The sequence below is a fragment of the Ranitomeya imitator genome, chromosome 1, assembly GCF_032444005.1.
Source record: "Ranitomeya imitator isolate aRanImi1 chromosome 1, aRanImi1.pri, whole genome shotgun sequence".
Lineage (NCBI taxonomy): Eukaryota > Metazoa > Chordata > Amphibia > Anura > Dendrobatidae > Ranitomeya > Ranitomeya imitator.
Window position 1 is genome coordinate 1,149,492,903 of NC_091282.1, and position 72,089 is coordinate 1,149,564,991.

Consider the following 72,089-nt stretch of genomic DNA (forward strand, 5'->3'; position numbering starts at 1 on the left):
GGGTATTTCTCTGAGGCAAGGTAGGCTTATTTTTCTATCTTAGGCCTAGCTAGTTTCTCAGGCTGTGCCGAGTTGCATAGGGAGCGTTAGGCGCAATCCACGGCTGCCTCTAGTGTGGTTGGATAGGATTAGGGATTGCGGTCAGCAGAGTTCCCACGTCTCAGAGCTCGTCCTATGTCTTTTGGTTATTGTCAGGTCACTTTGTGTGCTCTGAACTTCAAGGTCCATTGTGGTTCTGAATTACCTAATCATAACAGTACTGGAGGCCCAAAGTACTAATGCTTCTCAATAGAGGGAGAAAAGAAGTTCTGAGACCATTTTTTTTTTCTTTGCACTGTGTTTTGCCTTTTTTTCCCCTAGACATTTGGGTGGTTCAGGACACAGGTGTAGTGATGGACATTAAAGGTCTGTCTTCATGTGTGGATCATCTCACAAAGTACAAAATATTCAAGACTTTGTGGTTCAGAATTCTATGTTAGAACCAAGAATTCCTATTCCTGATTTGTTTTCTGGAGATAGAGCTAAATTTCTGAGTTTCAAAAATAATTGTAAACTGTTTCTGGCTTTGAAACCTCGCTCCTCTGGTGACCCAGTTCAACAAGTTAGGATCATTATTTCTTTATTACGTGGCGACCCTCAAGACTGGGCATTTTCCCTTGCGCCAGGAGATCCTGCATTATGTAATATTGATGCGTTTTTCCTGGTACTCGGATTGCTGTACGATGAACCTAATTCGGTGGATCAGGCAGGGAAAAATTTGCTGGCTCTGTGTCAGGGTCAGGATGAGATAGAGATTTATTGTCAGAAGTTTAGAAAGTGGTCCGTGCTCACTCAATGGAATGAAGGTGCGCTGGCAGCTATTTTCAGAAAGGGTCTCTCTGAAGCCCTTAAGGATGTCATGGTGGGATTTCCCATGCCTGCTGGTCTGAATGAGTCTATGTCTTTGGCCATTCAGATCGGTCGACGCTTGCGTGAGCGTAAATCTGTGCACCATTTGGCGGTATTATCCTGAGCCTATGCAGTGCGATAGGACTTTGACCAGAGTTGAACGGCAAGAACACAGACGTCAGAATGGGCTGTGTTTCTACTGTGGTGATTCCACTCATGCTATCTCCGATTGTCCTAAGCGCACTAAGCGGTTCGCTAGGTCTGCCACCATTGGTACGGTACAGTCAAAATTTCTTTTGTCCGTTACTTTGATCTGCTCTTTGTCATCTTATTCTGTCATGGCATTTGTGGATTCAGGCGCTGCCCTGAATTTGATGGACTTGGAGTATGCTAGGCGTTGTGGGTTTTTCTTGGAGCCCTTGCAATGTCCTATTCCATTGAGAGGAATTGATGCTACGCCTTTGGCCAAGAATAAGCCTCAGTACTGGACCCAGCTGACCATGTGCATGGCTCCTGCACATCAGGAGGATATTCTCTTTCTGGTGTTGCATAATCTGCATGATGTGGTCGTGTTGGGGTTGCCATGGCTACAAGTCCATAACCCAGTATTAGATTGGAAATCAATGTCTGTGTCCAGCTGGGGTTGTCAGGGGGTACATGGTGATGTTCCATTTCTGTCAATTTCGTCATCCACCCCTTCTGAGTTCCCAGAGTTCTTGTCTGATTACCGGGATGTATTTGATGAGCCCAAGTCCAATGCCCTACCTCCGCATAGGGATTGTGATTGTGCTATCGATTTGATTCCTGGTAGTAAGTTTCCTAAAGGTCGACTGTTTAATTTATCTGTACCTGAGCACGCCGCTATGCGGAGTTACGTGAAGGAGTCCTTGGAGAAAGGTCATATTCGCCCGTCATCGTCGCCATTGGGAGCGGGGTTCTTTTTTGTGGCCAAGAAGGATGGTTCGCTGAGACCTTGTATAGATTACCGCCTTCTAAATAAAATCACGGTCAAATTTCAGTACCCCTTGCCGCTGCTATCTGATTTGTTTGCTCGGATCAAAGGGGGCTAGTTGGTTCACCAAGATAGATCTTCGTGGTGCGTATAATCTTGTGCGTATTAAGCGGGGCGATGAATGGAAAACTGCATTTAATACGCCCAAGGGCCATTTTGAGTACCTAGTTATGCCTTTCGGACTTGCCAATGCTCCATCGGTGTTTCAGTCCTTTATGCATGACATCTTCCGAGAGTACCTGAATAAATTCCTGATTGTATACTTGGATGATATTTTGGTCTTCTCGGATGATTGGGAGTCTCATGTGAAGCAGGTCAGAATGGTGTTCCAGGTCCTGCGTGCTAATTCTTTGTTTGTGAAGGGATCAAAGTGTCTCTTTGGTGTTCAGAAGGTTTCATTTTTGGGGTTCATTTTTTCCCCTTTTACTATCGAGATGGACCCTGTTAAGGTCCAGGCCATCTATGATTGGACTCAGCCGACATCTCTGAAGAGTCTGCAAAAGTTCCTGGGCTTTGCTAATTTTTATCGTCGCTTCATCTGTAATTTTTCTAGTATTCCTAAACCATTGACCGATTTGACCAAGAAGGGTGCTGATGTGGTCAATTGGTCTTCTGCTGCTGTGGAAGCTTTTCAGGAGTTGAAGCGTCGTTTTTCTTCTGCCCCTGTGTTGTGTCAACCAGATGTTTCGCTTCCGTTCCAGGTCGAGGTTGATGCTTCTGAAATTGGAGCGGGGGCTGTTTTGTCGCAGAGAAGTTCTGATTGCTCGGTGATGAAACCATGAGCCTTCTTTTCCAGAAAGTTTTCGCCTGCTGAGCGAAATTATGATGTTGGCAATCGAGAGTTGCTGGCCATGAAGTGGGCATTCGAGGAGTGGCGTCATTGGCTTGAAGGAGCTAAGCATCGCGTGGTGGTCTTGACTGATCACAAGAACTTGACTTATCTCGAGTCTGCCAAACGGTTGAATCCTAGACAGGCTCATTGGTCGCTGTTTTTCTCCCGTATTGACTTTGTGGTTTCGTACCTTCCGGGCTCTAAAAATGTGAAGGCGGATGCCCTGTCTAGGAGTTTTGTGCCCGACTCTCCGGGTTTGTCTGAGCCGGCGGGTATTCTCAAAGAGGGAGTAATTTTGTTTGCCATCTCCCCTGATTTGCGGCGGGTGCTGTAAAAATTTCAGGCTAATAAACCTGATCGTTGCCCAGCGGAGAAACTGTTTGTCCCTGATAGGTGGAAGAATAAAGTTATCTCTGAGGTTCATTGTTCGGTGTTGGCTGGTCATCCTGGAATCTTTGGTACCAGAGATTTAGTGGCTAGATCCTTTTGGTGGCCGTCTCTGTCGCGGGATGTGCGTTCTTTTGTGCAGTCCTGTGGGATTTGTGCTCAGGCTAAGCCCTGCTGTTCTCGTGCCAGTGGGTTGCTTTTGCCCTTGCCGGTCCCGAAGAGGCCTTGGACACATATCTCTATGGATTTTATTTCGGATCTCCCCGTCTCTCAAAAAATGTCGGTCATTTGGGTGGTTTGTGATCGCTTCTCTAAGATGATCCATTTGGTACCCTTGTCTAAATTACCTTCCTCCTCTGATTTGGTGCCATTGTTCTTCCAGCATGTGGTTCGTTTACATGGCATTCCAGAGAACATCGTTTCTGACAGAGGTTCCCAGTTTGTTTCGAGGTTTTGGCGAGCTTTTTGTGCTAGGATGGGCATTGATTTGTCTTTTTCCTCGGCTTTCCATCCTCAGACTAATGGCCAGACCGAACGAACCAATCAGACCTTGGAAACATATCTGAGATGCTTTGTTTCTGCTGATCAGGATGATTGGGTGTCCTTCTTGCCTTTGGCTGAGTTCGCCCTTAATAATCGGGCCAGCTCGGCTACCTTGGTTTCGCCGTTTTTCTGCAACTCTGGGTTCCATCCTCGTTTCTCTTCAGGGCAGGTTGAGTCTTCAGCAGATTTGGACTCATGTAGTGGACAATTTGACCTTGTCTCAGGAGAAGGCTCAACGTTTCACTAATCGCAGACGCTGTGTGGGTCCCCGACTTCGTGTTGGGGATTTGGTTTGGTTGTCATCTCGTCATATTCCTATGAAGGTTTCCTCTCCTAAGTTTAAGCCTCGTTTCATTGGTCCGTATAGGATTTCTGAGGTTCTTAATCCTGTGTCTTTTCGTTTGACCCTTCCAGATTCTTTTTCCATCCATAACGTATTCCATAGGTCATTGTTGCGGAGATACGTGGCACCTATGGTTCCATCTGTTGATCCTCCTGCCCCGGTTTTGGTGGAGGGGGAGTTGGAGTATATTGTGGAGAAGATTTTGGATTCTCATGTTTCGAGACGGAAACTCCAGTATCTGGTTAAGTGGAAGGGTTATGGTCAGGAAGATAATTCCTGGGTCTTTGCCTCTGATGTCCATGCTGCCGATCTTGTTCGTGCCTTTCATATGGCTCATCCTGGTGAGCCTGGGGGCTCTGGTGAGGGTTCGGTGACCTCTCCTCAAGGGGGGTACTGTTGTGAATTCTGTGGCAGAGCTCCCTCCTGTGGTCACAAGTGGTACTGCGGCTTCTGAGTTTCCTTCCCCAGGTGATGTGGTGAAGTCGTTAGGTGCTGCTCTATTTAACTCCACCTAGTGCTTTGCTACTGGCCTCCAGTCAATGTTCTAGTATTGGTCTTGCTTCCTCCTGGATCGTTCCTGTGGCCTGTCTGCTCTGCATAAGCTAAGTTTTGCTTGTGTTATTTTTGTTTGCTATTTTTTCTGTCCAGCTTGCTTAATTGGTTTTTCTGGCTTGCTGGAAGCTCTGGGACGCAGAGGGAGCACCTCCGTACCGTTAGTCGGTGCGGAGGGTCTTTTTGCCCCTCTGCGTGGTTGTTTGTAGGGTTTTGTGTTGACCGCAAAGTTATCTTTCCTATCTTCGGTCTGTTCAGTAAGTTGGGCCTCACTTTGCTAAATCTATTTCATCTCTGCATTTGTATTTTCATCTCTACTCACAGTCATTATATGTGGGGGGCTGCCTTTTCCTTTGGGGTATTTCTCTGAGGCAAGGTAGGCTTATTTTTCTATCTTAGGCCTAGCTAGTTTCTCAGGCTGTGCCGAGTTGCATAGGGAGCGTTAGGCGCAATCCACGGCTGCCTCTAGTGTGGTTGGATAGGAATAGGGATTGCGGTCAGCAGAGTTCCCACGTCTCAGAGCTCGTCCTATGTCTTTTGGTTATTGTCAGGTCACTTTGTGTGCTCTGAACTTCAAGGTCCATTGTGGTTCTAAATTACCTAATCATAACAGTGCAGCTAACACTGCCCGCCTGTAAAGCCGCACCACACACACACACACACTCACAAAGTACCGCACAGCCACACACACACACAGGACCGCACCGCACACATACACACGCAGGCACACAGACTCACAGAGCAGCTCACCTCCCGGCATCCTGCTTCCTGTCTGAGATGGCCCAGCTGGATGACCTCATCATCCAGCGTGCTGCTGTCTCAGTCAGAAAGCTTCCAGGAATCCAGCAAGGAAGAGGCTGCTGGAATGAGCTGCTGGTGCGGGGAGGTGAGCTGTGCTGTGTGCCTGCCTGCCTGTGTGTGTGTGTGAGTGTGTGTGTGTGAGAGAGAGTGTGTGTGTGTGTGTGTGTGTGTGTGGTGTGTGTGTGTGTGTGTGTGTGTGTGTGTGTGTGTGTGTGTGTGTGTGTGTGTGTGTGTGTGTGTGTGAGAGAGAGAGTGTGTGTGTGTGATGAGCTGCAGTGAGCTGTGTGTGTGGTGAAGGACAATGAAATTGGTGGGGGAGACAATGATGAGGTGATGGCCAATGATGGTGGGGGGAAGAAAATGATGGAGGTGATGAGCATGATGGTGGTGGTGGGGAGGCAATGACAGAGGTGAGGGGAGGCAGTTATGGAAGTGATGGGCAGTGATGTGGGGGAGAAAATGATGGCGGTGATGGACAATCATGGTGAGGGAGGAATGATGGAGGTGATGGTCAATGAGGGTGAGGGGAGGCAATGATGGTAGGGGAGGCAATGATGGTGGGGGAGGCAATGATGGAGGTGATGGGCAATGATGGTGGTGGTGGGGAGGCAATGATGGAAGTGATGGGCAGTGATGGTGGGGAAGACAATCATGGAGGTGATGGGCAATCATGGTGAGGGAGGGAATGATGGAGGTGATGGGCAATGAGGGTGAGTTGAGGCAATGATGGAGGTGATAGGTAGTGATGGTGGGGAGGCAATGATGGAAGTGATAGGCAAAGATGGTGGGGAGGCAATGATGGAGGTGATGGGCAATGATGGTGGGGAGCCAATGATGGAGGTGATGGGCAATGATGGTGGTGGGGAGAGGCAATGATGGAGGTGATGGGCAATGGTGGTGGTGGGAGGCAGTGATGGAGGTGATGAAATGGGCAATGATGATGGTGGGGGAGGCAATGAAGGAGGTGATGGGCAATGGTGGTGGGGGGAGGCAATGATGGAGGTGATGGGCAATGGTGGTGGGGAGGCAATGATGGAGGCAATGGGCAATGGTGGTGGGGAGAGGCAATGATGGAGGTGATGGGCAATGGTGGTGGTGGGAGACAGTGATGGAGGTGATGAAATGGGCAATGATGGTGGTGGGGGGAGGCAATGATGGAGGTGATATGCAAGGATGGTGGTGGGGGAGGCAAGGATGGTGGTGGGGGAGGCAATGATGGAGGTGATGAAATGGACAATGATGGTGGGGAAGGTGGCAATGATGCAGGTGGTGGGGGAGAATGATAGGGGTGGTGAGGGAGAAGGCAATGATGGAGGTGGTGATGAGGACAATGATGGGTGTGGAGAGGGTCTGCATTATACTTTATGAGGGGGCTACATTATATTCTGTGGGGGGACTGCATTATTCTCAGGGGACTACATTATATTATGGGGGGCTACATCATACTATGTGGGGGGGCTACAGTATACTCTATGGGGGGGTTGCATTATATTTTGTGGTGGGGCTGCATTCTCTCAGTTGACTACATTATATTCTGTGGTGGCTGCATTATACTATATGAGGGGGCTGCATTATACTTTATGAGGGTGCTACATTATATTCTATGGTAGGGACAGCGTTATACCTGAGGGGGTTGCATTATATTTTGTGGGGTGCTGCATTATATTCTATTAGAGGGGACTGCATTATATTTTATGAGGGGGCTAAATTATATTCTGAGAGGGGGCTACCCCATCCCTTGCTACATAATTAAGACGTGTACTACCTTATATAATACCCTGATATTAGCGCTTTTTACCACACAATTGGTGGTCTTGTATCGATTTATCTAGTGGGCCCAAGGTGCTCCAGTCCGATGCTATCTGGCACACATGGCTGACTTTATGTTGCGCGGCCTTTCCCATGTCCCTCATATTGTCAAAATTTTGGGTGACACTCATTACTGGTTGGTGACACTTGTAGACCCATGCTACAGGGAGTACTTTCAATATCTTCTTCCAGAGGCAGACAGGTGTACCAAAATGGTGCAGTAATAGAAGGCCATTGTTGCAGAATTATTAAACTAATTCCTATCTGAAAACGCAGGCGGCAGAAGTAACTGTTCGCTGCACAACCAAGCAGCAGTACAGACGAGAGAGACAAAACTCCAATCCAGTAGAGTCAGGGGAACACTGGCAAAGTTCTGAGAGAGTTTTCTCAGACCCTCCCATCACACTGGCCCTAATGCACGGGGTACTCTCACAAGGAGTGCAAAGTTTTGGAAGATGCTGAGGGAGTATATTGCTGACTGTACCAACATCCTCCATGATTCCTCTGTGCCTTTTAATTATTGGGTATCCAAACTGAACATGTGGCATGAACTGGCTCTCTTGTAGGTCCTGGCCTGACCTGCCGCTAGCATTTTGTCAGAGCGGGTTTTTAGTGCTGCTGGTGGAATTGTAGCTGATAAGCGCATCTGCCTGTCAACTGAAAATGCTGACAGGCTGACTGTTATAAAAATGAACAAGGGCTCACCGAATGATCACAGCGAAACATAACCTCAAATCCAGTGTAACTTTTTGGGAGGTGTCTTCCCATGCATCGCTTCACACCCACACAAGGGTATATAATTCCTGATTTTGCCTTTTTGCTTTTATTCTCCTCCTTCTCCTCATCCTCATCAGCCAACATCACTAAATCTTTGTCAGCCCACACACTTAGTGTATAGGCATTACAAGTATAGGAGACCTGCTCCTTTAAATTGGGAAAATAATTTTTATGAGGCCATCCTCCACGTCTCTTCAGACACCGCCCCTAGATCACCAGGGTGAACGTTTTCCATGATGCAACAGCCAAGTTATTGTGTTAAAGGGTGTTTTTGATGCTCATAAAAAAATGTTTACACAGTATGTTGATGTGTACCCCCCAGGGGAAATGTTTGGCAGGCTATATTACAAGTATTACAAGTATAGGAGCCCCGCTCCTTTAAACTCGGAAAACATTTTTCGGAGGCCATTGTCCACATTTATTCCAAGGGGGATTAGGGTCCGTGTAAATTTGGGGCAGTCCTTGCATTCGCATCATGGGCAACCTTTATGGGAGTACCAGATTACTAATAATGTGAACTTTTTTTTCATTTGGCCATCCAGTACCTCAGTTCAAAGGCTTGTTGGGTTGCGTGTAACTATGGGGCAGGGCAGGCCTTGCATTCAATGCATAAGCAAACAGTTTTGGACTACCAAATTAATAATGTGAACTTGGTTATCTTCTGGCCATCCAGTACGTTGGTTCAAAGGCTTATTGGGGTGCATGTAACTTTGGGGCAGGGCAGGCCTTGCATTCAATGCATAAGCAAAAAGTATGGCAGTACCAAATGAATAATGTGAACTTGGTTTTCCTGTGGCCATCCAGTACGTGGGTTCAAAGGCTTATTGGGGTGCGTGTATCTTTGGGGCAGGGCAGGCCTTGCATTCAATGCATAAGTAAACAGTACTGGAGTACCAAATGAATACTGTGAACTTTGGTTGCATGCAATCCTCCATGACGTATGTTCAATGGGTTGTTGTAGTGCATCCAAATTTTGGGCAGCCCTGCCACTTACTGCATACGCAATAACAGTATAAGGGACCCACTGTTTAATAATGAGAACAACAAAGCATAGCCAGCTGATGGCTCTCTAAGAATAGTGAAGGCCGACTGCTGGCCCTCTAAAAATAGACTTTGTGACTTTCAGAGTCCCTCCTTCATAAATGAAACAGGATGTGTGTGATGATGTGTCACACACCACATGGCCAAATAAGGTTGTAAAATATTAAAATGACAATTCCCAGTGAATGCATTTGTCTTGGTTGAAAGCAATGCTAAAGTTGAAAAACACATCAAAAACGCTATGTGTGAACATAGCCCAAGTGGTGGAGGAATGTTTTTGTTTTGGGGTTATTTATTTTGCCTTACATACAAATCATTACCCTGGAAAGGATGTTCCTTCACATATTTCCTAGGAACATCCATTTTCATTTCTTTTTTGTATGTTTTATTGTGTGCCTGTAAAAGTGGCCTAAGACTCTGACAACATTGTTCACAGCTGTGACCTGGGAGTCTGAAATGCTTCCAGAGGTCTTTCCCATGATATTCTCATGTCATTTGAGCACTGTTCCCGTCGATTTCAGACATTTTTAAGCCCAAAAAGGAACCCCCGGAGGTCGCAGCAAAAATGCTGGGTTTTCCCATAGACTTACATTGGCCTCGGTGCTCTGGTCAAGCACCCGAGCATTCCAATTTTCTCCACCCGAGCAACGAGCACCTGAGCATTTTAGTGCTCACCCATAACTATTAATTAACAATACTCTGGAAATATTAACAAGCATCCTCTGATTATTTATGTGGATACTATTAAATATAACATGGTAGATATATTTAAAAGGTAGTATCTCCAAATGTACAGCATCTACTACTTAAAGAGTAACCATCAATGCAATTTTTATTTTTCAAATCAATAATAGACATGAAATTAAGAAATTTTGTAATATATCTTATCAGTACTTATTAAACATTTACAAAATTAACAGCAGATTTCCTCCCTCTTTCTCTTCTCTACCTTCTCCATGGAATGTAATAAAAGACAACTGTCATCTCCTATCACAGTAATGCAACAATCTGTTTTCACTGAATACACATTTTATCTGGGAATTAAGACATTTTTAAATGATAGATTAGTCCTTGCGGAAAAAGAAGCCAATTCTCATATAACAAAGTGTCTGATTTTCATGTGTACTATTGATTTGTGATATTGACCCCCAGCCTAAAAATAGCAGCATGCAGCTGCCCAGAAAAGGCACATCTATTTGATGCGCCAATTCTGGCATTTTGCCTGGCTCTTCCCACTTGCCCTGCAGCGGTGGTAAGTGGGGTAATAGTTGTGGGGTTGATATCACCGTTGATATCAAGATCACGGCTTAGTAATGGAGAAGCGTCTAGAAGACACCTATCCAATACTAATCCTATAGTTGTAATGTTAAATAAAGACACAGCCAGAATAAAGTCTTTTATTTAAAAAAATCACACAGACACCTTTTATTATTCTTAATTAAACCATACTTACTGCAACGCCTAATCCATGCAAAGCCCTAAATCTCCTGCAATAAAAATAAAATAAAAAAGCAACAATATACCCATGCCTGTCCGTTGTTGTGTCCCACACTGTAATCCATATCTAGGGGATATGCAGTTTTCAACCTGGACGGTGCTAAGATGCGACCGTCCTGGCTGAAAACCACTGGTGAATGAGCTGCTTGGTAGCAGAGCTTCAGTGACATCATAGAGGTCACAAGGTCTTTTGTTTTCGTCCTTGGGTTGATATGCATACGTCGAACCGAAGCACGTTCATCTCTGGGACACAGAACCCATCTCCTTCCTGTGCGGTATGATAGCTGGACAATCCCATCTTGTTTGTACTTGCGTATAATTGTTTGTACAGATGAACTTTGCTGAAAGTAATAAAAATGCCTTAAAACATTCTCTCTCTCAGTATTCTGGCATTTGGCAAATGTTAATAATTATGGTAATCCTAATTGGATAGGTTTATTTTCATTTCATGTCAGATATTGAGAAAAACATGCATATGTGTCTTTTTATATAGTGAATGTAAACTTCTGGTTTCAACTGTATATGTACCTAATCTTTTCACTGTCCTATTGTAAACCTTGTTATGCCTATAAAAGCTAAAATTCTTTTTTTCATATCCTCAGAGAGTTCATGAGGTGCCACATTGAACTCCCAGTGACCAGTATGAGACAGTGTGACCGCGATAACATCAAATTTACCACACCTGCTCCCCATTCTCACCTGAGACCTTGCAACACTAATGAGTCACATAACATAGTAACATAGTAACATAGTTAGTAAGGCCGAAAAAAGACATTTGTCCATCCAGTTCAGCCTATATTCCATCATAATAAATCCCCAGATCTACGTCCTTCTACAGAACCTAATAATTGTATGATACAATATTGTTCTGCTCCAGGAAGACATCCAGGCCTCTCTTGAACCCCTCGACTGAGTTCGCCATCACCACCTCCTCAGGCAAGCAATTCCAGATTCTCACTGCCCTAACAGTAAAGAATCCTCTTCTACGTTGGTGGAAAAACCTTCTCTCCTCCAGACGCAAAGAATGCCCCCTTGTGCCCGTCACCTTCCTTGGTATAAACAGATCCTCAGCGAGATATTTGTATTGTCCCCTTATATACTTATACATGGTTATTAGATCGCCCCTCAGTCGTCTTTTTTCTAGACTAAATAATCCTAATTTCGCTATTCTATCAGGGAAAGAAAATGTCTAATTAGGCATAATGAGGCCAATTTCACTTTGAAGTGTACTCACTTCTGATGCCAATGGTTTAGACATTAATGGCTGTGTGTGGAGTTATTTAGAGGGCATACCAAATTTACACTGTTATACAAGCTGTACATTGGCCACTTTACATTGTATCAGTGTCATATCTTCAGTGTTGTCCCATGAAAAGATATAATAAAATATTTACAGATAGGTAAGGGGTGTAATCAATTTGTGATATACTGAAGTTATGTTGGACATTGTGTGTCCAATCGGATGCCCCATTGGGATTTCTCCACTTAAATGCAGCTTCAAAAAGTGACAGTGACATTTAAGTGGTTAAACAACAGTGATCGGAGCTCAGATGATGTAACTTTCGAGCAACGTACCATGAAATTTAATTTAAGAAAGAATAATAATTAAGGTAATGCTAAATAAATTATGCATATTGGGGATCTATTGACAGCATCATAAAAAAAAAAAAACAATTTACCATAGTTATACAATACTTGTGCATTTATTTCCAAGGTGCTTTAAAACTATCTATTTGACAGATTTTTATGCTTTGTGGTATTTTATTAAGCAGCTTACCAGTTGCAGGTGACATTCTATTCTTCCCTCAGTTGTTCCCAGCTTAAATCTCACAGCAGCACGGGGGTCTGGATTTGACAATCTGCGCACCTTTTGTTACCATGGATATTTTTTCAGTACAATTTATATTATTGAAAGTAAATCTCATTGATTGCTATGGGTGACGGTAGTTTTACACCATGTCAACATCTCATATAAGTCATGTAAATTAAATTTTAACATTATTTTTCTGACCTGGTTTATGTATTCATCCTTTAGATTTCTTTATACTAATAAGCGAAATTATGTGAATAAATTTCGGTGATGTCCTAGGTTTGAGTTTTTACTGATTTAGAAAAAAAATATAAGTCCATTATGACTGACTTATTTAAAGGTATAATTCTTTGATTGTGGCTCATGGAATGAACTGATATTAGTATATTCCATCTCAATAAATAAATGTCACTCTCGATAAGGCTGTAATGGCCTCAAGTCGGGTTCCTAAGACAGTATAAAAAAAATGTTCAGCGTTTCATCCAGAAAAGTGGGACAATGTTTGGACACTTGTCATCTATGTACAATTCGTTTTCTTACAACAGCAGCTTTTAATCATGTAAAAGACCAGTTAGAGTTTCTCGTGTTACAGAATTGTAATTTATCTGTAAAAATCGGAAGTTACACTGACTCCGTATGGCATTCGATTATTTTATCACACTTATAGACTTAAATGGGTGAGTCTCATCTGATTTACAGAAGAAAGTCGTGCATGCTGGGATTTTTTTTTTTTGCAAACAGATTGAGTTAAAAAAAAGTTGAGTTGAGTTGAGTTAGAAAAAAAATGTTTACCTGCACTGCATTGGTCGGACTGTGATCGTTTTTTTTAAGGGACAGCACTCAGACCAAAAATACGGCCGTGTGCATGAGCCTATTAGTAAGAGTAAAATGACTCTTGATTTGTATTAATCCATTGTCTCAATGCGGAGAAAAAAGCTCTGAAACCTCATGCAAATTATCCTGTAAGTGCAGTGAGGGTGTTTCAGGGACACACTGTTGAAAATAGAATAATGCTTTGCTTCAATAACAAAGGAAATCTATTGGTGACCACACGGGTCTAGGATTACGTCAGAACTAAAGTTGATCCGTATCAATTTGCACTGACCAAACCCTTCCGGCATTCACTGCTCTTCTTTTGATTAGCCAGCTTGAAGGAACATCATAGTTGTGTCATGCCACACCAGGGCTACTCAGTAGAAGAGCAGTGGCTGAAAGCAGGTAAGAAGAGTACTCCTGCCCACATGTAGTGGCAACAGATCACTGTTGTGGTTCATGAAATGGGATATGCTAATAAATTTCCACCAACTCTAGCCAAAATTTCATGCTGCCATGCAAACCTGAAATGCTCTTAAGTTCTTTGAGATGCTCAGCTATGTGCCTAAAATATTTGAAACAGATTACAGGCTCAAACACATGGCTATATAATGGTCCCATGTAATTTCCAAGCTCTACAAAGCTGTAATATACACTAATAGGCTTCTATGAAGTCTTAACCGCTATGTGCCACCAATCCCAAAGGAATCAAGTAGAAAACAAGAATAATGGCAAGCATAATAGTGGCCAGCATGACTGCATGCTATTGTCCCATGGATGAATTGCATTAGAACAGAAAACAAGCTCGAAAATCAAAATTAGATCAACATATGGCTGGAAAGGAAATTATGATTGTGGCTTTGATAACATGATGATTATTAGTCTGTAGCTCAGAGCCACAGAGGATCAGTAATGGTGGCCAAAAAGTGTTGAATTACCTTATAGAGAACATGACATCTGATACGTGCTGCTCAATCCACTCACTGCATGAACCCAGCCAGATTTGTTTGACTCTTTGGCGTTTGAAAGAAAAAAATAGATTTTTTTATTTACTGTAATATCTGTTTATCATAGTCTCCATTAGGGGACACAGAACAATGAGGATAGTCTGATGCTAACTGGAGGCTGACACTATTATTGCATTTAAATAAGATTGAGTCTTCCTCAGCAGACTATACCTTGCCTGCTGGAGCAGGCTTCCTCAGTTTTGTGAGAAAACAATATTAGGAGAATAGAAAAGAATTAAGGCAAGAAGAAACATAACCAAGGGAGGGAACTGTGTCACTCAATAAAGACTACGAGAAACAGATTTTACGGTAAGAAAAAAAATCTGTTATATGACAGTGGGAATACCGAGCTACAGGTGGCTAGAACTAATGAACATGCGAGATAATCCTATGTTGTACAGAACCGCATATGATCCTGAGCGGTAGCTGCTATATATAATATATAAGGGATCACACTCATTAAAGATGACTGCTGATAGTATAGTCCTTGCTTCTATGTTATGCAAAACCGCATATGATCCTAAGCGGTAGCTGCTATATAATATTCAAATGGCCGCCTGGGGATTGCACACATAAATGGTGACTACTGAAAATATAGTCCTTACTTGGTACGTAGGTGTCGTCGCACGGGTGGACTGTTAGCCTCAGATTCGGATGACGAGGTTGCGCTCATAGAAGTCCGATGCGCCGGAGACAAGTCCCGTCCCTCTGGTAGGTGAGTTTGCAGCTATCAGGCACAGCCTATAGCGGTGGCTGCGGGTATGGCAGGCAAGGGCTGCTTGGGTTGCGTGTAGAGCCAGAGACGTCCCGGCCGGAGGCGTCCCTGGATACACGTGGAAGATGGCCGACACCGCCGAGCAGTGAGTGACGTCACTTGGCCTAAGGAGACTCAGTGGGGCCAGTCCAAACCTACGCGTTACGAAGTGTCACGCACTTCTTCATCAGGGTTACCGCCCACTGTCTCTAGACCCATATATAGATACCCTACCCGCACCCCGCTGTGCACTAACACCTACAAACAATAGCATATCTGTGGACGATCTAAATCCCCCATGAAACAATGGCAATTGAATGTGTGCCCTTAGTGTGTACAAAACAGGCACACATGTGCCCGCTGGGTGTAATGTATTATACAATGCTAATTAAGTTATACATTAAATAAAACTTGCTATACTGTATGCTGGGAGATAAAATTAAAAAACAGCTAGTGCTATGCTGAATGCAATGCGAATAAAAATAAAAATAAAAAATGCAATTGAAAGGACACCTATCGTGGCCATGGATTAAAACTTCACTTTTATTAAGAACATACACATAAAACCCCCCCGTAAATATTTGGGGAACCAAAAAATACCTACAAAACCTAAAAATTGAAGGGTTAATTTTAGAAGCAATAAGAACGATATAAATATGTTTAAAATATATAAAAAAGGGAGACGCTAATACCCTATAACGGTTTGGGGCATCCATCAGAGATATATAGTAACTGACGTAGCAACAACACCGTGGGAGCATGCATCTACTCCCACGTGGTAAACTGGCTATTCTCACTCAGGCCCCCCAATCATAGCAGCAGGCAGTGAGGGGTAATAATTAAATATGCTGGACAGTAGAAATTAAAAAGCATATAGTTCTATCTCGCAATTAAGGCCCTTCGGTTTCAAACTGTCCAGGGTGAAGATCCACTGCGATTCTATTCTTGACATTTGTTTAATGAAGTCACCACCCCTTTTATTTGGGCGTACAGTTTGAATACCGTAAAAAACTGTTCCTTTCAAGGATTGTCCATGCATCTCCTTAAAATGGCGTGATAGGGGGTGTTCTAGATACCCTTTTTGGATGTTCTTGAAGTGTTCCCCAATACGAATCTTCAGCTGCCTTTTGGTTCTCCCTACATAAAGCTTATTGCATGGGCATTGTATTACATAGATCACCCCCGAGGAATGACAGGATATATTGTCTTTGATGGAGAATTCCTTCATACCGTCAGCATCCTGAAAAGTTAATTTCCTGGTCTTCCTAAAGGTAGTTTGCGTGCATCCATAGCACCCACCACATGGTAGAAACCCTCCTTTGTTTGGTATATTTACACTGCAATTCCCTCTTGGGACATCAGTGAGTGTCATTTTCGTAGTGGGAGCTATTAGATGGCCCAACGACTGGGCTTTTCTGTAAATAAATCTTGGATTACTAGGAAGTAGTTCACCCACCACCTTATCAGTTTGTAAGACTGACCAATGTTTTCGTATAATATTAACAAATCTACGGTACCCAGTATGGAATTGTGTTACAATAGACAGATTGTGAATTTGTTCTTCCATGGGTCCTTCTCCTGTCCTAGTGGGTTTACTATGATTATGAAGAATAGATTCTCTAGATGCTTCAGTTATTTCCTTTCGGGCTTTCTTCAATAATGGTTCGGGATATCCTTTCTCCAGAAATTGCTCAGTTAGATGCTTGGCCTCTTCGTTAAATTCAGTCAGATTAGAACAGTTACGGCGTATTCTGGTAAACTGGCTTTTTGGAATGTTCGTTAGCCATACTGGTAGATGGCAACTGTTTATATTAATGAAGCTATTCGAATCGACCTCTTTGTGATAACATTTGGTATAAAGTTGGTCCTGTTCTATGAAAATATTCAAATCCAGAAAATTGACACTGTTGGTGCTGATATTAGCGGTAAATTCCAAGCCAAAATTATTGGTATTGAGCCCTGAAATAAATGTATTAAGATCTTCATGGGACCCTTCCCAAATGAAAAATACGTCGTCTATGAACCGACGCCAGACTACTAGGCCTGGATTAAGCAGCCCATCCTTGTGGATGTGGAGGGTTTCCCACCTACCGACATAGGTATTTGCGTAACTAGGCGCAAATCTTGTACCCATCGCGGTACCCCACGTTTGAATGTAATATTTACCCTCATATAAAAAGTAATTATGGTTAAGAATAAATTGAATACTTTCTATAATAAACTGGATTTGTGCTTCCATGTATATCGTGATAAGCAGGTTTTTGAAAAAATGAAACGTTAAAACGTAACCTTTACTCTGTTACTAGATAAAAGTGGTATAAACAAATAGTGCCACTAAGGTGCTAGTGCTGACACATACATAAACGGAAACAAACAACCCATAAAATATCTCGGATCACTCCAAAGGGCCACAAAGATGGTCACCGTTCGGAGACACAAGAAAATATCCCAACGCTAGAGACATACCTCATGCCACATAAGAGGAAACCCCCCCCCTACTAATATCATAAAATGAGTAGTAGTGAACTACCCCGTGCCCATCGGGGATCACACACTATGAAGCAGTAAATATAACGGGGGGTACCTCTCCCTAAGGTGCTCTATAGGGGATATAAAGTACAGTATAAGTAGATCCTGAAATAGCAGTATGTAAACGCGATATACTAAATGTACTGAACATAAAATAGCATACCCTTACATAGCATAGATATAAATATTAGGTGGACTAAGCATCTCCCAACCGGAGGCCAGACAACAGGTAACACCGTTTTCCACTGAGGGAACCTCTCAAGGTGTGTGTCTAGTACGCCACCTAATGGGATAAAATCTTATGTCCACCAATTAGACATGTACTCATCTGCTTATTCTGGTGACTATCACAGTCCTTCTGCAGAGATGGATTGAGCCGGACCCTTTAGCGTTTTTTTTGGACATCCGCCTTATGGTATCCTGCTTGAAATATGCCTCCCATATTTCAAGCAGGAATCCATCTCTGCAGAAGAACTGTGATAGTCACCAGAATAAGCAGATGAGTACATGTCTAATTGGTGGACATAAGATTTTATCCCATTAGGTGGCGTACTAGACACACACCTTGAGAGGTTCCCTCAGTGGAAAACGGTGTTACCTGTTGTCTGGCCTCCGGTTGGGAGATGCTTAGTCCACCTAATATTTATATCTATGCTATGTAAGGGTATGCTATTTTATGTTCAGTACATTTAGTATATCGCGTTTACATACTGCTATTTCAGGATCTACTTATACTGTACTTTATATCCCCTATAGAGCACCTTAGGGAGAGGTACCCCCCGTTATATTTACTGCTTCATAGTGTGTGATCCCCGATGGGCACGGGGTAGTTCACTACTACTCATTTTATGATATTAGTAGGGGGTTTTTTTTCCTCTTATGTGGCATGAGGTATGTCTCTAGCGTTGGGATATTTTCTTGTGTCTCCGAACGGTGACCATCTTTGTGGCCCTTTGGAGTGATCCGAGATATTTTATGGGTTGTTTGTTTCCGTTTATGTATGTGTCAGCACTAGCACCTTAGTGGCACTATTTGTTTATACCACTTTTTATCTAGTAACAGAGTAAAGGTTACGTTTTAACGTTTAATTTTTTCAAAAACCTGCTTATCACAGTACTTGTTTCTTCGGTTTTTGACCTATTTGTTCTAAGCCAGGCTAGTTTAAAACTTCCATGTATATCCCGAGGCCTTGGAGAAAGTACTCCGCCGCCTGGCACCCCTTTTCATGATCAATAACTGTGTACAATGATTTGATGTCTAATGTACCCATTATATAATTCTTTTTCCATTTAACTTGTCTTAGGCATTCCAATGTGTGACCAGTGTCTTTCAAATATGCTGGTATTAAGCTCATGCACTTTTGCAGATGTACATCAACATATCTGGATAGATTGGTTGTTAAACTGTTAATGCCAGATATGATGGGGCGACCCGGGGGATCAGTAGTACTTTTATGGATTTTCGGTATATGATAAAAGATTGCTCTGCTTGGATTTTTATTCATAATGTATGAGTACTCTTTTTTATCCAAAATACCTCTAGATTTACCCTTTTGGGTCAGGATGTTTAATTTACTGATAAAACAGATAGTGGGGTCATGGTGTAATTCCTTGTAGGTGACACGATCCCCCAGCAATCGCATGGATTCCTGGTGGTATATTGTTTGACTGAGTACTACAATCCCACCGCCTTTATCCGCTGGTCGCACAACAATGCTATTATTAGATTGTAGTTCCTTAATCGCTTTACGTTCCTGTGGGTTTAGGTTTTGTGGCATGTATTTATATTTGTTCTGGTCTAATCTCCTAATGTCTCGCGAGACTAGTGAGTCAAACGTGTAGAATGCATTAGAGTATTCTTGGATTGGATTAAATGCCGATGGGTTAGCCAAGGAAGTATGTACGACTGTTGATGTATTCTTAGGATTACAGTTGGTTGCTACTGGACCTCTTTTTATAAAATACTTTTTAAGAGCCAAGTTCCTCAGATATTTCTTCATACTTATATATAAGGCTACGTTCACATTCGCGTCATGCGACGCTGCGTCGCCGACGCAACGCACGACGGATCGGAAACGCGCGCAAAAACGCACCTTTTTTGACGCAAGCGTCTGACGGATGCGTCGTAAAACGCAGCGTTTTTGGTGCGTTTTTGGTGCGTTTATACAAAAAACGCAGCGTTTTACGACGCATGCGTTGTCAAACAATGATTATATCTTTACACACAATTTAGTGTCTAGACACTAGATAACACCACCAATGAATAGAAGAGGGTGGGTCTAGTGTCTAGACAATCGATAATGCCACCAATGGGTAGTTGAGGGTGGGTATTAATGTAATAGTGGTATATATACCCCGGCATAGATTATTTCCAACCATAGAGCATCAAGATGGATCGTTCCATGGAGAGTATCTACCTCAATTTTGAGCTGGAATTGGCCCTTGCTATTGCTTATGCTATTGCCTGTCATGAACAGAGGAAAAGAGACAAACTACGGAGAAGGAGTCGTCGGCGTTTTTGGCTACACCCTATAGTGGAAGTCCGAGAGAGTCGTGGAGCCTACCATTGTCTGTTTGGCGAATTAAATGACAACCAGGAGAAATACTTCGAGTACACCAGGATGTCTCAAAACAGCTTCCGATATCTGCTGCGTCTGGTGGAAGGAACCATTGCCAGGCAGGACACGCAGCTCCGTAAATCGATTTCCCCCGAGGAACGTCTGCTGGTGACTCTACGGTACGTAATGCAATGTGAAGGATTTATATGTTCTTGCCATTTTTTCAAATAACGTGTTTTGGTATTGTGGGGTGGGGGATTGTAATTAAGAATGAAAAATTTTTTCAAAACAATTTAATAATTACATTTATTTATTTTTCTTCTTGTCAGTTTCCTGGCTACCGGAGAGACCTTGAGATCACTGCATTTCCAGTTTCGGATTGGAGTCTCCACACTGTCTGGGATTATTGCCGACACATGCCGCGCATTGTGGGACAACCTCCGGGAGGAATTTTTACCCATCCCTACAACAGCAATATGGCAGGCCAACGCCCAAAAATTCGAACAAGTGTGTTCTTTCCCTAACTGTATTGGAGCCGTGGATGGGAAGCACTTTAGGATTACCAAGCCTTCAAGAAGTGGTTCTCTTTTTTTTAATTATAAAAAATACTTTTCCACCGTGCTAATGGCAATTGCAGGTGCGGACTGCAGGTTTCTCGCTGTGGACATTGGAGCGTTTGGTCGTGCAAATGATTCACGGACATTTAAGGAGTCTGACATGGGCCGAAGATTGTACGATAACAATTTTAATTTCCCCCAGCCACGACCTCTTCCCAACACCGAAGTACCGGCCCTGCCATTTGTTGTGGTTGGGGATGAGGCTTTTCAAATGAGTGGCAACCTACTTAAACCGTACTCCAGTCGGGGGTTGGACCGCACCAAAACTATTTTTAATTATAAACTGTCCAGGGCCAGAAGAACTGTGGAGTGCGCCTTTGGCATCCTGGTCTCCAAATGGCGTATCTTAGGATCCGCTATAAATTTGAAAATTGAGACAGTGGATGAGGTGGTGAAGGCGTGTGTGGTTCTACACAATTTTATTATTGATAAAGAGAGAGTCAACGTGGAACTCGATGAACCCATACCAAATCCATTGCCTGATTATCAAGCTCATCCTCTGCGGACAACTTTGGAGATTGCTCATATGAGGGACCAATTTGCTGCATACTTTGTTTCCGATGTTGGGCGTGTTTCATGGCAAGATCAAATGGTTTAACCCCTTAGTGACAGAGCCAATTTGGTACTTAATGACCAGGCCAATTTTTGCAATTCTGACCACTGTCACTTTATGAGGTTATAACTCTGGAACGCTTCAATGGATCCCGCTGATTCTGAGATTGTTTTTTCGTGACATATTGTACTTCATGTTAGTGGTAACATTTCTTCGATATTACTTGCGATTATTTATGAAAAAAATGGAAATATGGCGGAAATTTTTAAAATTTTGCAATTTTCAAACTTTGTATTTTTATGCCCTTAAATCAGAGAGATATGTCATGAAAAATAGTTAATAAATAACATTTCCCACATGTCTACTTTACATCAGCACAATTTTGGAAACAAAATTTTTTTTTGTTAGGGAGTTATAAGGGTTAAAAGTTGACCAGCAATTTCTCATTTTTACAACACCATTTTTTTTTAGGGACCACATCACATTTGAAGTCATTTTGAGGAGTCTATATGATAGAAAATAATGAAGTGTGACACCATTCTAAAAACTACACCCCTCAAGGTTCTCAAAACCACATTCAAGAAGTTTATTAACCCTTTACGTGCTTCACAGGAACTGAAACAATGTGGAAGGAAAAAATGAACATTTAACTTTTTTTTGCAAACATCTTAATTCAGAACCATTTTTTTTATTTTCACAAGTGTAAAAACAGAAATGTAACCATAAATTTTGTTATGCAATTTCTCCTGAATACGCCAATACCCCATATGTGGGGGTAAACCACTGTTAGGGCGCACCGCAGAACTTAGAAGTGAAGGAGCGCCGTTTGACTTTTTCAATGTAGAATTGGCTGGAATTGAGATTGAACGCCATGTCGTGTTTGGAGAGCCCCTGATGTACCTAAACAGTGGAAACTCCCCACAAGTGACACCATTTTGGAAACTAGACCCCTTAAGGAACTTATCTAGATGTGTGGTGAGCACTTTGAACCCCCAAGTGCTTCACAGAAGTTTATAACGTAGAGCCGTGAAAATAAAAAATCGCATTTGTTTACACAAAAATGATCTTTTCGCCCACAAATTCTTATTTTCACAAGGGTAACAGGAGAAATTAGACCACAAAAGTTGTTGAGCAATTTCTCCTGAGTACGTTGATACCCAATATGTGGGGGTAAACAACTGTTAGGGCGCACCGCAGAGCTTGGAAGAGAAGGAGTGCCGTTTTACTTTTTCAATGTAGAATTGGCTGGAATTGAGATTGGACGCCATGTCGCGTTTGGAGAGCCCCTGATGTGCCTAAACAGTGGAAATCCCCCACAAGTGACACCATTTTGGAAACTAGACCCCTTAAGGAACTTATCTAGATGTGTGTCGAGCACTTTGAACCCCCATGTGCTTCACAGAAGTTTATAACGTAGAGCCGTGAAAAAAAAAAATTGCATTTTTTCTACAAAAATGATCTTTTTGCCCACAAATTTTTATTTTCACAAGGGTAACAGGAGAAATTAGACCACAAAAGTTGTTGTGCAATTTCTCCTGAGTACGTCGATACCCAATATGTGGGGGTAAACCACTGTTTGGGCGCACCGCAGAGCTTGGAAGAGAAAGAGTGCCGTTTTACTTTTTCAATGTAGAATTGGCTGGAATTAAGATCGGACGCCATGTCGCGTTTGGAGAGCCACTGATGTGCCTAAACAGTAGAAATCCCCCACAAGTGACCCCATTTTGGAAACTAGACCCCCCATGGAACTTATCTAGATGTGTGGTGAGAACCTTGAATGCCCAAGTGCTTCACAGAAGTTTATAATGCAGAGCCGTGAAATAAAAAATATTTTTTTTTTCCACAAAAAAGATTTTTTAGCCACCAAATTTTTATTTTCACAAGGGTAACACGAGAAATTGGACCCCAAAAGTTGTTGTCCAATTTGTCCTGAGTATGCTGGTACCCCATATGTGGGGGTAAACCACTGTTTGGGCGCACGGCAGAGCTCGGAAGGAAGGAGCGCCGTTTTGGAATGCAGACTTTGATAGAATGGTCTGCGGGTATTATGTTGCGTTTGCAGAGCCCCTGATGTACCTAACCAGTAGAAACCCTCCACAAGTGACCCCATTTTGGAAACTAGACCCCCCAAGGAACTTATCTAGATGTGTGGTGAGAACTTTGAATGCCCAAGTGCTTCACAGAAGTTTAGAATGCAGAGTCGTGAAAATAAAAAATATTTTTTTTTCCACAAAAAAGATATTGTAGCCCCCAAGTTTTTATTTTCACAAGGGTAACAGGAGAAATTGGACTGCAATAGTTGTTGTCCAATTTATCCCGAGTACACTGATGTGCCATATGTGGGGGTAAACCACTGTTTGGGCGCACGGCAGAGCTCGGAAGGGAAGGAGCGCCTTTTTGGAATGCAGACTTTGATAGAATGGTCTGTGGGCATTATGTTGCGATTGCAGAGCCCCTGATGTACCTAAACTGTAGTAACCCCCCACAAGTGACCCCATTTTGGAAACTAGACCCCCCAAGGAACTTATCTAGATGTGTGGTGAGAACTTTGAATGCCCAAGTGCTTCACAGAAGTTTAGAATGCAGAGTCGTGAAAATAAAAAATATTATTTTTTTCACAAAAAAGATTTTGTAGCCCCCAAGTTTTTATTTTCACAAGGGTAACAAGAGAAATTGGACCCCAGAAGTTGTTGTCCAATTTATCCCGAGTACGCTGATGCCCCATATGTGGGGGTAACCCACTGTTTGGGCGCACGGCAGAGCTCAGAAGGGAGGGAGCACCATTTGACTTTTTGAGCGCAAAATTGGCTGTCGTATTTGGAGACCCCCTGATGTACCTAAACAGTGGAAACCCCCCAATTCTAGCTCCAACCCTAACCCCAACACACCCCTAACCCTAATCCCAACCTCATCCATAATCCTAATCACTAACCCTAACCATAATCACAACCCTTACCCCAAAACAACCCTAATGTCAACCCTAACCATAACCCTAATCAAAACCCTAAATCCAACACACCCCTAATCCTAATCTCAACCCTAACCTCAAACCTAACCCTAATCCCAATACACCCCTAATCACAACCCTAACCTTAACCCTAATCCCAAACCTAACCCTAATCCCAAGCGTAACCCTAATGCCAACCCTAACCCTAATACGAACCCTAATCCAAACCCTAACCCTAATCCCAGCTCTAACCCTAACTTTAGCCCCAACCCTAGCCCTAACTTTAGCCCCAACCCTAACCCTAGCCCTAGGGCTACTTTCACACTTGCGTCGTTTGGCATTCCGTCGCAATCCGTCGTTTTGGACAAGAAACGGATCCTGCAAATGTGCCCGCAGGATGCGTTTTTTGCCCATAGACTTGTATTGCCGACGGATCGTGACGGATGGCCACACGTCGCGTCCGTCGTGCACTGGATCAGTTGTGTTTTGGCGGAGCGTCGGCACAAAAAAAGTTCAATGAAACATTTTTTTGTACGTCGCATCCGCCATTTCTGACCGCGCATGCGTGGCCGTAACTCCGCCCCCTCCTCCCCAGGACATAGATTGGGCAGTGGATGTGTTGAAAAACTACAGCTGCTGCCCACGTTGTGCACAATTTTCACAACGTGCGTCGGTATGTCGGGCCGACGCATTGCGACGGCCCCGTACCGACGTAAGTGTGAAAGAAGCCTAACCCTAAGTTTAGCCCCAACCCTAACCCTAAATTTAGCCCCAACCCTAACCCTAAATTTAGCCCCAACCCTAACCCTAAATTTAGCCCCAACCCTAGCCCTAACCCTAGCCCTACCCCTAACCTAACCCTACCCCTACCCCTAACCCTAACCTAACCCTACCCCTAACCCTAACCCTAACCTAACCCTAACCTAACCCTACCCCTAACCTAACCCTACCCCTAACCCTACCCCTAACCTAACCCTACCCCTAACCCTACCCCTAACCCTACCCCTACCCCTAACCCTACCCCTAACCCTAACCCTACCCCTAACCCTACCCCTAACCTAACCCTAACCCTACCCCTAACCCTAACCTAACCCTACCCCTACCCCTAACCTAACCCTACCCCTAACCCTACCCCTAACCCTACCCCTACCCCTAACCCTACCCCTAACCCTACCCCTAACCCTAATTTTAGCCCCAACTGCTGTTCTCCTGCCGGCCGGCAGATGGAGACAGATGGCGGGCGCACTGGGCATGCGTCCGCCATGTTCTGCTGCCGGCGGCCAGGAGGAGCAGCAAGAGGATCCAGGGACCTAGGTGAGTATGCTAGGGTCCTCGAATCCCCCTATTTCTCTGTCCTCTGATGTGCGATCACATCAGAGGACAGAGAATTACACTTAACTTTTTTTTTTTTTTTTTTTGCGGTCGCCGGTAAACAGTTAATTACCGGCGATCGCAAAACAGGGGTCGGTAATACCGACCTCGATCGTGCTCTTTGGGGTCTCGGCTACCCCCGGCAGCCGAGACCCCAAAGATTCTCCCGGTGCCGGCCGGCGGGCGCACTGCGCATGCGCCCGCCATTTTGAAGATGGCGGCGCCCACCGGGAGACACGAGGAGCATCGGGGGAGCTAGGTGAGTATTGGGGGGCCACCTGGGACCCCTTTTCTCTGTCCTCCGATGTGCGATCACATCGGAGGACAGAGAAATTAAAAAGAGATCGCTTTTTTTTTTTTTGCGATCGCCGGTAAACCGTTAATTACCGGCGATCGCAAATGCGGGGTGGGTTAAAAACCCCCCGAATCATGTTCTCTGGGGTCTCGGCTACCCTCGGCAGCCGAGACCCCGGAGAAAATCGGCCTCTGGGGGGCGCTATGGACTTTTTCCACAGCGCCGTTAATTAACGGCGCTGTGGTTTAAGTACCCTTAGCGGCCGCCGTTAAAAGGCGTATCGGCGGTCGCTAAGGGGTTAATTCAACTTGTTGTTATGATGTCATGTAAACACTGTGGAGTCCATGTCATGTAACCATCCTATGTAAGGTTATTGTTATAATGTCACCCGATTGTCTAATGCGTTGTGTTTTGAAATAAAGTTCTTGTGCCTTTCCGTTTTCACCAAACAAATCTCCCATCCGTTTTTCCATAGTAATTGTAAAATCCAATTTTATTGAAAGTAATGTTTGTCCCACAAAATTTATGTGAGCACCAGTACCCAAATGGACTGTGACAAAACAAAAAAAATTTCAGCCGTGTGTACCATAGTTTTGACGTATAACATGATCGGCTCCCACCTTGTTAACCATTTTTAATACTGAAGACTATTTTCATATGGAACCTGGCTTGACAAGGAGGGAGATGATCATGTTTGCAAAACTCTACAGAGTTAACACTATTGTACTCAGGATGCTAGAATTTGTCCAGAGTCAAATAGTGGCGACACTGTGAACATTGCTTCCACCTCACCTGACCAATATTCTTAAGGTACATTAATAAAACTATTATCCAACGATACCGACCAGTGATACGACTGGACCGAGATCGTTGTTTAGTTGTCGCGTGTAGGGTTGAGCGAAACGGGTCGTTCATTTTCAAAAGTCGCTGACTTTTGGCAAAGTCGGGTTTCATGAAACCCGATCCGACCCCTGTGCGGGGTCGGCCATGCGGTACGCGACTTTCGCGCCAAAGTCGCGTTTCAATGACGCGAAAAGCGCCATTTCTCAGCCAATGAAGGTAAACGCAGAGTGTGGGCAGTGTGATGACATAGGTCCTGGTCCCCACCATCTTAGAGAAGGGCATTGCAGTGATTGGCTTGCTGTCTGCGGCGTCACAGGGGCTATAAAGGGGCGTTCCCGCCGACCGCCATGTTACTGCTGCTGATCTGAGCTTAGGGAGAGGTTGCTGCCGCTTTTTTCAGAAGCAGGGATAGCGTTAGGCAGGGTCCATTAACCACCAAACCGCTTGTGCTGTAGCGATTTCCACTGCCCAACACCACCTTCGGTGTGCAGGGACAGTGGAAGCTACATTTTTTTTTTTTTCCCCTCAGCGCTGTAGCTCATTTGGCTGCCCTAGAAGGCTCCCTGATAGCTGCATTGCTGTGTGTACGCCGCTGTGCAAACCAACTGCTTTTTTCAAAGCACAAATCCTCTTGTTCCTTCCTTTCTGCACAGCTATCTTTTTTGTTTGTCCACACTTTTTATTTAATTTGTGCATCAGTCCACTCCTTATTGCTGCCTGCCATACCTGGCTGAGATTACTGCAGGGAGATAGTAATTGTTGGACACTCCCTGTTTTTTTTTTTTTTTGTGGGAGATTAAGATTGACATTTCTGCTAGAGTGCCATCCCTGTGTGTGCCATCTCTCACTCAGTGGGCCATAGAAAGCCTATTTATTTTTTTGCTTGATTTGGGTTACAAAATCTACCTGAAAAAATCACTACATCAATCAGTGGGAGAAAAATATTGGCCTCAGGGCTTGTGTGCCACTCTTGACTCCTGTGTGTGCCATCTCTCAGTCAGTGGGCCATAAAAAGCCTATTTAATTTTTTTGCTTGATTTGGGTTCTAAAATCTACCTGAAAAAATCACTACATCAATCAGTGGGAGAAAAATATTGGCCTCAGGGCTTGTGTGCCACTCCTGACTCCTGTGTGCATCATCACTCACTCAGTGGGCCATAGAAAGCCCATTTTTTTTTTTTTGCTTTATTTGGGTTCTAAATTCTACCTGAAAAAATCAATAAATCAATCAGTGGGAGATTAATATTGGCCTTTGGGCTTGTGTGCCAGTCCTAAGCGTGCCATCTCTCTCTCTCAGATAGTGGGCCATAGAAAGCCTATTTATTATTTTTTTTATTGGGTTTATAAATTTTCCCTGGAACAAAAAAAAAAAAAGTTGGAGATTAATATTGGCCTCTGGGCTTGTGTGCCAGTCCTGAGCGTGCCATCTCTCTCACAAATAGTGGGCCATAGAAAGCCTATTTATTTTTTTGGGGGTTTTTTATAAATTCTCCCTGAAAAAAAAAAGGGAGATTAATATTGGCCTTTGGGCTTGTGTGCCAGTCCTAAGCGTGCTATCTCTCTCTCTCTCAGATAGTGGGCCATAGAAAGCCTATTTATTATTTTTTTTATTGGGTTTATAAATTTTCCCTGGAACAAAAAAAAAAAAAAGTGGGAGATTAATATTGGCCTCTGGGCTTGTGTGCCAGTCCTGAGAGTGCCATCTCTCTCACAAATAGTGGGCCATAGAAAGCCTATTTTTTTTTTTTTTTTTGGTTTTATAAATTCTCCCTGAAAAAAAAAGGGAGATTAATATTGGCCTTTGGGCTTGTGTGCCAGTCCTAAGCGTGCCATCTCTCTCTCTCAGATAGTGGGCCATAGAAAGCCCATTTATTTATTTTTTTATTGGGTTTATAAATTTTCCCTGAAGAAAAATAAAAAGTGGGAGATTAATATTGGCCTCTGGGCTTGTGTGCCAGTCCTGAGCGTGCCATCTCGTTCACAAATAGTGGGCCATAGAAAGCCTATTTATGTTTTTGGTTGATTTGGGTTCTAAATTCTACCTGAAAAAATCAATAAATCAATCAGTGGGAGATAAATATTGGCCTCTGGGCTTGTGTGCCACTCCTGACTCCTGTGTGCGTCATCTCTCACTCAGTGGGCCATAGAAAGCCTTTTTTTGTTTTATTTGTTTTCTAAATTCTCCCTGAAAAAATCATTTTATTTTATTTGGTTTCTAAATTCTTCCTGAAAAAATCATTTTATTCTATTATTTTTTTTTCCTAAAGTCTCCCTGAAAAAAAAACAAAAAAAAAAACAAATCAGTGGGAGATTAATATTGCCCTTTCTGCTTGTGTGCCAGTCTTGACTCCTGGGTGTGCCATCTCTCTCTCTCTCTCTCTCTCTCCAATTGTGGGCCATAGAAAGCCTATTATTTTTTTAGCTTGATTTGGGTTCCAAAATCTACCTGAAAAAATCACTACATCAATCAGTGGGAGATAAATATTGGCCTCTGGGCTTGTGTGCCACTCCTGACTCCTGTGTGCGTCATTTCTCACTCAGTGGGCCATAGAAAGCCTTTTTTTGTTTTATTTGTTTTCTAAATTCTCCCTGAAAAAATCATTTTATTTTATTTGGTTTCTAAATTCTTCCTGAAAAAATCATTTTATTCTATTATTTTTTTTTTCCTAAAGTCTCCCTGAAAAAAAACAAAAAACAAATCAGTGGGAGATTAATATTGCCCTTTCTGCTTGTGTGCCAGTCTTGACTCCTGGGTGTGCCATCTCTCTCTCTCTCTCCAATTGTGGGCCATAGAAAGCCTATTATTTTTTTAGCTTGATTTGGGTTCCAAAATCTACCTGAAAAAATCACTACATCAATCAGTGGGAGATAAATATTGGCCTCTGGGCTTGTGTGCCACTCCTGACTCCTGTGTGCGTCATCTCTCACTCAGTGGGCCATAGAAAGCCTTTTTTTGTTTTATTTGTTTTCTAAATTCTCCCTGAAAAAATCATTTTATTTTATTTGGTTTCTAAATTCTTCCTGAAAAAATCATTTTATTCTATTTTTTTTTTTCCTAAAGTCTCCCTGAAAAAAAAAAAAAAAATCAAATCAGTGGGAGATTAATATTTACATTTGTGCTTCAGTGACAGTCCTGCGTGTGTGGCATCTCTCTCATTTGTTGCCACCAACAACAGAGTGTGTAACATTGTGCCTGATTTTCGTTGTGGTCTCACTCACCTGTAAAGGGGTAGCTAAATCATACTGAAGTTATAGCTCACCGTGTAAGTTGTATGACAGCAACAAATACCGTTAGTTTGTTTACGTTTTTAAAACAATGAGGAAGTCTGGTGGAAGAGGTCGTGGCCGGGGGCGTTCATTGTCAGCTGGTAATGAGGGTAGTGGTAGTGGTGGAGCATCAGCTGGTCATGGGAAAAAAAATATTGCACCTAAGTCTGGAGCTGTGGAGCCAGGTTCGTCGTCTGGCTACACAAGGCCTCGAACGCTCCCTTTTCTGGGAGTAGGAAAACCGCTTTTAAAGCCGGAGCAGCAAGAGCAAGTTTTGGCTTATCTTGCTGACTCAGCCTCTAGCTCTTTTGCCTCCTCTCGTGAAACTGGTAAATGTCAAAGCAGCGCGTCGTTAGTGGATGTTCACGGTCAGGGACAAGTCGCTTCCTTGTCCTCTTCAGCAAAAACAACAACAGAGAAGAATGCAGCAGGCGACACAACGGGTTACTCCATGGAGCTCTTTACACATACCGTCCCTGGCTTAGAAAGTGAAGCAGTTAACAGTCCATGTCCAGTACAAGTTGAATCTGACATGGAGTGCACTGATGCACAGCCACAGCCAGACTACTATGCTGGTCCTTTGACTCAGACCACAACATTGCCCTCGCAGTGTAATGATCAAGAATCAGACCCTGATGAGACTATGTTGCCCCATCACGAACGCTATACCACCGACCGACACGGTGACACAGACGAAGTTGCACACGAGCTACAAGAAGAGGTAATAGATGACCCAGTTCTTGACCCCGATTGGCAGCCATTGGGGGAACAGGGTGCAGGCGGCAGCAGTTCTGAAGCGGAGGAGGAGGGGCCGCAGCAGGCATCAACATCGCAACAGGTTCCATCTGCCGGGCCCGTATCTTGCCCAAAACGCGTGGCAAAGCCAAAACCTGTTGGAGGACAGCGTGGCCATCCGGTTAAAGCTCAGTCTGCAATGCCTGAAAAGGTATCCGATGCTAGAAAGAGTGCAGTCTGGCATTTTTTTAAACAACATCCAATTGATCAGCGCAAAGTCATCTGTCAAAAATGTTCAACTACCTTAAGCAGAGGACAGAATCTGAAAAGTCTCAATACAAGTTGCATGCATAGACATTTAACCACCATGCATTTGCAAGCCTGGACTAACTACCAAACGTCCATTAAGGTTGTAGCACCCTTGGCCAATGAAGCTAGTCAGCAACGCAACATCCCTTCCGGCAGTGTAGGGCCACCATTTTCCGCACCACCTGCAGTATCTGTGCAGGTTTCTTTGCCAGGCCAAAGCAGTCAGGGTCAGTGAATCACCAGTTTCGTAGTAGGAAACACTGCATCTAGGGCACCGGCGGCAACAATACCATCTCCCACCGTCTCTCAGTCTGCCATGTCCACCGGCACCCCCGCTAGTTCCACGATCTCCAGCTCTTCAGTCCAGCTCACCCTACATGAGACTATGGTTAGAAAAAGGAAGTACTTAGCCTCGCATCCGCGTACACAGGGTTTGAACGCCCACATAGCTAGACTAATCTCGTTAGAGATGATGCCCTACCGGTTAGTTGAAAGCGAAGCTTTCAAAGCCCTGATGGACTACGTTGTACCACGCTACGAGCTACCCAGTCGACACTTTTTTTCCAGAAAAGCCATCCCAGCCCTCCACCAGCATGTTAAAGAGCGCATCGTCCATGCACTCAGGCACTCTGTGAGCACAAAGGTGCACCTGACAACAGATGCATGGACCAGTAGGCATGGCCAGGGACGTTACGTGTCCATCACGGCACACTGGGTGAATGTTGTGGATGCAGGGTCCACAGGGGACAGCAAGTTTGGGACAGTTCTGCCTAGCCCACGGTCTAGGAAACAGTTGGCTGTAGCCGTTTGCACCCCCTCCTCCTCCTCTTCGTCCTTCTGCAGAAGCGAGAGCTCGTCCACAGACCGCAGTCGCACAACCACTCCATCCGCAGCTGCCACTGTTGCACACCAGGTCTCCCATTATGGGGCAGCTACTGGCAAACGTCAGCAGGCTGTATTGGCTATGAAGTGTTTGGGCGACAACAGACACACCGCGGAAGTTCTGTCCGAGTTCTTGCAGAAAGAAACGCAGTCGTGGCTGGGCACTGTAGATCTTGAGGCAGGCAAGGTAGTGAGTGATAACGGAAGGAATTTCATGGCTGCCATCTCCCTTTCCCAACTGAAACACATTCCTTGCCTGGCTCACACCTTAAACCTGGTGGTGCAGTGCTTCCTGAAAAGTTATCCGGGGTTATCCGACCTGCTCCTCAAAGTGCGTGGACTTTGCTCACATATCCGCCGTTCGCCCGTACACTCCAGCCGTATGCAGACCTATCAGCGTTCTTTGAACCTTCCCCAGCATCGCCTCATCATAGACGTTGCAACAAGGTGGAACTCAACACTGCACATGCTTCAGAGACTGTGCGAACAGATGCGGGCTGTTATGTTTTTGTGGGAGGATACACATACACGGGCAGGCAGTAGGATGGCAGACATGGAGTTGTCAGGTGTGCAGTGGTCGAAGATTCAAGACGTGTGTCAAGTCCTTCAGTGTTTTGAGGAATGCACACGGCTGGTTAGTGCAGACAACGCCATAATAAGCATGAGCATCCCCCTAATGCGTCTGCTGATGCAAAGTTTGACGCACATAAAGGATCAGGCGTCTGCAGCTGAGGAAGAGGAAAGCCTTGATGACAGTCAGCCATTGTCTGGCCAGGGCAGTATACAGGACGAGTTAGCGGGCGAAGAGGAGGAGGAGGACGAGGAGGATGATGGGGATGATTATATTTTTAATGAGGAAGCTTTTCCGGGGCCACTGGAAATTGGTGGCGCGGCAAGGCCGGGTTCTGGTTTTTGGAGGGACACAAGTGACGTGGATTTGCCTGAAACTGCCCCTCAACCAAGCACAACCGCAGATTTGAGAACTGGAACTTTGGCCCACATGGCGGATTATGCCTTACGTATCCTCAAAAGGGACACACGCATAACTAAAATGATGAACGATGACGATTACTGGTTGGCCTGCCTCCTTGATCCTCGCTATAAAGGCAAATTGCAAAATATAATGCCACATGAGAACTTGGAACTAATATTAGCAACCAAACAATCAACTCTTGTTGACCGTTTGCTTCTGGCATTCCCTGCACACAGCGCCCGTGATCGTTCTCACACGAGCTGCAGGGGCCAGCAGACCAGAGGAGTTAGAGGGGCAGAAATCAGAAGTGGCGTTGGCCAGAGGGGTTTTCTGACCAGGTTGTGGAGTGATTTTGCTATGACCGCAGACAGGACAGGTACTGCAGCATCAATTCAAAGTGACAGGAGACAACATTTGTCCAGTATGGTTACAAACTATTTTTCATCCCTTATCGATGTTCTCCCTCAACCGTCATTCCCATTTGATTACTGGGCATCAAAATTAGACACCTGGCCAGAATTGGCAGAATATGCATTGCAGGAGCTTGCTTGCCCGGCAGCTAGTGTCCTATCAGAAAGAGTATTCAGTGCTGCAGGTTCAATACTAACAGAAAAAAGGACTCGTCTGGCTACCCAAAATGTAGATGATCTAACCTTCATTAAAATGAACCACAACTGGATTTCGAAATCTTTTGCCCCACCTTGCCCGGCTGACACCTAGCTTTCCTATGAAAAGGTCTTGCCTGTGGACTATTCTGAATGCCTTTTCCAATCTCGTAATTTTCTGCACCTGATTGTCCAGCATACGACATGTTTACACCTCACTAAATGGCCAAACTCCCCACACGGGGCCGTGGTATCGACACTTGGCGACAGCACCCGTGAGAGTGCTGTTTGTCTGAAGAGGTGGGTGTGCCCGCTTTTGGTCGACGGCACTGCCACTGGGTCCCTCCTAGTACAATAAAGTGTCTCTGGCGGTGGTGGTGCGCACCCAACGTCAGACACACCGTTGTAATATGAGGGGCCCTGGGCCTGTACCGCCGGCCACAAGACAGTTCCCCCCCCCCAGCTCAAACAGTGCTCTACCACTTGCAAAATTATCTCACAGCTCCACCAATATTTAGTCTATGCGCTGACATCCTTCAATGCCTGCCACTGACAATACCATTGTATTGACATTTTTGTTATGTTAGGCCTTCGAAGCCTGTCTGCGGTCACTCCTTCCACTATGCCTCCACTGACCACACCACTGCTGCCCGTGTACCCCTGGAACCAATTTAAAATTGCCTACAGCCATGTGTTATTATTTTAGGCCTTCGATGCCTGTCTGCGGTCACTCCTTACAATATGCCTCCACTGACCACACCACTGCTGCCCGTGTACCCCTGGAACCAATTTAAAATTGCCTACAGCCAGCCCGATTTTTTTATTTTAGGCCTTCGATGCCTGTCTGCGGTCCGTTCTTTCTACTACTACTACACTGACCAGGCCACTGCTGCCCGTGTTCCCCTGGAACCAATTTAAAATTGCCAACAGCAATGTGTTATTATTGTTAGGCCTTCGATGCCTGTCTGCGGTCACTCCTTCCACTAGACCTCCACTGACCACACCACTGCTGCCCGTATACCCCTGGAACCAATTTAAAATTGCCTACAGCCAGCCCAATTTTTTATTTTAGGTCTTCGATGCCTGTCTGCGGTCCGTTCTTTCTACTACTACTACACTGACCAGGCCACTGCTGCCCATGTTCCCCTGGAACCAATTTAAAATTGCCAACAGCAATGTATTATTATTGTTAGGCCTTCGATGCCTGTCTGCGGTCACTCCTTCCACTAGGCCTCCACTGACCAGACCACTGCTGCCCGTGTACCCCTGGAACCAATTTAAAATTGCCTACAGCCAGCCCAATTTTTTTATTTTAGGCCTTCGATGCCTGTCTGCGGTCACTCCTTCCACTAGGCCTCCACTGACCACACCACTGCTGCCCGTGTACCCCTGGAACCAATTTAAAATTGCCTACAGCCATGTGTTATTATTTTAGGCCTTCGATGCCTGTCTGCGGTCACTCCTTCCACTAGGCCTCCACTGACCACACCACTGCTGCCCGTGTACCCCTGGAACCAATTTTACAGTGTCTACAGCATAATTTTGTTATGTTAGGCCTACTACGCCTGTCTGCGGTCCCTCCTTCCAATACTCGTCCACTGACCACACCACTGCTGCCTGTGTACCCCTGGAACCAATTTAAAATTGCCTACAGCCAGCCCAATTTTTTTATTTTAGGCCTTCGATGCCTGTCTGCGGTCACTCCTTCCACTAGGCCTCCACTGACCACACCACTGCTGTCCGTGTACCCCTGGAACCAATTTTACAGTGTCTACAGCCTAATTTTGTTATGTTAGGCCTACTACGCCTGTCTGCGGTCCCTCCTTCCAATACTCGTCCACTGACCACACCACTGCTGCCCGTGGACCCCTGGAACCTATTTTTAATTGCATAGAGCATCCTATTTTTAATAGTAAGCGTACAAAGTCTGTCTGCGGTCCACTATTGAAATTGTCCTCCACTGCCCAGAGCACTGCTGCTTGTGTACCCCTGTAACTTTTTTAAGCTGCAGTGAGCCACATTTTTGGGTTAAGTCCTACTACCTGTGTCTGTCTGCGCCACTCAATTCAGCTGTGTTCCTTTGAAAAAAGCTGAGCGTCAATAGTCTTGTTTTCAGCCTCTAGGAATTTTAAAACTGCATTGGGGGTACAACTTTGGTAGGGCCTACTAACGGTGTCTGCCTACCCAAGGTGTGCCCCAGGTTTCCTCGCCATTGCTTCGATCTTAATGCTCTCGTTTAGTAGTTGTTGGAAACTACACTGCATTAGGCCTACAAATTGGGTATGGGGTGTAGAGAGATGGTGTGTTCCACTCCAAGGTGTTCCCCAGGTTTCGTCCACATTGCTTCGGTCTTCCGACTCTCGTTTAGTAGTTGTAGAAAGCTACACTGCATTAGGCCTACAAATTGGGTATGGGGTGTAGAGAGATGGTGTGTTCCACTCCAAGGTGTTCCCTGTTGTGAATTCTGTGGCTGAATTCACTCCTGTGGTCACAAGTGGTACTGCAGCTTCTGAGCTTCCTCCCTCAGGTGTTCTGGTGAGCTCGTTGGCTGCTTTGTTATTTAACTCCACCTGATTCTGTCTTCCTTGCTCCTTGTCTATGTTCCAGTGTTGGATCTGAGCTTCTGGATCTTTCCTGTGGCCTGCTGCTCTGCTTAGATAAGTGCTTCTTTGCTTTTGTTGCTACTTTTTCTGTCCAGCTTGTTAATTCGTTTTGCTGGAAGCTCTGAGACGCAAAGGGTGTACCGCCGTGCCGTTAGTTTGGCACGGTGGGTCTTTTTGCCCCCTTTGCGTGGTTTTTTGCTTTAGGGTTTTTTGTAGACTGCAAAGTTCTCTTTGCTATCCTCGCTCTATCTAGAATATCGGGCCTCACTTTGCTGAATCTATTTCATCCCTACGTTTGTCTTTTCATCTTGCTAACAGTCATTATATGTGGGGGGCTGCCTTTTCCTTTGGGGTATTTCTCTGAGGCAAGTCAGGCTTGTTTTTCTATCTTCAGGCTAGTCAGCTCCTCAGGCTGTGCCGAGTTGCATAGGTAGTGTTAGGCGCAATCCACAGCTGCCTTTAGTTGTGTTTAGGATAGGTTCAGGTATTGCGGTCTACAGAGATTCCACGTCTCAGAGCTCGTTCTATTGTTTTTTGAGTTATTGTCAGATCACTGTATGTGCTCTGATTGCTGGCACACTGTGTCACTGGATTGCCTACATAACAGTACAAGGAGCCAACCTAATGATTCTCAATAGAGGGAAAAGAGAAGTTCTGACATCATTTTTTTTTCTCAGCTCTGTGTTCAGTCTTTTTTTTCCCCTAGACATTTGGGTGTTTCAGGACACAGGTGTGGACATGGATATTCAGGGTCTGTGCTCTTCAATGGATAATCTCGTTACAAATGTACAAAGGATTCAAGATACTATTGATCAGAAATCTATGTTAGAACCAAGAATTCCTATTCCTGATTTGTTTTTTGGTGATAGAACTAAGTTTCTTAATTTCAAAAATAATTGTAAGCTATTTCTGGCCTTGAAACCTCATTCTTCTGGTAATCCTATTCAACAGGTTTTGATTATTATTTCTTTTTTGCGCGGCGACCCTCAGGACTGGGCATTTTCTCTTGCGCCAGGAGACCCTGCATTGAGTAATGTCAATGCGTTTTTCCTGGCGCTCCGATTACTTTACGATGAGCCTAATTCAGTGGATCAGGCTGAGAAAAATTTGCTGGTTTTGTGCCAGGGCCAGGATGATATAGAAGTATATTGTCAGAAATTTAGGAAGTGGTCAGTACTCACTCTGTGGAATGAATCTGCGCTGGCAGCTTTGTTCAGAAAGGGTCTCTCTGATGCTCTTAAGGATGTCATGGTGGGTTTTCCTATGCCTACTGGTTTGAATGAGTCTATGTCTTTGGCCATTCAGATCAGTCGACGCTTGCGCGAGCGTAAATCTGTGCACCATTTGGCGGTGTTGTCTAAGATTAAACCTGAGCCTATGCAGTGCGATAGGACTATGACCAGAGTTGAACGGCAAGAACACAGACGTCTGAATGGTCTGTGTTTCTACTGTGGTGATTCCACTCATGCTATTTCTGATTGTCCTAAGCGCACTAAGCGGTTCGATAGGTCTGCCGTCATTGGTACTGTACAGTCCAAATTCCTTCTGTCCATTACCTTGATATGCTCTTTGTCATCGTATTCTGTCATGGCGTTTGTGGATTCAGGCGCTGCCCTGAATCTGATGGATTTGGATTATGCTAAACGTTGTGGGTTTTTCTTGGAGCCTTTGCGGTGTCCTATTCCGTTGAGAGGAATTGATGCTACACCTTTGGCCAAGAATAAACCTCAGTACTGGACCCAGCTGACCATGTGCATGGCTCCTGCACATCAGGAAGTTATTCGCTTTCTGGTGCTACATAATCTGCATGATGTGGTCGTGTTGGGGTTGCCATGGCTGCAAACCCATAATCCAGTATTGGATTGGAACTCTATGTCGGTATCCAGCTGGGGTTGTCAGGGGGTACATGGTGATGTTCCATTTTTGTCTATTTCGTCATCCACTCCTTCTGAGGTCCCAGAGTTCTTGTCTGATTATCAGGATGTATTTGAAGAGCCCAAGTCCGATGCCCTACCTCCGCATAGGGATTGTGATTGTGCTATCAATTTGATTCCTGGTAGTAAAATCCCAAAAGGTCGATTATTTAATTTATCCGTGCCTGAACACGCCGCTATGCGCAGTTATGTGAAGGAATCCCTGGAGAAGGGACATATTCTCCCATCGTCATCACCACTGGGAGCAGGGTTCTTTTTTGTAGCCAAGAAGGATGGTTCGCTGAGACCGTGTATTGATTACCGCCTTCTTAATAAAATCACTGTTAAATTTCAGTATCCCTTGCCATTGTTATCTGACTTGTTTGCTCGGATTAAGGGGGCTAGTTGGTTCACTAAGATAGATCTTCGTGGTGCGTATAATCTGGTGAGAATCAGGCAAGGAGATGAATGGAAAACTGCATTTAATATGCCCGAGGGACATTTTGAGTATCTAGTGATGCCGTTCGGACTTGCCAATGCTCCATCTGTGTTTCAGTCTTTTATGCATGACATCTTCCGTGAGTATCTGGATAAATTCCTGATTGTTTACTTGGATGACATTTTGATCTTCTCAGATGATTGGGACTCTCATGTGAAGCAGGTCAGAATGGTTTTCCAGGTCCTGCATGCTAATTCTTTGTTTGTGAAGGGATCAAAGTGTCTCTTCGGTGTGCAGAAAGTTTCATTTTTGGGGTTCATCTTTTCCCCTTCTACTATCGAGATGGATCCGGTTAAGGTCCAAGCCATCCAGGATTGGACTCAGCCGACATCTCTGAAAAGTCTGCAAAAGTTCCTGGGCTTTGCTAATTTTTATCGTCGCTTCATCTGTAATTTTTCTAGCATTGCCAAACCATTGACCGATTTGACCTAGAAGGGTGCTGATTTGGTTAATTGGTCTTCTGCTGCTGTGGAAGCTTTTCAGGAGTTGAAGCATCGTTTTTGTTCTGCCCCTGTGTTGTGTCAACCAGATGTTTCTCTTCCGTTCCAGGTCGAGGTTGATGCTTCTGAGATTGGAGCAGGGGCGGTTTTGTCACAGAGAGGTTCTGGTTGCTCAGTGTTGAAACCATGTGCTTTCTTTTCCAGGAAGTTTTCGGCTGCTGAGCGTAATTATGATGTGGGCAACCGAGAGTGGCTGGCCATGAAGTGGGGATTCGAGGAATGGCGTCATTGGCTTGAAGGAGCTAAGCATCGCGTGGTGGTATTGACTGATCATAAGAACCTTACTTATCTCGAGTCTGCCAAGCGCTTGAATCCTAGACAGGCCCGTTGGTCGTTATTTTTTGCCCGCTTCGATTTTGTGATTTCATACCTTCCGGGCTCTAAAAATGTGAAGGCGGATGCTCTGTCTAGGAGTTTTGCGCCCGACTCTCCGGGTTCATCTGAGCCGGCGAGTATCCTCAAGGAAGGAGTCATTGTGTCTGCCATCTCCCCTGATTTGCAGCGAGTGTTGCAAAAATTTCAGGCGAATAAACCTGATCGTTGTCCGGCGGAGAAACTGTTCGTCCCTGACAGGTGGACTAGTAAAGTTATCTCTGAACTTCATTGTTCGGTGTTGGCTGGTCATCCTGGAATCTTTGGTACCAGAGAGTTAGTGGCTAGATCCTTCTGTTGGCCATCTCTGTCACGGGATGTACTTTTTTTGTGCAGTCCTGTGGGATTTGTGCTAGGGCTAAGCCCTGCTGTTCATGTGCCAGTGGGTTGCTTTTGCCCTTGCCAGTCCCAAAGAGGCCTTGGACACATATTTCGATGGATTTCATTTCTGACCTTCCCGTTTCTCAAAAGATGTCAGTCATTTGGGTGGTCTGTGATCGCTTTTCTAAAATGGTCCATCTGGTGCCCTTGGTTAAATTGCCTTCCTCCTCTGATTTGGTGCCTTTGTTCTTCCAGCATGTGGTTCGTTTGCATGGCATTCCTGAGAATATTGTTTCTGACAGAGGTTCCCAGTTTGTTTCAAGGTTTTGGCGAGCCTTTTGTGGTAGGATGGGCATTGACCTATCTTTTTCCTCGGCTTTCCATCCTCAGACTAATGGCCAGACCGAACGAACCAATCAGACCTTGGAAACATATCCGAGATGTTTTGTTTCTGCAGACCAGGATGATTGGGTGTCCTTTTTGCCGTTGGCTGAGTTTGCCCTTAATAATCGGGCCAGCTCGGCTACCTTGGTCTCTCCATTTTTCTGCAATTCTGGGTTCCATCCTCGTTTCTCTTCAGGACAGGTTGAGTCTTCGGACTGTCCTGGTGTGGATTCTGTGGTGGACAGGTTGCAGCAGATCTGGACTCAGGTAGTGGACAATTTGACCTTGTCCCAGGAGAAGGCTCAACTTTTCGCTAATCGCAGACGTTGTGTGGGTCCCCGACTTCGTGTTGGGGATCTGGTTTGTTTATCTTCTCGTCATATTCCTATGAAGGTTTCCTCTCCTAAATTTAAACCTCGTTTTATTGGTCCGTATAGGATTTCTGAGATTCTCAATCCTGTGTCTTTTCGTCTGACCCTCCCAGACTCCTTTTCCATACATAATGTATTCCATAGGTCGTTGTTGCGGAGATACGTGGCACCTATGGTTCCATCTGTTGAGCCTCCTGCCCCGGTTTTGGTGGAGGGGGAATTGGAGTATATTGTGGAGAAAATTTTGGATTCTCGTGTTTCTAGACGGAAACTCCAGTATCTGGTTAAATGGAAGGGTTATGCTCAGGAAGATAATTCCTGGGTTTTTGCCTCTGATGTCCATGCTCCAGATCTTGTTCATGCCTTTCATGTGGCTCATCCTGGTCGGCCTGGGGGCTCTGGTGAGGGTTCGGTGACCCCTCCTCAAGGGGGGGTACTGTTGTGAATTCTGTGGCTGAATTCACTCCTGTGGTCACAAGTGGTACTGCAGCTTCTGAGCTTCCTCCCTCAGGTGTTCTGGTGAGCTCGTTGGCTGCTTTGTTATTTAACTCCACCTGATTCTGTCTTCCTTGCTCCTTGTCTATGTTCCAGTGTTGGATCTGAGCTTCTGGATCTTTCCTGTGGCCTGCTGCTCTGCTTAGATAAGTGCTTCTTTGCTTTTGTTGCTACTTTTTCTGTCCAGCTTGTTAATTCGTTTTGCTGGAAGCTCTGAGACGCAAAGGGTGTACCGCCGTGCCATTAGTTCGGCACGGTGGGTCTTTTTGCCCCCTTTGCGTGGTTTTTTGCTTTAGGGTTTTTTGTAGACTGCAAAGTGCTCTTTGCTATCCTTGCTCTATCTAGAATATCGGGCCTCACTTTGCTGAATCTATTTCATCCCTACGTTTGTCTTTTCATCTTGCTAACAGTCATTATATGTGGGGGGCTGCCTTTTCCTTTGGGGTATTTCTCTGAGGCAAGTCAGGCTTGTTTTTCTATCTTCAGGCTAGTCAGCTCCTCAGGCTGTGCCGAGTTGCATAGGTAGTGTCAGGCGCAATCCACAGCTGCCTTTAGTTGTGTTTAGGATAGGTTCAGGTATTGCGGTCTACAGAGATTCCACGTCTCAGAGCTCGTTCTATTGTTTTTTGGGTTATTGTCAGATCACTGTATGTGCTCTGATTGCTGGCACACTGTGTCACTGGATTGCCTACATAACAGTTCCCCAGGTTTCGTCCACATTGCTTCGGTCTTCCGGCTCTCGTTTAGTAGTTCTTGGAAACTACACTGCATTAGGCCTACAAATTGGGTATGGGGTGTAGAGAGATGGTGTGTTCCACTCCAAGGTGTTCTCCAGGTTGCCTTTCCTGAGCTTCGATCTTCCGGCTCTCGTTTAGTAGTTGTTGGAAACTACACTGCATTAGGCCTACAAATTGGGTATGGGGTGTAGAGAGATGGTGTGTTCCACTCCAAGGTGTTCCCCAGGTTTCCTCGCCAATGCTTCGATCTTCATGCTCTCGTTTAGTAGTTGTTGGAAACTACACTGCATTAGGCCTACAAATTGGGTATGGGGTGTAGAGAGATGTTGTGTTCCACTCCAAGGTGTTCTCCAGGTTGCCTTTCCTGAGCTTCGATCTTCCGGCTCTCGTTTAGTAGTTGTTGGAAACTACACTGCATTAGGCCTACAAATTGGGTATGGGGTGTAGAGAGATGGTGTGTTCCACTCCAAGGTGTTCTCCAGGTTGCCTTTCCTGAGCTTCGATCTTCCGGCTCTCGTTTAGTAGTTGTTGGAAACTACGCTGCATTAGGCCTACAAATTGGGTATGGGGTGTAGAGAGATGGTGTGTTACACTCCAAGGTGTTCTCCAGGTTGCCTTTCCTGAACTTCTATCTTCAGGCTCTCATTAAATTGTGGTTAAACGGAACAACTGCAATTGGCATACTAGTTGGTTTGGGGCCTACTATCGGTGTCTGCCACTCCTTGCTGTTCTCCTGGTTTCCTGTCCTGAAATTCCATTTTCAGGCTCTCGTTAAGTAGTTGTTAATGTTAGACTGCATTTGGCCTACTAGTTGGGTTGGGGCCTACTATCGGTGTCTGCCACTCCTTGCTGTTCTCCTCCACTGAACAAAGCTGTGCCGCCTGTTTACTACGGTTGCCAATTTTGAACTGCATTTCGACTACTTACTGATTTGGGCCTACTCTCTGTGTCAGCCTCTCATTCCAGTTGTCCTCCACTGCAATGCCCCCTGGTTAGTCCTGTGTTACCAATTTTGAACTGCATTTAGCCAACTTTATTCTTTGGGCCTATATCTGTGTTTCCTCCTCATCCTGCCCATTGCCCAGCCAGTGATAGATGAGTCTGCTGGTACATTGACCCATAACGCAAAATTCCCCGTGCACGCTACACAGCAAGATTGTGACCCTGCTGAAAGTCAGGTTCCTCTTCCCGCATACCATACCACCTTACACGGGGACAAAGAGGAAGGTGCAGATGAAAGTGCAGGTTCCTTCATCAGGTGGGGGGAGGAATACTAGTTGGCGACGTCACTGGCACAGGGCCTCTCATAGTACGCAAAAGTGTTGCTGCCGATGGGAGGCGCCCCCGCCGTGCAAACACACCGCTGTACTTTGAGGGGCCCTGTGCCTGTGCCAATGCCAACGAGTGGGCCCCCCCTGCTTGCTCAGGATCACAGCACTTGCAAAGTTGAAATACTTACCTCTCCCTGCTCCACTGCCGTGACGTGGTCCAGATTTACTGGGCCCACTAATTACTTGAACCAGCCCTACCCCCCACAACTTTAGCCAAATGACCCCCAATTTCAAATGCCTTCCAATTATTATAAGGTAAATTACGATTGACAAGCTTCTTTAACAAGAATGGATGTTTTTGCCATTAAAATGGGCAGTGTAGGTGTTTTCCTGGCCTCCACTCACTGCCGACTATGCTCCCCCATTGACTTGCATTGGGTTTCGTGTTTCGGGCGATACCCGACTTTTCGCGATAATCGGCCGATTCCACTCGACTCGACTTCTAAGATAGTCGGGTTTCGCGAAACACGGCTCGACTCTAAAAAGGTCAAGGTCGCTCAACCCTAGTCGCGTGGTTGCTGGAGAGCTGTCACACAGACAGCTCTCCAGCGACCAAAAAAGAGCAAGTCCCGTGTAATCTGGGTAATGTTATGAAGCGCATGGCCGCACTCACGATGTTTACCATTGTAAATGTAGTTTTTAAAAATACAAAAAAACATTATATTTCGGTGTGTGACACGTCCATCGCCGTCAGCTTCCCGTACTGTGCCAGCCCTAAAGCACAGCACAGCGTTTATTATTAAGTCAACGGTGTGCTCCGCTTTACGGGCGGGAATCACAGTGTCAGTGCGGAAAGATGACGGCGAGGGACGTGGTTGACACCTTTTTATATTTGTGGGGTATTGTTCACTTTTTATGTGAGTGTTTAAAACACTGCGCTAGTAACCCAATATTCCCTTGTTTAAAATAAAGACATCGCTGGATCGGTGTCTAACTCGCCGATCCAACAATGACAGCGTGGGTACCAAAAAAAAAACAAAATCATTCGCTGACACCAAAAATCTCACAGCAGGGGCTCAATCGTTTTCCGATTCCAGAAAAGTTAACGTTGGTTACACAAAAAAACCAACTTTATCTATACTGAAATCGTTGTGTGATGGTACATTTTTAACTTGACATATTGAGCAATGCTGGTTGTGTTTGTAACAGCTGATAGTACAATGAGCACCAGCCCTATAAAACAATTAATAAAAAAAAATTAAAAAATATTGTCAGACATTGCACATCAGGTGTTACAAAGACTATATTTGTGTATACGGCGCAAGGTGTGATTTGGTGCAAACTTTATTTGAGACAATAAAAACTAATTTTTTTTAAAAAAAATAACATTTTTATTTAGGGACACAAAAAAAATTTGGGAAATGTAATTAGGGGGTATCAACATCGGCAACTAAAGGGGATTGATGTCCCTCACTTCTGGTGGGTGTGGAGGAGACCGAGGAGGAGGACGAGGGGGAGGAAGCAGCAGCATAGTCTATGACACTAGACGGGATGCCGACATCAATCCAGCCAGTTGATGGTGGCGAGACTGACAAAGCAGGAGGTGAGGGAGGAGGAGGGACGACCAGTGTCCTTGGCTGGCTGCTCCGGCTCTGGGTCGACCCAGGCTGTGTTGATGGTGTACTCCTTGTAGACCCAGGCTGGGTACTGGGTGTGCTCCGTGTAGACCCAGCCTGGGTACTTGGTGTGCTCCGGGTCGACCCAGGCTGTGTTCTGGTGGTAGTTGTGGGGGCAGCCATAGCCAAGGTCGTAGTGCTTGTCGTCATCGTTGTCTTCTTTTTTTTCCTCCTCTCTCCCTCTGGGTGTGGGTCGGCTTCCCGTCTGTGCCCGTGTGCCCTTGAAAGCCTGTCATGCTCTGAACTTTGGGGCTCTGTTCTGTGGTGGCGGTGGCCCTCAGCACGCGGAGCTCTGTGGTGGTGCTCTGCAGCAGGAGTCGGAGTCATGGCAGCCAGCGATGGTACTGCGGGCACATTTGTCGCTGACTGCATGACCCGAGCCTGCTGCAGAGCAGTGACATATACATTGTTGCAGCCCTGCATGACCGAAATCTGGAGTTCCGGCGTAAGATGTTCAACCATCCCGTTGTGAATGGCATTAAAAAAATGTTTGGCCGGCCTCGCGAGATCCGTTTCGATGTTTTCAAGACGCCGTTCGATATTGGACATTTTATCGCACAGCGCCTTGAAACCATTCTGAAAGACGGTGCTCAAATGTAAAAATTCGGGCATGACCGCCCTGTCCGAGGCCCGCTGACGCTGTCGGGAAGACCCGAAGGAAGGAGCGACAGAGGCCTCGGCCAGGGGAACATCTGATGGACCGGTTGCCGGTTCGCCAGATTGTGGTGGTGCAGACCTGCTCTCGCTGTGGGATGGCTGCGACGCTTCAGATGGCGCTTCACGAAGGACTGCTCCAGAGGGTCGGACAGTCTCGCGGGTGCTGCTGTGTGTTCTGTGAAAACATAAGGAAAGCATTAGTATACTAAATATCACATTTCACATGCGTCATTAATTTACCGCCAGGTATCCATTGCCGCCATTAATATTAACCTATATTTAATATTGACACTGCATATGCACCATCAATATAAAAAAAAAATGCATTTATTTAATTCAAAATAGTCACCCATGGTTGCGGTTTGTAACGCCAGACAATTATGCTTACGTTGGAACTGCCATGACGTCACGGTCATGTGACCGAGACGTCATCACAGGTCCTGCGAGCTGAGCAACCATGGGAACATAACCTGCTTTGCAGTGGAATGTATGCCGTATCTATTATATTTTACTTTTTTGTGTATAAAAAATCGGGGATACACCTGGATAGCCACTATACTACTCCACTATGAAATATTGGCCAATCTACTATCTTTCTGTGTTCTGTATACTTCTGATTTCAGGGAAATTACTAGTAAGTAAATCTCACCATTGTAGTAATCCCAGAAGGGAGCCGCTGTGTCAAGTGTGAGAAGACCAGAAATGAATAAAAAATTCGAGGTCAACGAGGCGTGAAAAGTAAAAACAAAATACTTTATTCACTTCAATCAGAAGCAGAGGATGAAACATCTGCACAATGCAATATAAACACTATCTACGCGTTTCAGGTCGGATGTTCCCTGTCACCTGAAACGCGTAGATAGTGTCTATTGTATTGTGCTGATGTTTCATCCTCTGCTTATGATTGAAGAGGATAAAAGTATGTGTTTTTTTACTTTTCACGCCTCGGTGAACTTGCCTTTTTTTCTTTATTTCTATACTTTGTACTTGCCAAAATAAATGGCTGGGCAATAAGCTACGTGGCTGGAATGTAGTATGTGAATATGCATGTTGTAAAAACTAGGTGTGTGCATAGGTACTATACTTACTCTCTGCTTTCAAGGACCGGTCGCAAGAACTGCAGTATACGGTTGTACTTGTACACCGAGCTCCTTGAAGCTGCAGCACCACTACGGGTCTGTCCCTCCTTTTTCAGGCCCCTCTTGAAACGGTCCTTCATGGAGCGCCATCTGGTCCTCAGTTTTCTAACTGTGTATAAATAAAAAAAAAATAAAAAAATTTAGAGAATATATTGACAACGATTACGCAACCGTGTGCAATACCAATATAAGACATCACAGACGGTTGTGTAATCCTGGCATGATGGGTCACAGTAGCATTTTGGAAATACTTACGAAAACTAGCTTGGACCGTGGAGGAAGCGCTGTCGAAGCCATCCCACAGCAATTGTGCCACCTCTTTCCACAGACGCCGCAATATGCCCTGGTCCGCGTGCCGGGGGTCACGGCTGTCCCACAACGGGCCCCGTGCTTCAATGGATGCCACCATGAGGTCTATGTCCAGTGGTTCATCCAGGGCCCATTGTGAAACCTAGAATAAATGGAAAATATTAATGTTTGCAAGATAAATAAAAGTTGTCCCTACCTCCTCCACCGCCACCTACCACACACAACACCACCCCATCCCACCACCCCCCATACCCGCAAAAACAAAAAAAAATAAAAAAATAAATAAATAGGTTTGAAATAAAAACTTACTCTCCGTCCTGCAACCACAGCTTGGCCCCGTGGTCTCTGCTCCTGCTCCCTCTCTTCCTCCTGGCTCTCCTCCTCACTTGAAGAAGCCTGCAAAATAGTTTACCAAAAAGTTGAGTGACCCATCTACAAATGACAGCGAATATAGTAATAGTAGATCATGTACTCACCGGACTCCTCAGCGGTGGGGTGTGGCTGGAATCGCTGCCGCTGGCCATGACAAATGCAATTCTGAAATAAAGAACAAAATAATTGATCCTATGCTCCTATGCACAATCCAGCAATATAAAAAAAAAAAAAAAAAAACCCTTTTCATTTAAACCACAAAGAACATTGCACTCCAATAACGCTGAGCAAACAACACTGCCACATTGATTACTTTAAAGAAACAATGGCTGAGACAACCCAATGAGACAACCCAATGCCAGAGTAAACAAAAGCCTAAAGATAAGAAAACTAATCTACAACAGACCCAATGTAGTAATACCAAAAGAGTGTTTTTTTTTTTTTTTTTTAAAGTACAGTAATGCACGGAGCAAGCAACCCAAAAAAACACAATAGATTTTTGAAAGGAAAAAATGAACAAATAACACACCATACTTTACAATAAAACCGACAGGGCCGGAGACAATAAAAGGACATACAACGCCATACATCACAACCAGAAACCTACAACAATGTCTTTACATAACCACAGTGCAGAACATAATACACAACTTGCAATAAAAAATTATTAAATGTAATAATAACAGGGCGCAGAATCATTCTATACTACCATACTTTACAATAAAACCGTCAGGGCCGGAGACTATTAAATGCCATCATATAACGCAAGAATAAAACATCACAACTGAATACAAAAAACACCACCAAACCAATAAATGGAAAAGAAAAATCTATCCTGGAAAGAACAATCATCAAGGCCGCAGACAATGAAACGCATCCTATACCACGCCATACATCACAGCCAGACTAAAAATACCACAATATCTTTAAACAACCACAGTGCTGAACATAATACACAACTTGCAATAAAAAATATTACATTTAATAAAAGGGCGCAGAATCATTCTATACACTACCATACTTTACAATAAAACCAACATGGCCGGAGACAATAAAATTCATATAACGCAAGAATAAAACATCACAACTGAATCCAAAAAAACACCACCAAACCAATAAATGGAAAAGAAAAATCTATCCTGGAAAGAACAATAATCAAGGCCGCAGACAATGAAACGCCATCCATACCACGCCATACATCACAACCAGACTAAAAATTCCACACTATCTTTAACCACAGTGCAGAATATAATACACAACTTGCAAAAATAATTTTAAAACACATGTAGAAAATGCACAGAATCATTCTATACTTACATCTCTGAACAGCGGATGAGAAGACAGTTGCTCTGGTGTGTCTGGTCTGATGTAGACTGTTGTGTAGCCTGCTGCAGAAGTGACAACAATCCAAACATTTTCTTTATATATGGGGGATGTTTTTCTCACTGTTTGCACTGTCTAGACACTGTGTAGACACCTTTTTGTTCAATTTTATGTAACGACGCATGCGTCGTACAACGCACGCACGACGCACACACGCGACGCAAGTGCGTTGTCAATGTGTTTCAATGGAGATTGTAATGCAATGGCGACGCACGAGCGACGCAAGTGCGACGCATGCGTTTTTTGGACGCTACAAAAATGCAACATGGTAGCGTCTCCGACGCCACCCAGGTGCAGTGAAACGACGCATGCGTCGTGCGTTTTACCGAAAACGCACGACAACGCAACGCATGCGTCCCCAATGATAAAGATAGGGGCGCATGACGCATGCGTTGTCGTGCGTCGACGACGCAGCGTCGCATGACGCTAATGTGAACGTAGCCTAAGTTAAACGGTTTCGCATGTTGGGTAGGGGCGAATTTCAATCTTTTTTGTAGGAGAGAGATTTCATCAGCTGAGAGTACATGGGGGCTAAGGTTGTATATACGTTGTGGAAATTTGCCCATGTTAGCTACCTTCTTTTTGGAGTGTTTTCCGCCCCGGGTGCCTCTTTTAGTTTTTGTTTGTTGGTGGGTCTTACCTGAAAAAAATCCCGGGTAACACGTTGTTGTGTGGACCCACTTTTACCCTTGTTCAGTATTGGATTCCTAATTCTGCTATGATTAATCCTATTGGCAATCCCCTGTCTACTCCTCCCACCTGCATTAATAGTATTCCTGACTGGGCCTGTTTTGGGGATAGCTCCCCCATTAGAGGTCGATGGCCTTAAATTGAAATCAAGGTTCTTAACTATCTGAAGTTCTTCATTAGCTTGGCTTGGAGTTGGAGTTGCAGAATCCTCCATATTAGATTCCAAAGGTGTGAACCTGTTGCTGGTACTTATCAGATTAACATGGTCATTAATCTGGTTACTGCGTAAGTGCATGGATTCATTAATTGTGATCCCCATATCAGTAGCCTCCATTGAGGTGTCTAAAACTTGGGTTGGGGGGTGATCCTTAACCAAGGTTTCCCTTTTGTAGGTTGACACTGGGGTGTATTGGGTAGAGTTGGAGTTGGTGTAGATGGAGAATTCTAATGAAACTTCCTCTACACTTGGTGTTAAATTATATTCATCTATTGGTATAAATTGTTTCTCGCTGTTATGAATAGTATCTGATGGCGTTCCCCACGGGTTCCCTGTATTCTCTGAGTCTAGGAATGTCCCTTGTGGTACGTTGTCACGGTTAAATTTCCTTTAATTTTTATTCGCATTGCATTCAGCATATTACTAGCTGTTTTTTAATTTTATCTCCCAGCATACAGTATAGCGAGTTTTATTTAATGTATAACTTAATTAGCATTGTATAATACATAACACCCAGCGGGCACATGTGTGCCTGTTTTGTACGCACTAAGGGCACACATTCAATTGCCATTGTTTCATGGGGGATTTAGATCGTCCACAGATATGCTATTGTTTGTTGTGCTGTTCCATGTATATTCCTCAGTTTCCATGTATGTTGTTATATTTTACTCTGCTGCCACCCAATGGCCTTTTTCTGTATGGCAGCTTGTTTTTCATGTATTTCTTGTGGGCATGTCTTACATCCGGTTCAGGGGTCAAATCTTCTCTTCCTCTGGCAGCCATTTTCCAGTTTACTTTCTGTTGTGAGAGGACGTGCTTTTGGACTGGGCTTAGGAAGGCATCAGTCTTTCGACCACTCTCTCATGCTGCTCACACTTGCAGACACACTTGGTGCTACATCTTACTGTACCCTGTCTACCCTGCATTTCTGGAGAAGTTCTGTATTACCAGTTATCGGCTGTATGTCCAGATCAACAAAATAAACAAGTCTGGATTACACAATCCCTGGAGTGCATCATCTCTCTGGACGCTGAGCAGCATTGGTCCTGTCTGCCTCATATCGAGGAAATGAGAAGGTACGATTATCTCTCTCACAACTCTTATTAGTCTGTGACACCTTCATTCGCCTCATGTGGGGACAGAACAGTCGAAAGACTGCCTTGAAGCCCGGCCAGAATCACCCTTATATCACTATTCACGTGCCCGCTCACATACTGCAGCCCTGCTCTGCTAAGAAATCTCCTGCAGCATCACCTCAGACTGCATTGTACATAAAGACTCTCTGTGTATTATACCACACTGCTGCAGATCGTCGGACCGCAGAACCCCACAATTCTCCAACAACACCTTGGGAATCTTATCAGGGGGTCGCAACTAAGCTGCACCGCAATTTCCAGCCCCCAATTCAAAGGTTCAGTTTCTTAAAGGGACAGCGCACCTTAAATCAAAATGGCCGAAAAGGACCTTCCACAGTTCCCCAATGCTGAAACAGAGCAAATACAACCTGATACTGTCCATTATGAAGACCAGGAAGCAGAGCCCGCTTCCACAGCAGACCCAGATGCACGACCAGTACGTTCCATCAAGCCAACATTAAAGGTCCTCGAGAATTACTGTTCCAAAAGGGATGAGTTCAATGACAACTTGGACGACCTATGGGAACGAGTCGCCTCCCTTATGTCAAGCGTCCAACGCCATAAAAATGATGCAGCGGGTTTACAGGACACTATAAGACAGCTAGACGTGGCCCACGGCAGATACAAGAGACTGTCCGCGAAGTATGCTGCCTTCCTAAAAGAATCTAAAATCGACGAAGCCCTATCAGAGTTAAGCAAGGCAGATTCCACAGACAGAGAAAGGGACGCCGCCGTGCAAGACGCCAAAGATAAAGCGGAGCTTCGTATCACCCATCTGCAAGAAACTAGATCGCACAGGTCAGCCTCGTCTAAACACTCTGTTCGGTCATACAAATCATCCTGCTCAAGAACTTCAGCCCTCAGCGACAGAATCCTAGAGGCCCGTTTAAATGCAGAGCGGTCCAAACTAAGACGTTCATACACCGAAAAGAAAGCAGAAGCAGAGGCTCGAGCAAAGATTCTTCAAACAGAAGCAGAAGCGAAGAGAGCAGAAGCAGAGGCTAGAGCAAAGATTCTTCAAACAGAAATGGAGGAAGAAATTGCATTAGCCGAAGTAAAAATACTCGAGCAAGCATTGAAGCAAAACCTCGACCCAATTTGCATGCCACCACAGGAAGAAGACGACCCAGCTGTTCGTACCAGAGACTACGTGCAGAAACAGATACCTGCAGCGCACACCTTCTCCAGTGATGTTCAACCCAACATTGCTGAAACGTCCAAGTCAGCCCAACCTATGGTGCCAGTATCGCCCACAGCCCCTACAGAGACCCAAGACCAACGCCGTGATGTACCCCCTCAGGAACAATCATCATCGCAAGACGACCACAAGGCACACTCCAGCCCGCCTCCACAGTTCAAGCAGCAGTCATCGGAATCTCTAGAGGTTAAACCACAGCTCAACCCTGCAGCGACATCATTCTACCCGGGAACAATTCACCCTTCCACGCCACACGGCTTATACGCCCGAGGGGCACCACAAGCTAATATGGTAACAAGGAGTGAAGGATCAGACATGTCCGAGTTTGCCAGGTTCATGGTGAGCAGGGAGCTAATCAGCACTAGCCTCTCAAAATTCGACGACTGTGCAGAGAACTACAGAGCCTGGAAAGCAACCTTCAAGGCCGCCATTGCTGATCTCAACCTATCCGCGGAGCAGGAGCTCGACCTCATGGTAAAATGGTTGGGTCCTGAATCCACAAACCGTATCAAGAGTCTTAGGACCGTCTATGTGGGGCAAGCTGAAGCAGGTCTCGCTGCTGCCTGGCAGAGACTCGAAAGAACCTACGGCAGCGCTGAAGCCATAGAAAAGTCCCTATTCAAGAGACTGCAGAACGTTCCAAGGATCAACCTTAAGGAAGCCCACAAGCTTCTGGATTTAAGTGACCTGCTTATGGAGCTGGAACTTGCTAAAAGAGACCCTCGTCTGTCTGGACTGTGCTACCTGGACACTGCCCAAGGGGTGAACCCGATCATCTCAAAGCTGCCACACAGTCTGCAAGAGAAGTGGGCAGTGTGCGTCTCCAGGTATAAAAGGTCACATGACGTCACCTTTCCTCTGTTCATTCAGTTCTGCAAGTTCATTGACGAACAAGCCCAAATGAGGAACGACCCTAGCCTCGACTTCCTGGAGTCTAACACTGCAGCTCCAGCAACACCTTCATCAAGGTATGAAAGCGTCGCACATAGACGCAAGGACTCAAGGAACAGTGTAAGCGTCAGAAAGACTAACCTGCCATCGCCTGCAGTACCTGCCGACAAGCAGTACACTATTCCGTCGAGGGATAAAGGTACTGTCACACTAGACGATATCGCTAGCGATCCGTGACGTTGCAGCGTCCTCGCTAGCGATATCGTCCAGTGTGACAGGCAGCAGCGATCAGGCCCCTGCTGGGAGATCGCTGGTCGGGGAAGAAAGTCCAGAACTTTATTTGGTCGCTGGACTCCCCGCAGACATCGCTGAATCGGCGTGTGTGACACCGATTCAGCGATGTCTTCACTGGTAACCAGGGTAAACATCGGGTAACTAAGCGCAGGGCCGCGCTTAGTAACCCGCTGTTTACCCTGGTTACCAGCGTAAAAAAACAAACAGTACATACTTACATTCAGCTGTCTGTCCCTTGCCGTCTGGTTCCTGCCTTGACTGCTGGCCATAAAGTGAAAGCAGAGCACAGCCACAGCGGTGAGTCACCGCTGTGTGACTCACCGCTGTGCTGTGCTTTCACTTTCACTTTGCGGCCAGCAGTCAGTGCAGGAACCAGACGGCAAGGGACAGACAGCTGAATGTAAGTATGTACTGTTTGTTTTTTTACGCTGGTAACCAGGGTAAACATCGGGTTACTAAGCGCGGCCCTGCGCTTAGTTACCCGATGTTTACCCTGGTTACCGGGGACCTCGGGATCGTTGGTCGCTGGAGAGCTGTCTGTGTGACAGCTCTCCAGCGACCAAACAGCGACGCTGCAGCGATCCGGATCGTTGTCGGTATCGCTGCAGCGTCGCTAAGTGTGACGGTACCTTAAGTCTTTCAATCGTGAGTGTCCCATTCATAAGAGACCACACTCACTGAACAAATGTAGAGGCTTCAGGTCCAAAACCATGCAGGAGCGCAAGAAAATCCTCAGCGAACTTGGGATATGTTTCAAATGCTGCGCTTCATCAGAACACATGGCCAAGGACTGTAAATCTGCCATTAAGTGTGAAGAGTGTCATAGCGACAGACACCCATCAGCCTTGCACCCAGGCTCAGTCACCAGCGATCCAGCAGTCGCAGTTACCTCTGGTCCCGCTACAAACCATGGCGGGGAGCCACAGAATCACGCCAAGTCCACCACAGCTGTGTCCTGCTCATGCTCAGAGGTATGTGGGGAGAATCAAAGTGCTAAATGCTGTGCCAGGATATGCCTAATCAGAGTCTATCCAGAAGGGCAACCAGAGAAGGCTGTAAAAATGTATGCCATCATTGACGATCAGAGCAATCGATCCCTAGCTGGACCTAAGTTCTTTGAAGCCTTTAGAATCAAGGGACCAGCAACGCCCTACACTCTGAATACTTGCTCGGGGCGCATAGAGACTAGCGGCAGAAGAGCACAAGGTTTCATCGCTTCTCCTGTCAATGAAGACGTAGAAATACCCCTACCTACGCTAATTGAATGTGATCAAATACCAGACCAAAGGGATGAGATCCCTACCCCGGAAGCTGCTTTCCACCAACCACACTTAAGGCACCTAGCCAGCGTTATCCCACCTTTGGACACAGATGCTGAAATCCTACTTCTGCTCGGCAGAGACAATTTGAGGATACATAAGGTCCGCCAACAGTGTAATGGTCCTGACTACGCCCCCTACGCCCAGAGACTTGACTTGGGGTGGGTAGTCATAGGAAATGTATGCTTGGACCAAACAGGAGTCCATTCCTTTAAGACGTACGTACGCCGAGACGGGCGCACTACCTTCTGCAAACCATGTTCTCATCACTATGAGGTGAAGAAAAAGCTTCCAGATTCTGTACAGCTGCCTGATGTTATCCCTTCTCCCTATGCAGACGACTTGGGAAAATTGGTGTTTCATACCACTAAGGATGACAACAAAGTAGCCCCATCTGTTATGTTTGCTAATGACAGGTGTTATGAAGGCAATCCAGAAACACAGTGTGCTTAGCGATCAGAGCGCACACAGTGATCTGACAAATACCCAAAAATACAAGAACGAGCTCTGAGACGTGGAAACTCTGTAGACTGCACACCTGATCCTATCCTAAACACAACTAAAAGCGGCTGTGGATTGCGCCTAACAACTACCTAGGCAACTCGGCACAGCCTAAGAAACTAGCTAGCCTGAAGATAGAAAAATAGGCCTGACTTGCCCCAGAGAAATTCCCCAAAGGAAAAGGCAGCCCCCCACATATAATGACTGTGAGTAAGATGAAAAGACAAAACGTAGGGATGAAATAGATTCAGCAAAGTGGGGCCCGATATTCTAGGACAGAGCGAGGACAGTAAAGCGAACTTTGCAGTCTACAAAAAACCCTAAAGCAAAACCACGCAAAGGAGGCAAAAAAAACCCACCGTGCCGAACTAACGGCACGGCGGTACACCCTTTGCGTCTCAGAGCTTCCAGCAAAACAAAAGACAAGCTGGACAGAAAAAAAAGCAACAAAAAAGCAAAAGGCACTTAGCTATACAGAGCAGCAGGTCACAGGAACAATCAGGAGAAGCTCAGATCCAACACTGAAACATTGACAAGGAGCAAGGATAGCAGCATCAGGCGGAGTTAAGTAATGAAGCAGTTAACGAGCTCACCAGAACACCTGAGGGAGGAAGCTCAGAAGCTGCAGTACCACTTGTGACCACAGGAGTGAATTCAGCCACAGAATTCACAACAGTACCCCCCCCTTGAGGAGGGGTCACCGAACCCTCACCAGAGCCCCCAGGCCGACCAGGATGAGCCGCATGAAAGGCACGAACAAGATCGGAAGCATGAACATCAGAGGCAAAAACCCAGGAATTATCTTCCTGAGCATAACCCTTCCATTTAACCAGATACTGGAGTTTCCGTCTAGAAACACGAGAATCCAAAATCTTCTCCACAATATACTCCAATTCCCCCTCCACCAAAACCGGGGCAGGAGGCTCAACAGATGGAACCATAGGTGCCACGTATCTCCGCAACAACGACCTATGGAATACATTATGTATGGAAAAGGAGTCTGGGAGGGTCAAACGAAAAGACACAGGATTGAGAACCTCAGAAATCCTATACGGACCAATAAAACGAGGTTTAAATTTAGGAGAGGAAACCTTCATAGGAATATGACGAGAAGATAACCAAGCCAGATCCCCAACACGAAGTCGGGGACCCACACGGCGTCTGCGATTAGCGAAAAGTTGAGCTTTCTCCTGGGACAAGATCAAATTGTCCACTACCTGAGTCCAGATCTGCTGCAACCTATCCACCACAGAATCCACACCAGGACAGTCCGAAGACTCAACCTGTCCTGAAGAGAAACGAGGATGGAACCCAGAATTGCAAAAAAATGGAGAAACCAAGGTAGCCGAGCTGGCCCGATTATTAAGGGCGAACTCAGCCAACGGCAAAAAGGACACCCAATCATCCTGGTCTGCAGAAACAAAACATCTCAGATATGTTTCCAAGGTCTGATTGGTTCGTTCGGTCTGGCCATTAGTCTGAGGATGGAAAGCCGAGGAAAAGGATAGGTCAATGCCCATCCTACCACAAAAGGCTCGCCAAAACCTTGAAACAAACGGAACCTCTGTCAGAAACAATATTCTCAGGAATGCCATGCAACCGAACCACATGCTGAAAGAACAAAGGTACCAAATCAGAGGAGGAAGGCAATTTAGCCAAGGGCACCAGATGGACCATTTTAGAAAAGCGATCACAGACCACCCAAATGACTGACATCTTTTGAGAAACGGGAAGGTCAGAAATGAAATCCATCGAAATATGTGTCCAAGGCCTCTTTGGGACCGGCAAGGGCAAAAGCAACCCACTGGCACGAGAACAGCAGGGCTTAGCCCTAGCACAAATCCCACAGGACTGCACAAAAGTACGTACATCCTGTGACAGAGATGGCCACCAGAAGGATCTAGCCACTAACTCTCTGGTACCAAAGATTCCAGGATGACCAGCCAACACCGAACAATGAAGTTCAGAGATAAGTTTATTAGTCCACCTATCAGGGACGAACAGTTTCTCTGCTGGACAACGATCAGGTTTATTCGCCTGAAATTTTTGCAGCACCCGCCGCAAATCAGGGGAGATGGCAGACACAATGACTCCTTCCTTGAGGATACCCGCTGGCTCAGATAAACCCGGAGAGTCGGGCACAAAACTCCTAGACAGAGCATCCGCCTTCACATTTTTAGAGCCCGGAAGGTACGAAATCACAAAGTTGAAGCGGGCAACAAAAAACGACCAACGGGCCTGTCTAGGATTCAAGCGCTTGGCAGACTCGAGATAAGTCAAGTTCTTATGATCAGTCAATACCACCACGCGATGCTTAGCTCCTTCAAGCCAATGACGCCACTCATCGAATGCCCACTTCATGGCCAGCAACTCTCGATTGCCCACATCATAATTACGCTCAGCGGGCGAAAACTTCCTGGAAAAGAAAGCACATGGTTTCATCACTGAGCAATCAGAACCTCTCTGTGACAAAACCGCCCCTGCTCCAATCTCAGAAGCATCAACCTCGACCTGGAACGGAAGAGAAACATCTGGCTGACACAACACAGGGGCAGAACAAAAACGACGCTTCAACTCCTGAAAAGCTTCCACAGCAGCAGAAGACCAATTAACCAAATCAGCACCCTTCTTGGTCAAATCGGTCAATGGTTTGGCAATGCTAGAAAAATTACAGATGAAGCGACGATAAAAATTAGCAAAGCCCAGGAACTTTTGCAGACTTTTCAGAGATGTCGGCTGAATCCAATCCTGGATGGCTTGGACCTTAACTGGATCCATCTCGATAGTAGAAGGGGTAAAGATGAACCCTAAAAATGAAACTTTCTGCACACCGAAGAGACACTTTGATCCCTTCACAAACAAAGAGTTAGCACGCAGGACCTGAAAAACCATTCTGACCTGCTTCACATGAGACTCCCAATCATCTGAGAAGATCAAAATGTCATCCAAGTAAACAATCAGGAATTTATCCAGATACTCACGGAAGTTGTCATGCATAAAAGACTGAAACACAGATGGAGCATTGGCAAGTCCGAACGGCATCACTAGATACTCAAAATGACCCTCGGGCGTATTGAATGCAGTTTTCCATTCATCTCCTTGCCTGATTCTCACCAGATTATACGCACCACGAAGATCTATCTTAGTGAACCAACTAGCCCCCTTAATCCGAGCAAACAAGTCAGATAACAATGGCAAGGGATACTGAAATTTAACAGTGATCTTATTAAGAAGGCGGTAATCAATACACGGTCTCAGCGAACCATCCTTCTTGGCTACAAAGAAGAACCCTGCTCCCAGTGGTGATGACGATGGGCGAATATGTCCCTTCTCCAGGGATTCCCTCACATAACCGCGCATAGCGGCGTGTTCGGGCACGGACAAATTAAACAATCGACCTTTAGGGAATTTACTACCAGGAATCAAATTGATAGCACAATCACAATCCCTATGCGGAGGTAGAGCATCGGACTTGGGCTCCTCAAATACATCCTGATAATCAGACAAGAACTCTGGGACCTCAGAAGGGGTGGATGACGAAATCGACAAAAATGGAACATCACCATGTACCCCCTGACAAACGCCATGACAGAAAATGACGACAAAGAGCATATCAAGGTAATGGACAGAAGGAATTTGGACCGTACAGTACCAATGACGGCAGACCTAGCGGACCGCTTAGTGCGCTTAGGACAATCAGAAATAGCATGAGTGGAATCACCACAGTAGAAACACAGACCATTCAGACGTCTGTATTCCTGCCGTTCAACTCTAGTCATAGTCCTATCGCACTGCATAGGCTCAGGTTTAACCTCAGGCAGTACAGCCAAATGGTGCACAGATTTACGCTCGCGCAAGCGTCGACCGATCTGAATGGCCAAAGACAAAGACTCATTCAAACCAGCAGGCATAGGAAATCCCACCATGACATCTTTAAGAGCCTCAGAGAGACCCTTTCTGAACAAAGCTGCCAGCGCAGATTCATTCCACTGAGTCAGTACTGACCATTTCCTAAATTTCTGACAATATACTTCTATATCATCCTGACCCTGGCACAAAGCCAGCAAATTTTTCTCAGCCTGATCCACTGAATTAGGCTCATCGTACAGCAATCCGAGCGCCAGGAAAAACGCATCGACACTACTCAATGCAGGGTCTCCTGGCGCAAGAGAAAATGCCCAGTCTTGAGGGTCGCCGCGCAAAAAAGAAATAATAATCAAAACCTGTTGAATAGGATTACCAGAAGAATGAGGTTTCAAGGCCAGAAATAGCTTACAATTATTTTTGAAACTTAGAAACTTAGTTCTATCTCCAAAATACAAATCAGGAATAGGAATTCTTGGTTCTAACATAGATTTCTGATCAATAGTATCTTGAATTTTTTGTACATTTATAACGAGATTATCCATTGAAGAGCACAGACCCTGAATATCCATGTCCACACCTGTGTCCAGAATCACCCAAATGTCTAGGGGAAAAAAAAAAAAAAGTGAACACAGAGCAGAAAAAAAAAAAAATGATGTCAGAACTTTTTCTTTCCCTCTATTGAGAATCATTAGTTTGGCTCCTTGTACTGTTATGTTTGCTAATGACAGGTGTTATGAAGGCAATCCAGAAACACAGTGTGCTTAGCGATCAGAGCGCACACAGTGATCTGACAAATACCCAAAAATACAAGAACGAGCTCTGAGACGTGGAAACTCTGTAGACTGCACACCTGATCCTATCCTAAACACAACTAAAAGCGGCTGTGGATTGCGCCTAACAACTACCTAGGCAACTCGGCACAGCCTAAGAAACTAGCTAGCCTGAAGATAGAAAAATAGGCCTGACTTGCCCCAGAGAAATTCCCCAAAGGAAAAGGCAGCCCCCCACATATAATGACTGAGTAAGATGAAAAGACAAAACGTAGGGATGAAATAGATTCAGCAAAGTGGGGCCCGATATTCTAGGACAGAGCGAGGACAGTAAAGCGAACTTTGCAGTCTACAAAAAACCCTAAAGCAAAACCACGCAAAGGGGGCAAAAAAAAACCACCGTGCCGAACTAACGGCACGGCGGTACACCCTTTGCGTCTCAGAGCTTCCAGCAAAACAAAAGACAAGCTGGACAGAAAAAAAGCAACAAAAAAGCAAAAGGCACTTAGCTATACAGAGCAGCAGGTCACAGGAACAATCAGGAGAAGCTCAGATCCAACACTGAAACATTGACAAGGAGCAAGGATAGCAGCATCAGGCGGAGTTAAGTAATGAAGCAGTTAACGAGCTCACCAGAACACCTGAGGGAGGAAGCTCAGAAGCTGCAGTACCACTTGTGACCACAGGAGTGAATTCAGCCACAGAATTCACAACACCCATCTATGGAAGACAAGGAATTTGTCAGGATAATGGACAATGAGTTCCTTAAGGACGAAACCAATCACTGGGTTTTCCCCTTACCCTTCCGAGCTACCAGGGTAAGGCTCCCGAACAATCGTGAACAAGCCTTGTCCAGATTTAACTCTCTCCAGCGCACGCTAAGCAATAAACCGGAGATGAAAGAACACATTGTCACCTTTATGGGCAAAATATTCCATAACAACCATGCGGAGCCAGCGTCTCCCTTAAAGGAAAACGAGGAGTGCTGGTACCTACCCTCATTTGGAGTATATCACCCGAAGAAACCTAAACAAATTAGAGTTGTCTTTGATTCAAGCGCCAAACATCAAGGCGTATCTCTCAATGATGTCCTCCTCACAGGTCCTAATCTGACAAACAACCTAGTAGGAGTGTTGATGAGGTTCAGGAAAGAGCCCATTGCCATCACCGCCGACATTGAACAGATGTTCCACTGTTTCATAGTCCGAGAGGACCACAGGAATTTCCTCAGGTTCCTGTGGTACAAGGACAATGACCCCAGCAAAGAGATGGTGGAGTATCGCATGCGGGTGTACGTATTCGGGAACAGCCCTTCACCCGCTGTGGCAACATATGGCCTGCGGACAACCGCACAAGAAGGAGAGTCCGAGTATGGAACAGACGCCAGAGACTTTGTAGAGAAAGACTTCTACGTAGATGATGGACTAAAATCTCTACCTACAGAAGAAGCTGCAATCGACCTACTCAAAAGGACCCAACATATGCTGTACCGAGCTAAGCTTAGACTGCACAAAATTGCCTCAAACAGCCCAGCTGTCATGAGAGCCTTTGAGTCAAGCGACCACGCACCTGGATTCAAGGACATAGACCTGGGACCAGACCGTCCGCCTGTGCAGAGAAGCTTAGGCCTGAGGTGGAACCTGTCAGCCGACACCTTCGGATTCCAAATCAACTGTGCAGACAAACCATTCACTAAACGTGGTGTCCTGTCAGTGGTAAATAGCCTGTATGACCCACTGGGATTCGTAGCACCAATTACCATACAAGGTAAATCCCTTCTGAGACAGCTGTCCGAAACTGTCAAGGACTGGGATACCCCTCTACCTCCTGATAAGGAACCAAAATGGGAAACCTGGAAGCAGTCTTTGTGTGCCTTGGATAAAATCCATATACCGAGATGCTACGCTGGAATCTCACTTGCTGCTAGCACCAGGACGGAACTCCATGTGTTCTCGGATGCATCCACGGAGGCCATTGCAGCTGTTGTCTACCTGAAGGTAACGGGATCTGACAATCAAGATCATGTTGGGTTCGTTTTCGGCAAAGCTAAGTTGGCTCCCAAGCCTGACCACACTATTCCCAGGCTGGAACTCTGTGGGGCTGTGCTTGCAGTAGAACTCGCAGACTTTATTCAGCATGAGCTGGACACTCACATAGATGACGTACAATACTACAGTGACAGTAAAGTTGTCTTAGGTTACATCTACAACCAAACAAGGCGCTTCTACGTGTACGTCAGTAACCGCATTGAGAGAATAAGAAGGTCTTCCAAACCTGAACAGTGGCACTATATCCCATCTGAACTTAATCCAGCCGACCATGCCACTAGACCTATGTCTATAAATTCCTTTGTTAACTCTTCTTGGCTTTCAGGTCCAAAGTTTCTGCTGGAACAGAAGGGAAGTGAATGTGTTCAGGAAGTCTTCAGCATCCAGGATCCGGACGATGATCCAGAAGTCCGCTCCGAGGTCAGTGCTCTGGCCACGAACGCTAAACCAACCTCCTCCCTTGGTTGCCAGTGCTTCAAACGCTTCTTTAATTGGATGAAACTCATTAAGACTATTGCAAGGTTAGTCCACATTGCGAGATCTTATCACAAGCCACATGGAGACAAAGACTGTCATGGTTGGAACGTCTGCCAAAAAATACTCACTATCGAGGACATTCCGGTAGGATAAACTATGAACAGAACACTGCACTAGTACTTTACCCATTGGATTACAGTGGGTCAGAGATAGTTTGGCCTAGTGCGGCTTCTCTGATCCGAAGATGGGTTTTCCATTGGATTATCTCAGGAACTGACTTAATGTCTTGTTTAAAGTTATTATTGCATTACATGCATGTTTGGTTTCATTTTCTAGGTTGTTGGACTTTTTAAGGACATTGATATAGTGAAATCCCTTTCGGAATTTCAGACGGGGAGTGTGCTGTTCCATGTATATTCCTCAGTTTCCATGTATGTTGTTATATTTTACTCTGCTGCCACCCAATGGCCTTTTTCTGTATGGCAGCTTGTTTTTCATGTATTTCTTGTGGGCATGTCTTACATCCGGTTCAGGGGTCAAATCTTCTCTTCCTCTGGCAGCCATTTCCAGTTTACTTTCTGTTGTGAGAGGACGTGCTTTTGAACTGGGCTTAGGAAGGCATCAGTCTTTCGACCACTCTCATGCTGCTCACACTTGCAGACACACTTGGTGCTACATCTTACTGTACCCTGTCTACCCTGCATTTCTGGAGAAGTTCTGTATTACCAGTTATACGCTGTATGTCCAGATCAACAAAATAAACAAGTCTGGATTACACAATCCCTGGAGTGCATCATCTCTCTGGACGCTGAGCAGCATTGGTCCTGTCTGCCTCATATCGAGGAAATGAGAAGGTACAATTATCTCTCTCACAACTCTTATTAGTCTGCGACACCTTCATTCGCCTCATGTGGGGACAGAACATTTGTAGGTGTTAGTGCACAGCGGGGTGAGGGCAGGGTATCTATATATGGGTCTAGAGACAGTGGGCGGTAACCCTGATGAAGAAGTGCGTGACACTTCGTAACGCGTAGGTTTGGACTGGCCCCACTGAGTCTCCTTAGGCCAAGTGCCGTCACTCACTGCTCGGCGGTGTCGGCCATCTTCCACGTGTATCCAGGGACGCCTCCGGCCGGGACGTCTCTGGCTCTACACGCAACCCAAGCAGCCCTTGCCTGCCATACCCGCAGCCACCGCTATAGGCTGTGCCTGATAGCTGCACACTCACCTACCAGAGGGACGGGACTTGTCTCCGGCGCATCGGACTTCTATGAGCGCAACCTCGTCATCCGAATCTGACGCTAACAGTCCACCCGTGCGACGACACCTACGTACCAAGTAAGGACTATATTTTCAGTAGTCACTATTTATGTGTGCGATCCCCAGGCGGCCATTTGAATATTATAAAGCAGCTACCGCTTAGGATCATATGCGGTTTTGCATAACATAGAAGCAAGGACTATGCTATCAGCAGTCATCTTTAATGAGTGTGATCCCTTATATATTATATATAGCAGCTACCGCTCAGGATCATATGCGGTTCTGTACAACATAGGATTATCTCACATGTTCATTAGTTCTAGCCACCTTTAGCGCGGTATTCCCACTGTCATATAACAGTTTCTTTCTCTTGTTTGTCGGATTGGGCACATTATCCGACTGGGATACCAGCGGCACTTGTGGAGTTTTCACGTGTTGTTTTAGCGCCAGTGTATTTCATTGTTAAGAAAAAAATCTATTTTTCTGGTTCATCACATTAGGGGACCTGAACCATGGGACATCCTAGAGCTGTCCCTAGAGTGGACAATAATATTAAATATCATACTGTTACCACTAAAGCGGAAGTCTGTGCTACTGTCACCTGCAGTATCTTCATACCAAGACTTGCATGCATTTCTGCCCAAGTAGCTGCTTTACAGAGTGGCAAAACCGATGCCTGATGATGGACCACACAGGAAACTCCACATAGAGTGTGTCCTATTCTTAAAATGGGGCCACCCTGGCCTAAGCCTTATAGGTCCTAATAGCAGTTTTTACCCAGCAGACAATGAGCCTTATAGAAGTTGCCTGACTCCTACAAGGACTCTGCGGTAGGGTTGAGCGAAACGGGTCGTTCATTTTCAAAAGTCGCCGACTTTTGGCAAAGTCGGGTTTCATGAAACCCGATCCGACCCCTGTGCGGGGTCGGCCATGCGGTACGCAACTTTCGCGCCAAAGTCGCGTTTCAATGACGCGAAAAGCTCCATTTCTCAGCCAATGAAGGTAAACGCAGAGTGTGGGCAGCGTGATGACATAGGTCCTGGTCCCCACCATCTTAGAGAAGGGCATTGCAGTGATTGGCTTGCTGTCTGCGGCGTCACAGGGGCTATAAAGGGGCGTTCCCGCCAACCGCCATGTTACTGCTGCTGATCTGAGCTTAGGGAGAGGTTGCTGCCGCTTCGTCAGAAGCAGGGATAGCGTTAGGCAGGGTCCATTAACCACCAAACCGCTTGTGCTGTAGCGATTTCCACTGCTCAACACCACCTTCGGTGTGCAGGGACAGTGGAAGCTACATTTTTTTTTTTCCCCTCAGCGCTGTAGCTCATTGGGCTGCCCTAGAAGGCTCCCTGATAGCTGCATTGCTGTGTGTACGCCGCTGTGCAAACCAACTGCATTTTTCAAAGCACAAATCCTCTTGTTCCTTCCTTTCTGCACAGCTATCTTTTTTGTTTGTCCACACTTTTTTAATTTGTGCATCAGTCCACTCCTTATTGCTGCCTGCCATACCTGGCTGAGATTACTGCAGGGAGATAGTAATTGTTGGACACTCCGTTTTTTTTTTTTTTTTTTTTTGTGGGAGATTAAGATTGACATTTCTGCTAGAGTGCCATCTCTGTGTGTGCCATCTCTCACTCAGTGGGCCATAGAAAGCCTATTTATTTTTTTGCTTGATTTGGGCTATAAAATCTACCTGAAAAAATCACTACATCAATCAGTGGGAGAAAAATATTGGCCTCAGGGCTTGTGTGCCACTCTTGACTCCTGTGTGTGCCATCTCTCAGTCAGTGGGCCATAGAAAGCCTATTTATTTTTTTGCTTGATTTGGGTTCTAAAATCTACCTGAAAAAATCACTACATCAATCAGTGGGAGAAAAATATTGGCCTCAGGGCTTGTGTGCCACTCCTGACTCCTGTGTGCATCATCACTCACTCAGTGGGCCATAGAAAGCCCATTTTTTTTTTTTTGCTTTATTTGGGTTCTAAATTCTACCTGAAAAAATCAATAAATCAATCAGTGGGAGATTAATATTGGCCTTTGGGCTTGTGTGCGAGTCCTAAGCGTGCCATCTCTCTCTCTCAGATAGTGGGCCATAGAAAGCCTATTTATTATTTTTTTTATTGGGTTTATAAATTTTCCCTGGAACAAAAAAAAAAAAAAGTGGGAGATTAATATTGGCCTCTGGGCTTGTGTGCCAGTCCTGAGCGTGCCATCTCTCTCACAAATAGTGGGCCATAGAAAGCCTATTTATTTATTTTTTTTTGGTTTTATAAATTCTCCCTGAAAAAAAAAGGGAGATTAATATTGGCCTTTGGGCTTGTGTGCCAGTCCTAAGCGTGCCATCTCTCTCTCTCAGATAGTGGGCCATAGAAAGCCTATTTATTATTTTTTTTATTGGGTTTATAAATTTTCCCTGGAACAAAAAAAAAAATAGTGGGAGATTAATATTGGCCTCTGGGCTTGTGTGCCAGTCCTGAGCGTGCCATCTCTCTCACAAATAGTGGGCCATAGAAAGCCTATTTATGTTTTTGGTTGATTTGGGTTCTAAATTCTACCTGAAAAAAATCAATAAATCAATCAGTGGGAGATAAATATTGGCCTCTGGGCTTGTGTGCCACTCCTGACTCCTGTGTGCGTCATCTCTCACTCAGTGGGCCTTAGAAAGCCTTTTTTTGTTTTATTTGTTTTCTAAATTCTCCCTGAAAAAATCATTTTATTTTATTTGGTTTCTAAATTCTTCCTGAAAAAATCATTTTATTCTATTATTTTTTTTCCCTAAAGTCTCCCTGAAAAAATAAAAAAACAAATCAGTGGGAGATTAATATTGCCCTTTCTGCTTGTGTGCCAGTCTTGACTCCTGGGTGTGCCATCTCTCTCTCTCTCTCCAATTGTGGGCCATAGAAAGCCTATTATTTTTTTAGCTTGATTTGGGTTCCAAAATCTACCTGAAAAAATCACTACATCAATCAGTGGGAGATAAATATTGGCCTCTGGGCTTGTGTGCCACTCCTGACTCCTGTGTGCGTCATCTCTCACTCAGTGGGCCATAGAAAGCCTTTTTTTGTTTTATTTGTTTTCTAAATTCTCCCTGAAAAAATCATTTTATTTTATTTGGTTTCTAAATTCTTCCTGAAAAAATCATTTTATTCTATTATTTTTTTTTCCTAAAGTCTCCCTGAAAAAAAAAAAAAAATCAAATCAGTGGGAGATTAATATTTACATTTGTGCTTCAGTGACAGTCCTGCGTGTGTGGCATCTCTCTCATTTGTTGCCACCAACAACAGAGTGTGTAACATTGTGCCTGATTTTCGTTGTGGTCTCACTCACCTGTAAAGGGGTAGCTAAATCATACTGAAGTTATAGCTCACCGTGTAAGTTGTATGACAGCAACAAATACCGTTAGTTTGTTTACGTTTTTAAAACAATGAGGAAGTCTGGTGGAAGAGGTCGTGGCCGGGGGCGTTCATTGTCAGCTGGTAATGAGGGTAGTGGTAGTGGTGGAGCATCAGCTGGTCGTGGGAAAAAAATATTGCACCTAAGTCTGGAGCTGTGGAGCCAGGTTCGTCGTCTGGCTACACAAGGCCTCGAACGCTCCCTTTTCTGGGAGTAGGAAAACCGCTTTAAAGCCGGAGCAGCAAGAGCAAGTTTTGGCTTATCTTGCTGACTCAGCCTCTAGCTCTTTTGCCTCCTCTCGTGAAACTGGTAAATGTCAAAGCAGCGCGTTGTTAGTGGATGTTCACGGTCAGGGACAAGTCGCTTCCTTGTCCTCTTCAGCAAAAACAACAACAGAGAAGAATGCAGCAGGCGACACAACGGGTTACTCCATGGAGCTCTTTACACATACCGTCCCTGGCTTAGAAAGTGAAGCAGTTAACAGTCCATGCCCATTACAAGTTGAATCTGACATGGAGTGCACTGATGCACAGCCACAGCCAGACTACTATGCTGGTCCTTTGACTCAGACCACAACATTGCCCTCGCAGGGTAATGATCAAGAATCAGACCCTGATGAGACTATGTTGCCCCATCACGAACGCTATACCACCGACCGACACGGTGACACAGATGAAGTTGCACACGAGCTACAAGAAGAGGTAATAGATGACCCAGTTCTTGAACCCGATTGGCAGCCATTGGGGGAACAGGGTGCAGGCGGCAGCAGTTCTGAAGCGGAGGAGGAGGGGCCGCAGCAGGCATCAACATCGCAACAGGTTCCATCTGCCGGGCCCGTATCTTGCCCAAAACGCGTGGCAAAGCCAAAACCTGTTGGAGGACAGCGTGGCCATCCGGTTAAAGCTCAGTCTGCAATGCCTGAAAAGGTATCCGATGCTAGAAAGAGTGCAGTCTGGCATTTTTTTAAACAACATCCAATTGATCAGCACAAAGTCATCTGTCAAAAATGTTCAACTACCTTAAGCAGAGGACAGAATCTGAAAAGTCTCAATACAAGTTGCATGCATAGACATTTAACCACCATGCATTTGCAAGCCTGGACTAACTACCAAACGTCCCTTAAGGTTGTAGCACCCTCGGCCAATGAAGCTAGTCAGCAACGCAACATCCCTTCCGGCAGTGTAGGGCCACCATTTTCCGCACCACCTGCAGTATCTGTGCAGGTTTCTTTGCCAGGCCAAAGCAGTCAGGGTCAGGGAATCACCAGTTTCGTAGTAGGAAACACTGCATCTAGGGCACCGGCGGCAACAATACCATCTCCCACCGTCTCTCAGTCTGCCATGTCCACCGGCACCCCCGCTAGTTCCACGATCTCCAGCTCTCCAGTCCAGCTCACCCTACATGAGACTATGGTTAGAAAAAGGAAGTACTTAGCCTCGCATCCGCGTACACAGGGTTTGAACGCCCACATAGCTAGACTAATCTCGTTAGAGATGATGCCCTACTGGTTAGTTGAAAGCGAAGCTTTCAAAGCCCTGATGGACTACGTTGTACCACGCTACGAGCTACCCAGTCGACACTTTTTTTCCAGAAAAGCCATCCCAGCCCTCCACCAGCATGTTAAAGAGTGCATCGTCCATGCACTCAGGCACTCTGTGAGCACAAAGGTGCACCTGACAACAGATGCATGGACCAGTAGGCATGGCCAGGGACGTTACGTGTCCATCACGGCACACTGGGTGAATGTTGTGGATGCAGGGTCCACAGGGGACAGCAAGTTTGGGACAGTTCTGCCTAGCCCATGGTCTAGGAAACAGTTGGCTGTAGCCGTTCGCACCCCCTCCTCCTCCTCTTCGTCCTCCTGCAGAAGCGAGAGCTCGTCCACAGACCGCAGTCGCACAACCACTCCATCCGCAGCTGCCACTGTTGCACACCAGGTCTCCCATTATGGGGCAGCTACTGGCAAACGTCAGCAGGCTGTATTGGCTATGAAGTGTTTGGGCGACAACAGACACACCGCGGAAGTTCTGTCCGAGTTCTTGCAGAAAGAAACGCAGTCGTGGCTGGGCACTGTAGATCTTGAGGCAGGCAAGGTAGTGAGTGATAACGGAAGGAATTTCATGGCTGCCATCTCCCTTTCCCAACTGAAACACATTCCTTGCCTGGCTCACACCTTAAACCTGGTGGTGCAGTGCTTCCTGAAAAGTTATCCGGGGTTATCCGACCTGCTCCTCAAAGTGCGTGGACTTTGCTCACATATCCGCCGTTCGCCCGTACACTCCAGCCGTATGCAGACCTATCAGCGTTCTTTGAACCTTCCCCAGCATCGCCTAATCATAGACGTTGCAACAAGGTGGAACTCAACACTGCACATGCTTCAGAGACTGTGCGAACAGAGGCGGGCTGTTATGTTTTTGTGGGAGGATACACATACACGGGCAGGCAGTAGGATGGCAGACATGGAGTTGTCAGGTGTGCAGTGGTCGAAGATTCAAGACATGTGTCAAGTCCTTCAGTGTTTTGAGGAATGCACACGGCTGGTTAGTGCAGACAACGCCATAATAAGCATGAGCATCCCCCTAATGCGTCTGCTGATGCAAAGTTTGACGCACATAAAGGATCAGGCGTCTGCAGCTGAGGAAGAGGAAAGCCTTGATGACAGTCAGCCATTGTCTGGCCAGGGCAGTGTACAGGACGAGTTAGCGGGCGAAGAGGAGGAGGAGGACGAGGAGGATGATGGGGATGATTATATTTGTAATGAGGAAGCTTTTCCGGGGCCACTGGAAATTGGTGGCGCGGCAAGGCCGGGTTCTGGTTTTTGGAGGGACACAAGTGACGTGGATTTGCCTGAAACTGCCCCTCAATCAAGCACAACCGCAGATTTGAGAACTGGAACTTTGGCCCACATGGCGGATTATGCCTTACGTATCCTCAAAAGGGACACACGCATAACTAAAATGATGAATGATGACGATTACTGGTTGGCCTGCCTCCTTGATCCTCGCTATAAAGGCAAATTGCAAAATATAATGCCACATGAGAACTTGGAACTAATATTAGCAACCAAACAATCAACTCTTGTTGACCGTTTGCTTCTGGCATTCCCTGCACACAGCGCCCGTGATCGTTCTCACACGAGCTGCAGGGGCCAGCAGACCAGAGGAGTTAGAGGGGCAGAAATCAGAAGTGGCGTTGGCCAGAGGGGTTTTCTGACCAGGTTGTGGAGTGATTTTGCTATGACCGCAGACAGGACAGGTACTGCAGCATCAATTCAAAGTGACAGGAGACAACATTTGTCCAGTATGGTTACAAACTATTTTTCATCCCTTATCGATGTTCTCCCTCAACCGTCATTCCCATTTGATTACTGGGCATCAAAATTAGACACCTGGCCAGAATTGGCAGAATATGCATTGCAGGAGCTTGCTTGCCCGGCAGCTAGTGTCCTATCAGAAAGAGTATTCAGTGCTGCAGGTTCAATACTAACAGAAAAAAGGACTCGTCTGGCTACCCAAAATGTAGATGATCTAACCTTCATTAAAATGAACCACAACTGGATTTCGAAATCTTTTGCCCCACCTTGCCCGGCTGACACCTAGCTTTCCTATGAAAAGGTCTTGCCTGTGGACTATTCTGAATGCCTTTTCCAATCTCGTAATTTTCTGCACCTGATTGTCCAGCATACGACATGTTTACACCTCACTAAATGGCCAAACTCCCCACACGGGGCCGTGGTATCGACACTTGGCGACAGCACCCGTGAGAGTGCTGTTTGTCTGAAGAGGTGGGTGTGCCCGCTTTTGGTCGACGGCACTGCCACTGGGTCCCTCCTAGTACAATAAAGTGTCTCTGGCGGTGGTGGTGTGCACCCAACGTCAGACACACCGTTGTAATATGAGGGGCCCTGGGCCTGTACCGCCGGCCACAAGACAGTTCCCCCCCCCAGCTCAAACAGTGCTCTACCACTTGCAAAATTATCTCACAGCTCCACCAATGTTTAGTCTATGCGCTGACATCCTTCAATGCCTGCCACTGACAATACCATTGTATTGACATTTTTGTTATGTTAGGCCTTCGAAGCCTGTCTGCGGTCACTCCTTCCACTATGCCTCCACTGACCACACCACTGCTGCCCGTGTACCCCTGGAACCAATTTATAATTGCCTACAGCGAGCCCAATTTTTTTATTTTAGGCCTTCGATGCCTGTCTGCGGTCCGTTCTTTCTACTACTACTACACTGACCAGGCCACTGCTGCCCGTGTTCCCCTGGAACCAATTTAAAATTGCCAACAGCAATGTGTTATTATTGTTAGGCCTTCGATGCCTGTCTGCGGTCACTCCTTCCACCAGGCCTCCACTGACCACACCACTGCTGCCCGTATACCCCTGGAACCAATTTAAAATTGCCTACAGCCAGCCCAATTTTTTTATTTTAGGCCTTCGATGCCTGTCTGCGGTCCGTTCTTTCTACTACTACTACTACACTGACCAGGCCACTGCTGCCCGTGTTCCCCTGGAACCAATTTAAAATTGCCAACAGCAATGTGTTATTATTGTTAGGCCTTCGATGCCTGTCTGCGGTCACTCCTTCCACTAGGCCTCCACTGACCACACCACTGCTGCCCGTGTACCCCTGGAACCAATTTAAAATTGCCTACAGCCAGCCCAATTTTTTTATTTTAGGCCTTCGATGCCTGTCTGCGGTCACTCCTTCCACTAGGCCTCCACTGACCACACCACTGCTGCCCGTGTACCCCTGGAACCAATTTTACAGTGTCTACAGCCTAATTTTGTTATGTTAGGCCTACTACGCCTGTCTGCGGTCCCTCCTTCCAATACTCGTCCACTGACCACACCACTGCTGCCCGTGGACCCCTGGAACCTATTTTTAATTGCATAGAGCATCCTTTTTTTAATAGTAGGCGTACAAAGTCTGTCTGCGGTCCACTATTGAAATTGTCCTCCACTGCCCAGAGCACTGCTACTTGTGTACCCCTGTAACTTTTTTAAGCTGCAGTGAGCCACATTTTTGGGTTAAGTCCTACTACCTGTGTCTGTCTGCGCCACTCAATTCAGCTGTGTTCCTTTGAAAAAAGCTGAGCGTCAATAGTCTTGTTTTCAGCCTCTAGGAATTTTAAAACTGCATTGGGGGTACAACTTTGGTAGGGCCTACTAACGGTGTCTGCCTACCCAAGGTGTGCCCCAGGTTTCCTCGCCATTGCTTCGATCTTAATGCTCTCGTTTAGTAGTTGTTGGAAACTACACTGCATTAGGCCTACAAATTGGGTATGGGGTGTAGAGAGATGGTGTGTTCCACTCCAAGGTGTTCTCCAGGTTGCCTTTCCTGAGCTTCGATCTTCCGGCTCTCGTTTAGTAGTTGTTGGAAACTACGCTGCATTAGGCCTACAAATTGGGTATGGGGTGTAGAGAGATGGTGTGTTACACTCCAAGGTGTTCTCCAGGTTGCCTTTCCTGAACTTCTATCTTCAGGCTCTCATTAAATTGTGGTTAAACGGAACAACTGCATTTGGCGTACTAGTTGGTTTGGGGCCTACTATCGGTGTCTGCCGCTCCTTGCTGTTCTCCTGGTTTCCTGTCCTGAAATTCCATTTTCAGGCTCTCGTTAAGTAGTTGTTAATGTTAGACTGCATTTGGCCTACTAGTTGGGTTGGGGCCTA